At 38.9% G+C, this 72,089-nt stretch overlaps 1 protein-coding gene across 2 annotated transcripts; it reads right to left on the bottom strand.

Annotated features, from left to right (window-relative positions):
- Positions 1–15,402: 15,402 nt before the first annotated feature.
- On the bottom strand, positions 15,403–62,310 carry FMR1NB (FMR1 neighbor). 2 transcript variants are annotated; one of them, XM_054545160.1, is made up of 6 exons: positions 61,982–62,310; positions 42,156–42,275; positions 38,599–38,739; positions 36,714–36,810; positions 17,092–17,201; positions 15,403–15,566 (listed from the first exon to the last, which is right to left on the bottom strand). In XM_054545160.1, exons 1-6 carry the CDS (start codon positions 62,244–62,246, stop codon positions 15,430–15,432), a joined length of 870 nt encoding a protein of 289 aa, XP_054401135.1. In that variant the 5' UTR covers positions 62,247–62,310; the 3' UTR covers positions 15,403–15,429. The 2 variants fall into 2 exon arrangements, with proteins under 2 accessions (XP_054401135.1, XP_002832260.1); XM_002832214.3 differs by having other exon boundaries at positions 15,529–15,566; positions 17,056–17,201; positions 61,982–62,285.
- Between the last annotated feature and the right edge of the window lie 9,779 nt (positions 62,311–72,089).

Here is a 72,089-nt window from a genome sequence, read left to right as displayed (position 1 = left end):
TACAGTTAAGTTAGCACATTGCCAAAGTTCTAATTATTTGTAATGCTTATTCCAAGTATGATTCTCTACTTTTAAAAAGCCTAAGTTAAATTACCTAAAAGCTGTTCTGGGAGCTGTTTTATCATGAACATCCATCCCACGACTGTCTGTACTGGGTGAAGGAGTTGATATTCTGAGTGTTCATTCAACTCATTTGGTGATTTTTTTTTCCCCTTCAGTGACTCAACTGGTCATTTGACTGGACTGTCCAAATAAACCAGTTGTAGAATAATGTTTTGGAAGGGCATTTCTCTAAAGTCAGCAAGACACTGTGGCCTATATAAGTGAAAGTGAACAAAGCTATATTTAGCTTTCCCTTATCTATCACATTATTTGGCAAGAGACACAGGCATCAGTCAGCCCAAGCGTCTTCTCCCAGCTTTGGTGCCCAATTAAGACAGAGTAGGCAGGACATAAGAGGGTCATGTTGGCTTTTCCTGGGAGAGTCTAGTCTATTTGACTTATTTTATTGTTGTTTCTATATTTTTAAAAATTTTATTTTGTAATGCAAAAGTTGTCAAAATCAAAATGCAGTTACTAATGTTAAGAACACCCTAACAAATAGAGTCAGGAAAGGCCATGAAGAGAGGGTTCTCATGCTTGTATGACCAATAACAAAAAATAAATTTCAGAATACTACAAAAAACACAACCTTACACAAGGGCCATCACAACCCAATACATAAAAATACTTCTGCAGGACTATCTGCCCAACAACTGCCTGTCTAACCTTGGACTGGTATCACCCTTGTTATTGATCTTTGTAGCCAAAGATAATTATTTCAAAACAAATATATAATTTGCCCCATTTTTTCCTTGAAAAAGCTTTGTCTTCCTTTACTTCCCTAAATATGACATGAGTATTCCCATTACAATACTCTATTCCCAAATAAACATCTTTTCTTTTAAAGAGGTTTCTCTCTGTTTGTTATTTAGGTTAACAGAAATAACAACAGATTCATGAGAAGTTGCACAGATGAAAAAGAGGGATCTGGTGTATTCTTCACCCAATTTCCCCCAATAGTTACATCTTACATAACTACAGTGCACTATCAAAACTTGGAAATTGGCATTGGAACAATATGTGTATATATAGTTCTATTCCATTTGATCACATGTGTAGATTTATTGTAACCATCACTGAAATCCAAATGCAGAAATACAGTAAGTCCTCACTTAATGTTGTTGACAGTTATTGGAAACTGTGACTTTAAAGTGAAATTATGTATAATGAAGCCAATTTGACCACAGGCTAACTGATATAAACAAGAGTCAAGTTTCTATGGTATATTTCTGGTCACAAAAACATCACCAAACTTTTAAATATAGACCTCAAACACTTCTAATATTAAACACTGAAATGAATGCAAGCTATCCCTACATTTTAAAAAGATTAATGAAAACAAGATAATTATTTACCCAATTTTTGGTGAATCACTGAATGACAGTGGCCATAGTGATAATGGATTAAATAAAGAAATAAATGTCTGCAAAGTGAACATTGTTAGGAACACCTCCTCCCACCACTGAGTTCAGAAACAAGCAATAACATATATGGCAGGCTCACTGATCACTTTCTTACCGTTTCATGTATTGTCATGTATGTGTAAGATGACTGTAGGCTTTACAAATGTTTATTTTACCATAATTTGTACTCATTCATTCATTCATTTTCCATCCTACTTATTCCAGTTTAGGGTTCTGGAGGGCCAGAGCCTATCCCTGCAGCTCAGGGTGCAAGGCAGTAACCTACCCTGGCCAGGACAGCATTCCATCACGGGGTACACTCACGCACACCTCCACACTCACTCAGACAACGAAGACAGGCCAATGAGCCTAAGGTGCACAGCTTTTGGATGTAGGAGGAAACTGGAGTATTTAGAGAAAACCCACACAGATATGGGAGGAACATGTAAACTCCACACAGACAGTGGTCCTGGCAGAAAATCAATTTTTTTCCTCATGGATGTTATGAGGAAACATTGTTGAATGAAACAATGTTATACGAGGACCTGCTGTATTCCATCACAAGGATCTCCCTAGTGCTAAACATTTACAGTTACACCCATCCTCCTCCTCTCTACTTAATCTATTTTTAGCTATTTAAGGAATGTGCCACAGAAGATGGGATTTTCCTGTTGTGACCTATACCTAAAAACTCCGAGAGCAGTTGTATCATTTTCATGGCAAAGAAATCTCTGACAACTTGTCAAACCTCTGTTTTGAGCCTAAGCTCACAACTACCAGTTTGCTTTATTGCCGTAAAAAAATCTGAGCTATATCAGGGCCTTTCTAGGGATATTTAATATTCAAATATATTTTAATTAACTTATTCTATTCTTGTCGTTATTGAAGCATAGATTTAAAAAAAAAAAAAATCCCTTAGTAAGCGATTGTTTAAAATGCCTCCTCCAATGACCTAGTTACATGCTCAATAAGACAATGAAATCTAGATCTAGGGCTCTAAGGAATAACATTCGATAACTTTCTATCTCCAATGTGCAAAAGAGCTATGGGTCATAAGTATTTAAAATGCAAACCCTCTCATTATAACGGAAACATTCCCACTGTGTTACCTCTTCCAATCTGCATCATTTTTCTTCCCCTACCCCACCATCCTTCCCTTTTTCCAGCTACTCTTCCTGTAAGATTTCTTTTCCCCACCTATCCACAATAACTTTTCCCCCACAAAGACATTGAAGTCAATTATACCTGCGGAAGTTTTGGTAGCTATCACAAAAATTTCAAGGGCATGAATATGTGATATATTTTTCCAACAAAATTGGAATCCAACTATATATAGAGTTTTATAATCTGCTTTTTTTCACTCTACATATGAGCATTTTCCCATGCCATTAAACATTTCATTATTATTAAGGGCTAAATAAGGAGAATTCTGGCAAAAGAGGAGATTGAGCTGATATGAATATATACTTTCTGCTTAAAAACATCTAGGAATGCTGAATAAAATATAATACCTAAACCATCCAACTTTAATGCATAGCCTAGCTTCAAAGGAAAGTAAATTTCCAGGGGTCATAAGGAAAGAAAGAAATCAGAGCCAGAACTAGGATGACTGTCTCAGGTTTCGTATGAAATGTTCCACATCTGGGATAACTCTTCCATCCTAGGCAACCCGGGTAATTGGCCATCTTTGCCCAATGCAGTTAAGTAAGGGGAAGCAGATATGCAATGGACGTGTATGTGTTTCAGGCCACATTTAGGCTCTAGGGGCTGGGTCTAGCAATTTTAATTCTCTTACTAATCCCTGATTTGGACTTTAGAGGTCATTTCTTTCTCTTATATAATTTCTTTGGCTAGATCTTCCAGTATTATGTTAAATAGTAGCTGTGATAACAAGCATCACTGCCTTGCTCTTGACCTTAAAGGGAATGCTTCTAAATTTTCTCCATTAAATATTTTTATTTTGGCTTACTTTTATAAGGTTAGAGGAGTTCCCTTCCATTTCTAGTGTACTGAGTTCTTTAAATCTGAAATCACCATTGATATCTATCCATCGCTTTCTTCTATAACTTTTCAGAAAATCATGTAATTTTTCTCCTTTGTTCCATTAATGTAATTATACTCCTGCACATTCCAGCAGTGAAACAACCTTGAACTCCTAAAATAAGGTCTACCTAGTACATCGTGAGATTACAGATAGGTAGATAGATAGACAGACTCGGAAGATTTTTACATCTATGTCTGTAAGTCAGATTGGCCTCTATCACTTTTTTCTTGCACTACCTTTGGCTGGTTGTGATATCTACAGCATATTAGTTTCATAAACATGATGAGCAGCTTTTTCTGTTCTTCTACTTTGTAGAGCAACATATATAAGATTGGGATTATTTGTTCTGAAATTTCAGTAAAATTCACCTGAAAAATTTGGGGTCTGACCCTAAGAACAAGTAGTGGAAAGTAAAGATTGCAAAAAGAAACCTTTACCCTAACCACTCCACCATACGTAGGCCCTATCTTGTACATTTCCCTTCATATACTGGCCCTGCTCAAAGATCTTTGAAAAACTTCGTTGTTAGACTTTTAGACTTTTCATTGCCGTTTGACACCAAGTTCCTTTAACTCCCCTATCAATCTTTTGGCATCGGCAGAGGGGAATGTGGGGGAGGGAGCCATATATAAAAACTTGATTTGCCAAATATGACAACTTCTGTTCAATATGACCCAGTATGCTGATTTAAAGGAACTTTGCAAGCAAGAGGAAACATGGGCCTTTAAAAATTTTGTCAATTGCCTTCCTTTGCTCTTACAGCACATTCAGACATTCTTTGCCTTTCCCATGTCATCTCTCTTTCCTGTTTGCTCAAAATTCCTTAGAACTTTGGAAAATGTTTCCCTGCTCTACCCACCACAAAGAATGTTAGGCACCTCTCCTCTCTGTTCCCATAGCGGTGATCTTTTTTTTTTTTTTTTTCTTCTTTTTTTTTTTTTTTCTTTTATTATTATTATTATTATTATCATTATTATACTTTAGGTTTTATGGTACATGTGCGCAATGTGCAGGTAAGTTACATATGTATACATGTGCCATGCTGGTGCGCTGCACCCACCAACTTGTCATCTAGCATTAGGTATATCTCCCAATGCTATCCCTCCCCCCTCCCCCCACCCCACAACAGTCCCCGAAGTGTGATGTTCCCCTTCCAGTGTCCATGTGTTCTCATTGTTCAATTCCCACCTATGAGTGAGACTATGCGGTGTTTGGTTTTTTGTTCTTGCGATAGTTTACTGAGAATGATGATTTCCAGTTTCATCCATGTCCCTACAAAGGACGTGAACTCATCATTTTTTATGGCTGCATAGTATTCCATGGTGTATATGTGCCACATTTTCTTAATCCAGTCTATCATTGTTGGACATTTGGGTTGGTTCCAAGTCTTTGCTATTGTGAATAATGCGGCAATAAACATACGTGTGCATGTGTCTTTATAGCAGCATGATTTATAGTCCTTTGGGTATATACCCAGTAATGGGATGGCTGGGTCAAATGGAATTTCTAGTTCTAGATCCCTGAGGAATCGCCACACTGACTTCCACAAGGGTTGAACTAGTTTACAGTCCCACCAACAGTGTAAAAGTGTTCCTATTTCTCCACATCCTCTCCAGCACCTGTTGTTTCCTGACTTTTTAATGATTGCCATTCTAACTGGTGTGAGATGGTATCTCATTGTGGTTTTGATTTGCATTTCTCTGATGGCCAGTGATGGTGAGCATTTTTTCATGTGTTTTTTGGCTGCATAAATGTCTTCTTTTGAGAAGTGTCTGTTCATGTCCTTCGCCCACTTTTTGATGGGGTTGTTTGTTTTTTTCTTGTAAATTTGTTGGAGTTCATTGTAGATTCTGGATATTAGCCCTTTGTCAGATGAGTTGGTTGCGAAAATGTTCTCCCATTTTGTAGGTTGCCTGTTCACTCTGATGGTAGTTTCCTTTGCTGTGCAGAAGCTCTTTAGTTTAATTAGATCCCATTTGTCAATTTTGGCTTTTGTTGCCATTGCTTTTGGTGTTTTAGACATGAAGTCCTTGCCCATGCCTATGTCCTGAATGGTAATGCCTAGGTTTTCTTCTAGGGTTTTTATGGTTTTAGGTCTAACATTTAAGTCTTTAATCCATCTTGAATTGATTTTTGTATAAGGTGTAAGGAAGGGATCCAGTTTCAGCTTTCTACATATGGCTAGCCAGTTTTCCCAGCACCATTTATTAAATAGGGAATCCTTTCCCCATTTCTTGTTTTTGTCAGGTTTGTCAAAGATCAGATACTTGTAGATAGGTGGCATTATTTCTGACGGCTCTGTTCTGTTCCATTGATCTATATCTCTGTTTTGGTACCAGTACCATGCTGTTTTGGTGACTGTAGCCTTGTAGTATAGTTTGAAGTCAGGTAGTGTGATGCCTCCAGCTTTGTTCTTTTGGCTTAGGATTGACTTGGCGATGCGGGCTCTTTTTTGGTTCCATATGAACTTTAAAGTAGTTTTTTCCAATTCTGTGAAGAAAGTCATTGGTAGCTTGATGGGGATGGCATTGAATCTGTAAATTACCTTGGGAAGGATGGCCATTTTCATGATATTGATTCTTCCTACCCATGAGCATGGAATGTTCTTCCATTTGTTTGTATCCTCTTTTATTTCCTTGAGCAGTGGTTTGTAGTTCTCCTTGAAGAGGTCTTTCACATCCCTTGTAAGTTGGATTCCTAGGTATTTTATTCTCTTTGAAGCAATTGTGAATGGGAGTTCACTCATGATTTGGCTCTCTGTTTGTCTGTTATTGATGTATAAGAATGCTTGTGATTTTTGCACATTGATTTTGTATCCTGAGACTTTCCTGAAGTTGCTTATCAGCTTAAGGAGATTTTGGGCTGAGACAATGGGGTTTTCTAGATATACTATCATGTCATCTGCAAACAAGGACAATTTGACTTCCTCTTTTCCTAATTGAATACCCTTTATTTCCTTCTCCTGCCTAATTGCCCTGGCCAGAACTTCCAACACTATGTTGAATAGAAGTGGTGAGAGAGGGCATCCCTGTCTTGTGCCAGTTTTCAAAGGGAATGCTTCCAGTTTTTGCCCATTCAGTACGATATTGGCTGTGGGTTTGTCATAAATAGCTCTTATTATTTTGAGATACGTCCCATCAATTCCTAATTTATTGAGAGTTTTTAGCATGAAGGGTTGTTGAATTTTGTCAAAGGCCTTTTCTGCATCTATTGAGATAATCATGTGGTTTTTGTCTTTGGTTCTGTTTATATGCTGGATTACATTTATTGATTTGCGTATATTGAACCAGCCTTGCATCCCAGGGATGAAGCCCACTTGATCATGGTGGATAAGCTTTTTGATGTGCTGCTGGATTCTGTTTGCCAGTATCTTATTGAGGATTTTTGCATCAATGTTCATCAAGGATATTGGTCTAAAATTCTCTTTGTTTGTTGTGTCTCTGCCAGGCTTTGGTATCAGGATGATGCTGGCCTCATAAAATGAGTTAGGGAGGATTCCCTCTTTTTCTATTGATTGGAATAGTTTCAGAAGGAATGGTACCAGCTCCTCCTTGTACCTCTGGTAGAATTCGGCTGTGAACCCATCTGGTCCTGGACTTTTTTTGGTTGGTAAGCTATTGATTATTGCCACAATTTCAGCTCCTGTTATTGGTCTATTCAGAGATTCAACTTCTTCCTGGTTTAGTCTTGGGAGGGTGTATGTGTTGAGGAATTTATCCATTTCTTCTAGATTTTCTAGTTTATTTGCATAGAGGTGTTTGTAATATTCTCTGATGGTAGTTTGTGGGATCGGTGGTGATATCCCCTTTATCATTTTTTATTGCATCTATTTGATTCTTCTCTCTTTTTTTCTTTATTAATCTTGCTAGCGGTCTATCAATTTTGTTGATCCTTTCAAAAAACCAGCTCCTGGATTCATTGATTTTTTGAAGGGTTTTTTGTGTCTCTATTTCCTTCAGTTCTGCTCTGATTTTAGTTATTTCTTGCCTTCTGCTAGCTTTTGAATGTGTTTGCTCTTGCTTTTCTAGTTCTTTTAATTGTGATGTTAGGGTGTCAATTTTGGATCTTTCCTGCTTTCTCTTGTGGGCATTTAGTGCTATAAATTTCCCTCTACACACTGCTTTGAATGCATCCCAGAGATTCTGGTATGTTGTGTCTTGGTTCTCGTTGGTTTCAAAGAACATCTTTATTTCTGCCTTCATTTTGTTATGTACCCAGTAGTCATTCAGGAGCAGGTTGTTCAGTTTCCACGTAGTTGAGCAGTTTTGAGTGAGATTCTTAATCCTGAGTTCTAGCTTGATTGCACTGTGATCTGAGAGACAGTTTGTTACAATTTCTGTTCTTTTACATTTATTGAGGAGAGCTTTACTTCCAAGTATATGGTCAATTTTGGAATAGGTGTGGTGTGGTGCTGAAAAAAATGTATATTCTGTTGATTTGGGGTGGAGAGTTCTGTAGATGTCTATTAGGTCTGCTTGGTGCAGAGCTGAGTTCAATTCCTGGGTATCCTTGTTGACTTTCTGTCTCGTTGATCTGTCTAATGTTGACAGCGGGGTGTTAAAGTCTCCCATTATTAATGTGTGGGAGTCTAAGTCTCTTTGTAGGTCACTCAGGACTTGCTTTATGAATCTGGGTGCTCCTGTATTGGGTGCATATATATTTAGGATAGTTAGCTCTTCTTGTTGAATTAATCCCTTTACCATTATGTAATGGCCTTCTTTGTCTCTTTTGATCTTTGTTGGTTTAAAGTCTGTTTTATCAGAGACTAGGATTGCAACCCCTGCCTTTTTTTGTTTTCCATTTGCTTGGTAGATATTCCTCCATCCTTTTATTTTGAGCCTATGTGTGTCTCTGCACGTGAGATGGGTTTCCTGAATACAGCACACTGATGGGTCTTGAGTCTTTATCCAATTTGCCAGTCTGTGTCTTTTAATTGGAGCATTTAGTCCATTTATATTTAAAGTTAATATTGTTATGTGTGAATCTGATCCTGTCATTATGATGTTAGCTGGATATTTTTCTCGTTAGTTGATGCAGTCTCTTCCTAGTCTCGATGGTCTTTACATTTCAGTATGATTTTGCAGTGGCTGGTACCGGTTGTGCCTTTCCATGTTTAGCGCTTCCTTCAGGAGCTCTTTTAGGGCAGGCCTGGTGGTGACAAAATCTCTCAGCATTTGCTTGTCTGTAAAGTATTTTATTTCTCCTTCACTTATGAAGCTTAGTTTGGCAGGATATGAAATTCTGTGTTGAAAATTCTTTTCTTTAAGAATGTTGAATATTGGCCCCCACTCTCTTCTGGCTTGTAGGGTTTCTGCCGAGAGATCCGCTGTTAGTCTGATGGGCTTCCCTTTGATGGTAACCCGACCTTTCTCTCTGGCTGCCCTTAACATTTTTTCCTTCATTTCAGCTTTGGTGAATCTGACAATGATGTGTCTTGGAGTTGCTCTTCTCGAGGAGTATCTTTGTGGCGTTCTCTGTATTTCCTGAATCTGAATGTTGGCCTGCCTTGCTAGATTGGGGAAGTTCTCCTGGATAATATCCTGCAGAGTGTTTTCCAACTTGTTTCCATTCTCCCCGTCACTTTCAGGTACACCAATCAGACGTAGATTTGGTCTTTTCACATAGTCCCACATTTCTTGGAGGCTTTGCTCGTTTCTTTTTATTCTTTTTTCTCTAAACTTCCCTTCTCGCTTCATTTCATTCATTTCATCTTCCAGGGCTGATACCCTTTCTTCCATTTGATCGCATCGGCTCCTGAGGCTTCTGCATTCTTCACGTAGTTCTCGAGCCTTGGTTTTCAGCTCCATCAGCTCCTTTAAGCACTTCTCTGTACTGGTTATTCTAGTTATACATTCTTCTAAATTTTTTTCAAAGTTTTCAACTTCTTTGCCTTTGGTTTGAATATCCTCCTGTAGCTCGGAGTAATTTGATCGTCTGAAGCCTTCTTCTCTCAGCTCGTCAAAGTCATTCTCCGTCCAGCTTTGTTCCCTTGCTGGTGAGGAACTGCGTTCCTTTGGAGGAGGAGAGGTACTCTGGTTTTTAGAGTTTCCAGTTTTTCTGCTCTGTTTTTTCCCCATCTTTGTGGTTTTATCTACTTTTGGTCTTTGATGATGGTGATGTACAGATGGGTTTTTGGTGTGGATGTCCTTTCTGTTAGTTTTCCTTCTAACAGACAGAACCCTCAGCTGCAGGTCTGTTGGAGTACCTGGCCGGCCGTGTGAGGTGTCAGTCTGCCCCTGCTGGGGGATGCCTCCCAGTTAGGCTGCTCGGGGGTCAGGGGTCAGGAACCCACTTGAGGAGGCAGTCAGCCGGTTCTCAGATCTCCAGCTGCGTGCTGGGAGAACCACTGCTCTCCTCACAGCTGTCAGACAGGGACATTTAAGTCTGCAGAGGTTACTGCTGTCTTTTTGTTTGTCTGTGCCCTGCCCCCAGAGGTGGAGCCTACAGAGGCAGGCAGGCCTCCTTGAGCTGTGGTGGGCTCCACCCAGTTCAAGCTTCCAGGCTGCTTTGTTTACCTAAGCGAGCCTGGGCAATGGCGGGCGCCCCTCCCCCAGCCTCGCTGCCGACTTGCTGTTTGATCTCAGACTGCTGTGCTAGCAATCAGCAAGACTCCGTGGGCGTAGGACCCTCTGAGCCAGGTGCGGGCTATACTCTCCTGGGGCACCGGTTCCTAAGCCCGTCGGAAAAGCACAGTATTCGGGTGGGAGTGGCCCGATTTTCCAGGTGCCGTCTGTCACGCCTGGAAGGGGAACTCCCTGACCCCTTGCACTTCCCGAGTGAGGCAATGCCTCGCCCCTGCTTCGGCTGGCGCACAGTGCGCTCACCCACTGACCTGCGCCCACTGTCTGGCACTCCCTAGTGAGATGAACACGGTACCTCAGATGGAAATGCAGAAATCACCCGTCTTCTGTGTCGCTCGCGCTGGGAGCTGTAGACCGGAGCTGTTCCTATTCGGCCATCTTGGCTCCTCCCCCCATAGCGGTGATCTAAGTCTAAGGCACTGTTGACAAATATCTGCCTCATTAGATTGCAAGCTTCTTAAGAAGGACTGTGGCTGTTCATTTTTACCCTCTCCCAGTATTTAACACAGTGTCTAACATACAGTAGGAGGCTGTTAAATTGTGTTGAATGATTAGCGTAATTATAGAGAATGTTATGAACTAATAGCATCTCATAACAACCCAACATATATTGTCTTATTTTCAGAGAACTTTCCTCTAGGAGAAGACAGGCAACTATTTTTTTTTCTTATCATTTGGGCCAACATCACTCAAGTAGTGTGTACAAGCCATGAGTAGAAGGATTTAGGAATCCTGACTACCAAGCAATAGACCTACTCATTAGAGTTCTACCCCTCATACTTCCTCTTACCTGTCAAGTCAGTTTCAGTGCATTTGTAACACTATTCTCAACTTTTAAATTTCAAAGAGTCATTTCTGCCTATTTATTCTGCCTTCATCTACTGTATCCTGCTAGTAAGTGGGCAGTGACTTTGTGGTTCTGTCCTCATGATGCAAATAGCCAGGCTTGGCTATGCAAGAGATTATAATGCGTGAAATTAAAATAAGCCTCAATTAGGCAGCAAACACATACGCAAAATGTAGAGTTCATGAGAGCAAAAATGTTTGTCCATTTTGCCCACTGCTATATCCCCGGTACATAGAACAGTAACTGACTAAAAATAAGGGCTCTATAAATGTTTCTTGAATGAATGAATGAATGAATGAATGAACTGCTGAGTATAGTGTCCTGATAGTACTATAAACAGTGCATTCTGCTTTACATACGCACTCCTGCAAAATTGAAGCCAATGAAATATTTAAGTAGAGTTTATTATTCACAATACCCCTTGATATCCCTTGCTAAGCACTGCATCAATCCTGTGAGCTAACCTATTTCTTAAGGCTGGCTTCCTGAGTATGCAATTTATGCAGTCACATAGGATCTTGTTCTTAAAAGGGTCCCATGCTTGGTTTAATGCTCTGCTGTTGCTATCTTGAAATAGGGCCCCATATTTTCATTTTGCACTAGGCCCCACACGTCAAATAGCCAGTCCTGCTAGTCCTGAATACCTTTCCATTTGAGTTTGGCACCCTTGAAGTTATAACTCATCTACAGGTAAATTCTCTTGGCAAGTCCTCTGCCTGAGATGTGGGAAGGGCAACCACTAACCTGGAGTGCCCACATATTACAGCTTGGACTTCGGCTCTAAATTCGGGCTGGCAATCCCGTAGTAGTATCAGTTCTCCTAGTCCCCCCAAGGGAAATTTGTGTATCATTTAGACCATAAATAGACAAAAAGCATTCCAAAATGTCATAATGAATAAAATATTCCTTTATTACACTAAAGAGCCACTTATTTTATAGAGCTTCCATTGTCCACGATGCTGATGCTAATAGCCAAGAGAGAGCTTGTCCACATTTTCCAAGTGACTGAACTTCACATGTATCCAGATTCTCTACCAAAGTCTGCTTGTCCTAGGGCTGAAGTGAAAGATCTTTGTTTTTGACCACTTGGTGATCCTTGGTTTAAAGTCCCTGTGTCTGTGGAAGTAAGGAGATTGTCTAGCACCTCTGGCTTAAAGCAGTCACACTAGTCAAGTTAAATTCAGGCTCTTCATCAGAGATACTTCTCATTTAGCTAGTGTCTTTTCATTTGGAACAGATATGGTCATGGCTTGAGGGAAATGACTCTGCGACCACTAATGTTTGTACATTAGTGACACACTTATTATCTACCCATCTATGACTTGCAGGGCTTCAACATCCATGTCAGACATGATTTGGTACTGCATTAGGCACTGGTGTTGGAGACAGCATTCTGAACAACCTTATTTCCTTCCCACTCTTGTGAGTCCCTTTGGCATTTAATCGTTAATAATAACAACCTTCGATTGCCTCAATTTTCATCTCTGGTCCAGCATTTATTCTGCAGCACTAATTGTTCAACTATCACTCTAAGCTCACACTCTTTGACAAGTTAATGATAATCTTTGTCTGTGTACCCTGAAACCTAACTTCTAATCTGTTAAAGAATAGTTGCAGATAATTCTTCTCTATTGCTTTCAAAGTATTACTTCAGACTATGCTTATCTTCTTTATAGATTACAAATGTCTTCACTAAAATTTCAATATTAGGTTCTAAAGCAGGCGTGTCCAATCTTTTGGCTTCCCTGGGCCATACTGGAAGAAGAAGAATTGGGCCACACATAAAATACACTAACACTAAAGATAGCTGATGAGCTTAAAAAAAACATTTGCAAAAAAACTCTTGTAATGTTTTAAGAAAGTTTACAAATTTGCGTTGGGTAGCATTCAAAGCCGTCCTAGGCCACATGCAGCCCATGGGCTGCAGGTTGGACAAGCTTGTTCTAAAGGAATTGTTGTCTTATGTAGTTATTTTATTATTTATTTCTATACAACGAACTTTTTTGTTGCTCTTTTTCATTTTGTTTCTGCTGAATACAGCTCTGAAAATTTAGAGCAGCAATATCAGATTCTTGGGAAATAACTTTCAAAGCAAACACTTGTTTACTGAACTCTGGTGATCATTTGGTATACATGATGACTCCTTTCTAAGATTTCAGTTTGCCTTGGAAATGCCTGTTCATCATAGCAAAAGCGAAGAACTCCACAAGTCATTTTTGTTTCTAATTCAGTTATACACACAGATATTTGATTTGTTGAACATCAGACACTGTCCTATGCACTTTAGACTATGATGGTTAATTTTATGTGTCAACTTGACTGGGCCATGGGGTGACCAGATATTTGGTCAAACATTATTCTGGGTGTGTCAGTGAGGGTGTTTTGGGATATGATTAACACTTAAATTGGTAGACTAAGTAAAGCAGATTGTGCTCCCTCACATGAGTGGGCCTCATCCAATCAGCTGAAGGCCTGAGTAGAACAAAAAGGAGTGACCTTCCTTTGAGTAAGAAAGAATCCCCCCTGCCAGAATACCTTCAAACTGAGACACTGGCTCTTCCTGAGTCTCAAGCCCACCAGCTTTTGAATGGAAACTATACCACTGGCTCTCCTGGTTCTCAGGCCTTTGAACTCAGACTAGAACTAAACCCAGCTCTCTTGGATCTCCAGCTTGCTGACTTACCCTGCAGACCTTGGGACTTGTCCACCTACATAATCACATGAGCCAATTTCTTATAATACATTTATTTGTGTAAATATGATATATTCATATATATATGTAATACACATACATACACACCCTAATGATATCTGTACAGCTTTCTCTCCCTTCCTTCCCGAGATTCTTACTCAAATACCATATTCTCAGTGAGACCTACTCTGACCACCTTATGTAAAACTACAAACTTTCCTCATACTCCCTAGTACTTTTCCCTGCTTTATTTTTTTCCTCCTTAGCACACGTTATCTAACATACTATGTATTTTACTGATTGATTTTGTTTCTTTTCTGGCTACTTCACTGGAATGTAAACTCTATACGGGCAGATATTTTTGTATTTTTTTTTTTGCTTCTGTCTCCCCAGCACCACAGTACCTAGCTCATATTGTTGAAGAAATGAATAAATGACCACATTATTTTCATTTACATCCAAGTGAGTTGCACTAAATGTGCATTTCAGTTGCACTGAAAAATTTGGACTCCTGATTCAAAAGGGTATCTGCAACAGGTCTCCTTCTGTCTGGTGTCTATCAAACATCCCGACAGCTTCTTCAGAAGGTAATCATACTGCTGTCTTGATAAATCTTGCAATGCACATGTTGTGGATCTTACCTTCGGCAAGCATTTTCAATTGTGGGGCTTTGTGCTTTGTTGGCTCAAATGACACCTCCTGCCATAGAGCACATATGGAGATGTGCACATTTCCCAGGCATGGTGTCTTTATGAACCTCCGTTTGACAGGAACTCTTTTATTCTCATTATATCTGCAAGCTTTGGATCTATCTAAAGTTTTTGTAACAAGAGTTTTTTCTTTTCTGATCACCAAAAACCAAGACTTCTTCCCTCAAATTTGCAATCTATTCATATCATAACTGAATCCTGAGAAACTTGAGTATCCTCCCCTTTCAGTTCTTCTCATTCTCCAAGCGACTACTAGTCTGGGGCAAGGTGCCCCTGTTACGTGCTGCCATAGAACTTGGTACTCTTCTTATCATAGCCCTGTCATTACTTCTTTACCTGGCTTCCTCTCCAGCTATACTGTGAGTTCCATCAAGACAGGGCCAAGTCTGTCCTGCTCATGACTCTATCTCCAAGCACACAGAGTGCATGGCACATAACAGGAACTCAATAAATGTTTGCCACATGAATGAGTAACAAGCCCAGGTAAACTTGAGTCTCACATATTTCAAAAGAAAAAAGTGAATCCTAAGACATAATTTTTAAAAACAGCATAATAAATTCATATATATCACAGAACACAATTATTTAAAAAGAAAAGAAAACACAACAAGGTAACAGTATTTAGCACTAGTGAAATTATGATTTGATTTTTTCCTTTATTCTATATACTCTTCTTTACCAAATTTCCCATAAGTGTATTTTACTTTTATAGTGGGAAAAATAACATTATAAATTATAAAATAAAAAAACCCTACAAATTATCTTCACCTCTTTTCCTCAAAATAAACAAAGTATCACACACTGCAACATATGATCATTGGGGTTTTTCTCTCTGCTTGCTGACAGGTGAATAACAATATGGAACATCTGTCTTATTTAGTACCAACAGAAGTATACGTTGATACAATAACCCAAGTTGCAAAAATCATGTAACTTTTTAGGATCTGAATGCCACCAGTGTTTCAGGCATGTTTTTAAAGATTCTGTAGGAACTGTTTTTAATAAAAAGAATTCAGATTCTGGTTTGATGCATGAAAACAGAACTCAATTTTATTTCATGTTTGAAAGTAAACATGACAAAAATAAGAACCAATTTTTAACTTTCCAAAATGCTCCATGAGGTTTGGATGGCTGAGACAGTCCCCTCTGCTCTGAATGGTTTCTGTTGTCTTGAGGGGAAAATAATGCTATGGGAGAAAAGTAAAGTAGGGTTAAACAATTTGAAAAGACTAGTATTCACATATCGCACTTTGTCATAAAAGAAGTCCCTGCAACAAAATTATCAAATTCTATATACTGAATGTTATGATTAACATGTATTTTCAGTTTGCCAGTACATCATCTTCTGTTACTATGAGGCATACATATAAAATAGATTAGAGCAAACATCATTACAGAGATAATTTCTGAATAACAAAGTTAACTTCCATGTCTCAGTGAAAGGTCTACAGAAACCAAGTTTTGTTAGTCTAGTTATAATGTTACATATGTATATATGTGTGTGTACATGTGTACATATGGACACATGTATTGCATTAAACTAATACAAGGTAATATATTTATATGAATAATAATACACAGGCATTATTATAGTAATATATATTTATGTGTTACCATAAGTAAATATGTATCAAATATACATATATGATATCTTATATAAAGATTTTCTTTTTTTTCTTCTGAGATAAATCACTTTTCCTATTCATCAAATCAACCTTCTCATTCTGAAGATTGGTGAAATGAAGCCCAAGAAAGTTAAACGACTTGCTCAAGCAAACACTGTAAATAATGGCAGAACTGGGACTAAAGCCAGAGTCTCCTGACACGGAATTCAATGGTCTGTTATTCCATTCCTTTGCTTCTCTGTAACTTAATACCGTAATTTTGGGTACGGCATTGCAATTTTCAAAACATTTTCACATACATTATATTGTTTAAGTTACACAAAAAAATCTATGATGGTATCAAGGAACTGAAAGGTTAATTTCACTGCCCATGGAAACACTACTAGTTAATGACCTGGGTCTCCTTACTCCCAGTCCCTGAGATACAGCTTTGTTTCTCATCAACCATTTTATTCTTACTTGTCCCTTCACAGTTATTTTGGGAGGAGGAGACCCAAGTCAAGGCTAGGGATATATAAGCCTGTACAAGTATAACCCGTACAAAGTAGTCTCTAGTATATGATTCTGGGATCCCTCTCTCAACCTCTTCTAACACTACATCGTGCAGGTTTGAAGAACAGGTAGCTGAGACTAACAGATAAGATCCAGGATTTAATCTCAGCTCTGTCAGACTCCTAAGGCCATTCTCCTTCCCCTGGACATGTGATGTGGTCACATATGAGGACTGTGGCCTTCATTATTTACCAAGGGTGTCTATCAGGGAGCCACAGAGTCAGAGTGGGTAGGTTCAACTTCTTTTCTGCCTCTGAAAAGCTGACCTGTGTATACCACATAATGTGGCACTCAAAACAATTTGGCACATTTCTTATCCATTTTCCTACCATCTCAATATCTCTAGTGATAAATATTTGTTCAGAAGCCGACCCTCCTGTGATCCAAACATTTGTGTGGTTAAAAAAATGTGTCAGTCAAGCCAAGATGATGCTAGAAATATAAAGCTAACAAGAATCAGAGATTGAGCACTTCAACTTTATATTCCATTGTCAATTACCTTTGGTCTCTTGCTACTCTTCACCATGTTCCTCACCTCTTGCTGCTTTCTGTAACATTTTAGACTTCCTCTTTCGCTTCCTTCTTTGTTTCTTCGAACCCGTTACAACTCTGTTGTCCTGCGTTTGTAAATAATTGGCACATTCGCTGTAACATAAAAAGTTCAAGTGAAACCTTATTTCTCATTAGTGATAGAATAACAATGGGAGGGTTATAAGGAAAAAAATATTTGCCCAGATAACTGTACTTTCCCACCTGATATTTTTAACTCACCAGATTTAATAAATCTGATAGAAATTATTCCACTTGGCTTGCTCATATTGATTATCATAACCATCATTATTATTCTCTATACAGTTATTTTGATTATGTGACCTTCTGTAACAGAAATGCTCTCCCACTTCCCTGTGCTGACATCAATGTTACCCACTCTTTAACAGTAAGTTTAGATATTATCTTGTCTAGGAAGCCAGCTCTTCCACTCCTAGTTTAGAGGGATTCCTTCCTCCTATGAACTTCAAATCTACACAGTAATGGCTCACATTGTATTAGCATTTACAATTTTCAAAGCACTTTCACTTACTCCTGTTGTCACTGGGTATACAATCTCATACCTCCTTGTATTTGTGTGCACAGTTGGTAAAGGGGCACTTGAGAGGCTACCACATGCCAAGAACTTCACTAAGTGCTTTATATACTTTCTCATTAAATCCTCACAACAACCCTAGAAGGTGGATAGTGTGTTTCCTATTTTGCAAATGATTAATCTGGGGCTTAAAGAGGTAAAATGATTCACCCAAGGTCACAGATAACTAGTAATGGAGATGCTAGAATTTAAATGTAGGTCTGTTTGACTCTAAAGTACAAGCTTTTTCCATTAGACCACTTTGCAGTGTTCGTGAATAATGGCTAGTAGCAGGTATGATAAACTTCCTATGTGCATAATAAGCACTTCATGTGCATGATTTCATTTAATCTTCATTAACGACTTGATGAAGCAGGTACTATTTCTATCATTCCCATTTTTCATATGGGGAAACTGAGGCACCAAGACGGAAAGTAACTTGCCGAGGTCACCAAACTACTCAGTAGTAGAACCAGGATTCAAATCCAGACCTACCTAAGTCTAAAGTACAATCTCTCTCCTACTACACTAACCTGTCTCATTCTCTCCTCAAAGCTTGTAAATTCCTTCAGACTGGAACCTTACCTTATCACTTTTTATATCTCACAGAGGAAATGGAAATGTTTGTTGATTTTTATGCTTATAGGGCTTTTACTTTCTAAAGAACTAAGCATAAGCCAAGAAGAAAAAAAAAATAGTAATGTTCATGGCAGAGGTAAAGAGAAAAATTCAAAGAAAAAAAGAGAGAAAGATTTGCACACAATATTATGAAGAGGTAATGACAGATAAATAATTCTATCCTCAGCTCAAGCTAGGTAGCATACAGAAGAAGATACCAGGACCTTGTAGGTGCTACTTAGCTGTACAGAAAAACAAGGTTCTGAGCATGTGGGTCCCAGAGATAGATAAGTCTGCCTTTGAAATTATGACTTTGAAGATAAATAATACTAACTTTTCTCCCCTAAAACTGTATTACTGGGCTGACACTGATTTCCACTAGGTAAGACAAATGTGGGGCAAAGAAACAAATTCTTTCCCAATTAACCATAAAAATGTCTCCAGGCGTAAATGAAATGGTGAGTGAAGGCAAAAAATATATTTATATGATTTATCTATGGCCTGTTTATGTTGCCATGTTGTTACCTACAGTCTAAAAAAATAATAACTGAAACAACTACACAGTTCTCAGTCCCTTGGGGCCAGATGTGCTTGAGAATGCAGATTCTTTTCGATTTAGAAAGGTAATATGACACGATATATTGAATACTACATGACATTCCCATGGGGTCTGGGGTAGCATCTCATAATCAAACACAGTAACATTTCTGCAACAAATATATGAATATTCACTCTAAGAATTAAATAATGACTAGAAGGAATCTCAGTCCAGGTTTGTCGCAAAATGAATACAACAAAATTTTTAGGTTTGCAGAAATTTTTGTATTTCAGGATTTTAGAGAAGAAATTGAGAACTTATGCTTTTTTCTAATGCTGTGACGTCAATATATCCTATTTTATATAATTAAAATGACTATGTTTTCTTTATCTACAGATTTTCTTTTAAATTTGGTCATGTACATTTCACCTTAATTAACAACAAAAAAGCAACACGGCCTTATTATTTCAAAACTGACCTAGGTTTCAGAGGACTTCATTTTTGTTCAGCCTCATCACTAACTGGCTATATGACTAACATTTACTACTGAGATCCAAGGTTAGCTATTCTACCTAATAGCCAATGTAAATGCCCAAGGGAGAGAGTAGGAGTGAAATGATTTTTCAGTGTCCTAGAGGTGGTTTTCTTCTTTTCATATAAAGTGTCATATATCATGACCAGCATACGCACACTGAAAAGGTCAACTTCTTGCACGCTCATTCACTCACTGATATATTTGCTCATTTATTAAATAAACATTATTCTAAGTACTAGAGACATAAACATGAATAAGATATGGTACTTGTCCTTGAGGAGCTTAAAATTTAGAAGGGAAAGTAGATATACAGACTAACAATATTACGTTGAGATGAGTTCAAGTAGAGGTAATCAGAGATTGGTAGAAGGCAGACAAGAAGAAGCCCGACCCAATGTGCACAAGAGGTTTGGAGTAAGCTTCCTAGAAGAGGTGACATCTAAGATGAGGCCTGCAGCCTGAGTGGAGAGAGCCAGATAAAGAAAAGTGGAGGTGGGGAGATGCATAAGAGCATTTCAGTCAGCAGATACACTTTATGAGCAGATACACTTTATGAGACTCAGAGTGGCAAGGTGGCATGTTGTTTGTAAACATCTAGTAGAGTGGCATGGCTGGAAATGTTAAGTGAGCTCACTGGAAATTTCTTTTTTTTTTTTTTTTTTTTGGGGTTTGAAACTTTCAGCAACTTAAGCTGGAGATAACATTTCTTTTTCTTTTTTTTCTTTTATTATTATTATTATCATTATACTTTAGGTTTTATGGTACATGTGCGCAATGTGCAGGTAAGTTACATATGTATACATGTGCCATGCTGGTGCGCTGCACCCACCAACTCGTCGTCTAGCATTAGGTATACCTCTCAATGCTATCCCTCCCCCCTCCCCCCACCCCACAACAGTCCCCAGAGTGTGATGTTCCCCTTCCTGTGTCCATGTGTTCTCATTGTTCAATTCCCACCTATGAGTGAGAATATGCGGTGTTTGGTTTTTTGTTCTTGCGATAGTTTACTGAGAATGATGATTTCCAATTTCATCCATGTCCCTACAAAGGACATGAACTCATCATTTTTTATGTCTGCATAGTATTCCATGGTGTATATGTGCCACATTTTCTTAATCCAGTCTATCATTGCTGGACATTTGGGTTGGTTCCAAGTCTTTGCTATTGTGAATAATGCGGCAATAAACATACATGTGCATGTGTCTTTATAGCAGCATGATTTATAGTCCTTTGGGTATATACCCAGTAATGGGATGGCTGGGTCAAATGGAATTTCTAGTTCTAGATCCCTGAGGAATCGCCACACTGACTTCCACAAGGGTTGAACTAGTTTACAGTCCCACCAACAGTGTAAAAGTGTTCCTATTTCTCCACATCCTCTCCAGCACCTGTTGTTTCCTGACTTTTTAATGATTGCCATTCTAACTGGTGTGAGATGGTATCTCATTGTGGTTTTGATTTGCATTTCTCTGATGGCCAGTGATGGTGAGCATTTTTTCATGTGTGTTTTGGCTGCATAAATGTCTTCTTTTGAGAAGTGTCTGTTCATGTCCTTCGCCCACTTTTTGATGGGGTTGTTTGTTTTTTTCTTGTAAATTTGTTGGAGTTCATTGTAGATTCTGGATATTAGCCCTTTGTCAGATGAGCAGGTTGCGAAAATTTTCTCCCATTTTGTAGGTTGCCTGTTCACTCTGATGGTAGTTTCTTTTGCTGTGCAGAAGCTCTTGAGTTTAATTAGATCCCATTTGTCAATTTTGGCTTTTGTTGCCATTGCTTTTGGTGTTTTAGACATGAAGTCCTTGCCCATGCCTATGTCCTGAATGGTAATGCCTAGGTTTTCTTCTAGGGTTTTTATGGTTTTAGGTCTAACATTTGAGTCTTTAATCCATCTTGAATTGATTTTTGTATAAGGTGTAAGGAAGGGATCCAGTTTCAACTTTCTAATGCTCATGGGTAGGAAGAATCAATATCATGAAAATGGCCATCCTTCCCAAGGTAATTTACAGATTCAATGCCATCCCCATCAAGCTACCAATGACTTTCTTCACAGAATTGGAAAAAACTACTTTAAAGTTCATATGGAACCAAAAAAGAGCCCGCATTGCCAAGTCAATCCTAAGCCAAAAGAACAAAGCTGGAGGCATCACACTACCTGACTTCAAACTATACTACAAGGCTACAGTAACCAAAACAGCATGGTACTGGTACCAAAACAGAGATATAGATCAATGGAACAGAACAGAGCCGTCAGAAATAATGCCACCTATCTACAAGTATCTGATCTTTGACAAACCTGACAAAAACAAGAAATGGGGAAAGGATTCCCTATTTAATAAATGGTGCTGGGAAAACTGGCTAGCCATATGTAGAAAGCTCACTGGAAATTTCTAATGACACAGATCCACACAGTTGTGGGACATTTTTTTTCTTCTAAAAATTCCCAGGAGCCTAGATCTAAGAGCAGATAAGTGGTATGGATTCAGTTTCAATGAAACAAGGGGACTAGAAACAAGAATGGATTAAAGTACTAGACAATGGGAACCAGGCTGGATAAAAAAAAGCAGATGATGTTAGGAAGATGGCAGACCGGGAGAAAAGAGAGAGTTAAAGATGCTGGAGGCCTCAATGTGTTAAAGAACAAGTTCAGCAAAAATGAAGCAGAGAAAAAGCTGGAGGACAAGGAACCTATGGTGAAAGAGTAGGATTTTGCACTTTAAGATTTCAGAGATTCAGAGGTTCAATTTTTAGTGAATAACAATGTTCAAGATGTGGGCATGAAACTGGGTGGCCAATGATGAGTAAAGGGGCAATTCCTCAGAATTGAGTACATCAGGGAACTCTGAGGCTAGGGGCTCAAACAAACAAAAACATACATCATTGAAGAAATTTGTTGGGTATTTTGGAACCTCAAGAGTTTAACATAACTGATCAGAAAGAAAGAAATGGCCTGAGGACAAAGCAAGATGGCAGAATAGAATGCTCTAACAATTATCCCCATCCTACCCCGCCATAGGAACACCAAATTTAACAACTATTTATGTAGGAAAAAAAAAAAAAAAAAAAGCACCTTCATAAGAACCAAAAATCAGGGGAGCACTCAGAGTACTTGCTTTTAACTTCATACAGCTGAAAGAAGTACTGAAGAGAGTAGGAAAGACAGTCTAGAATTGCCAATGCCACCTCTCCCCTATCCCCCAGCAGTGGCTGCATGGCACAGAAAGAGAATCTGTGCACTTGGGAGAGAAAGAGTGCAGCAATTGTGAGACATTACATTGAACTCAGAGCTGCCCTGTCAAAGCAGAAAGCAAAACCAGGCTGAACTCAGCTGATGCCCACTCACAGAGGGACTACTTAAACCAGACCTAGCCAGAGAGGAACCACCCATCCCAGTGGTCAGGATTGCATCTGGCAAGCCTTGCCACTGTGGGCCAAAAGTTCACTGGGGCCCTCAATAATCTTGAAAGGCAGTCTAGGCCACAAGGACTGCAATTCTTAGGTGAGCCCTAGTGCTGAACTGGGTTAAGAGTCAGTGGATTTAGGAAGCACACAACCTACTGACACACTAGCCAGGATGGCTAAGGGAATGTTGGTGCCACCCCTCCCCTAACTCCAGGCTGCAAAACTCATAGCTCCAAAAGAGACTCCTTCCATCTGTTTCAGAAGAGGAGAGGGAAGAGTAAAGAAGACTGTCTTACATCTTGGACATCAGCTCAGCCACAGTAGGAAAGGGCACCAGTCAGAGTCAAGAGGTCCCCTTTTCAGGCCCTAGCTCACAGATGACAGTTCTAGATACATCCTGAACCAGGAGACAATCTACTGCCTTAAAGGGAAGGATCCAGTCCTGGCAGGACCTGCTGACTGAAAATCCCTTGGGCCCTGAATAATAAGCAGTGATACCTAGGTTATGCTGTGAGCCTTGGGTAAGACTTTGAGACTTGCTGAATTCAGGTGTGACTCAGCACATCCTCAGCTGTGGTGGCTACAGGGAGAGACTCCTGCTTGAGAAAAACAGTGGGAAAAGTAAAGGGAATTTTGTCTCGAACCTTAGATACCAGCTTAGTCACAGGGGAGTAGAGCACCAAGTGGGCTTTTAGCATACCCAATCCCGGGCCTTGGCTGTTGGATGGCATTTCTGGACCTGCCCTGGGCCAGAGGGGAGCCCACTGCCCTGAAGGGTGGTGAGTCCCAGGCCAGGTAACATTCACCACAAGCTGATAGAAGAGCCCTTGGGCTTTAAGAGAACATTGGCAGTACTCCCGGTGGGCCTGCAGTGTTGATTGCCACAAGGTAGGGCTCTTCTGCCTGTAGAAAGGGGAAGAAACAGTGGGAAGAACTGCATCTTGTGGTGAGTGCCAGATCACCTGCAGTACAACAGAACACTAGGTATATTTCTAAGGTTTTGACTCTAGTTCTTGGCTCCTGGAAAGTACCTCTGGACACGCCTGGGGCCTGCAAGAACTCACCACCCTGAAGGAAAGGATACAAGGCTGGCTGGCTTTGCCACCCGCTGTTTGTAGAGTCCCAGTGCCTTGAGCAAACATAAGCAGTAGCCAGGTAGTGATTACAGTGGGCCTTGGACAAGCCCTAGTGCTGTGCTGGCTTAAGGTCTGACCTAGTGCATTCCCAGTGGTGGTGGCCTCAGTGGTGTTTGGCTCACCTCACCCCAAAGCTCCAGGCAGCTCATTCCAGAGACAGAGACTCCATTTGATTGGGGAAAAGGAAAGGAAGAGAACAAGAGCCTCTGATGGTAATTCAGAGAATTATTCTGGTTTTTTTCCCAAGATCATTAAGGAAGTACCTCTACAAGTCTGCAAGAGCCACAGCGTCACTGGATTTGGTATGCCTCCTAATGTGAATACAGCTTAGATCACAACACTCAAGTCCCTTAGAACACCTGGAAAGCTGTCCGAAGAAAGACAGGTACAAACAAGCCCAGATAGTGAACAGTACAGTGAATACCTAACTCTTCAATGCCCAGACACAGACAAACATTCACAAGCATCAAGACCATCCAGGAAAACGTGAGATCACCAAATGAACTAAATAAGGCACCAGAAACTAATCCTGGAGAAACAGAGACATATTATCTTTCAGACAAAGAATTCAAAATAGCTGTTTTGAGGAAACACAAAGAAATTCAACAGAGCCCAGACAAGGAATGCATAGTTATATCAGACAAACTGAAAAAAGAGGTTGAAATAATTAAAAATAATCAGGCAGAAATTCTGGAGTTAAAAATGCAACTGACATACTGAAGAATACATCAGAGTTTTTTAATAGCAGATTGATCGAGTAGAATAAACAATTAGTGACCTTGAAGATAGGCTATTTTAAAATACATTTAATACCATTTAAAATGGTCAGAGGAGACAAAAGAAAAAAGAAAACAATGAAACATGCCTACAACATCTAGAAAATAGTCTCAAAAGGTGTCTGTTCATGTCCTTCGCCCACTTTTTGATGGGGTTGTTTTTTTCTTGTAAATTTGTTTGAGTTCATTGTAGATTCTGGATATTAGCCCTTTGTCAGATGAGTAGGTTGCAAAAATTTTCTCCCATTTTGTAGGCTGCCTGTTCACTCTGATGGTAGTTTCTTTTGCTGTGCAGAAGCTCTTTAGTTTAATTAGATCCCATTTGTCAATTTTGGCTTTTGTTGTCATTGCTTTTGGTGTTTTAGACATGAAGTCCTTGCCCATGCCTATGTCCTGAATGGTAATGCCTAGGTTTTCTTCTAGGGTTTTTATGGTTTTAGGTCTAACGTTTAAGTCTTTAATCCATCTTGAATTAATTTTTGTATAAGGTGTAAGGAAGGGATCCAGTTTCAGCTTTCTCCATATGGCTAGCCAGTTTTCCCAGCACCATTTATTAAATAGGGAATCCTTTCCCCATTGCCTTGTTTTTCTCAGGCTTGTCAAAAATCAGATAGTTGTAGATATGCGGCGTTATTTCTGAGGGCTCTGTTCTGTTCCATTGATCTATATCTCTGTTTTGGTACCAGTACCATGCTGTTTTGGTTACTGTACCTTGTAGTATAGTTTGAAGTCAGGTAGCGTGATGCCTCCAGCTTTGTTCTTTTGGCTTAGGATTGACTTGGCATGAACAGACACTTCTCCAAAGAAGACATTTATGCAGCCAAAAAACACATGAAAAAATGCTCACCATCACTGGCCTTCAGAGAAATGCAAATCAAAACCACAATGAGATACCATCTCACACCAGTTAGAATGGCAATCGTTAAAAAGTCAGGAAACAACAGGTGCTGGAGAGGATGTGGAGAAATAGGAACACTTTTACACTGTTGGTGGGACTGTAAACTAGTTCAACCATTGTGGAAGTCAGTGTGGCGATTCCACAGGGATCTAGAACTAGAAATACCATTTGACCCAGCCATCCCATTACTGGGTATATACCCAAAGGACTATAAATCATGCTGCTATAAAGACACGTGCACACGTATGTTTATTGCGGCACTATTCACAATAGCAAAGACTTGGAACCAACCCAAGTGTCCAACAATGATAGACTGGATTAAGAAAATGTGGCACATATACACCGTGGAATACTATGCAGCCATAAAAAATGATGAGTTCATGTCCTTTGTAGGGACATGGATGAAATTGGAAATCATCATTCTCAGTAAACTATTGCAAGGACGAAAAACCAAACACCACATGTTCTCACTCATAGATGGGAATTGAACAATGAGAACACATGGACACAGGAAGGGGAACATCACACTCTGGGGACTGTTGTGGGGTGGGGGGAGGGGGGAGGGATAGCATTAGGAGATATACCTAATGCTAAATGACGAGTTAATGGGTGCAGCACACCAGCATGGCACATGTATACATATGTAACTAACCTGCACATTGTGCACATGTACCCTAAAACTTAAAGTATAATAATAATAAAATAAAAAAAAATTTTTTTAAAAAGAAATTAAAAAGAAAGTAGTCTCAAAGGGACAAATCTAAGAGTTAGTGGCCTTAAAAAGGAGGTAGAGAAGGTGATGGGGTAAAAGTTTGTTCAAAGCAATAATAACAGAGGATATCCCAAACCTAGACAAAGATACCAATATACAAGTACAAGAAGGTTATAGAATAGCAGGCATATTTAACCAAAAGAAGATAACTTCAAGGCATTTAATAATCAAACTCCCAAAGGTCAAGGATGAACAACGGATCCTAAAAGCACTAAGAGAAAAGAAACAAATAACATACAATGGAGCCCCAGTAAGTCTGGCAGCAGAGTTACCAGCAGAAACCTTATGGCCAGGAGAGAGTAGCATGATATATATAAGGTGCTGAAGGAAAAATAAGACATACTACTCTTTCACCCTAGAGCAGTACGTCCAATGAAAATATCCTTCAAACATGAAGAAAAACTTTCCCAGACAAACGAAAGCTGGGGGATTTCATCAATACCAGATCTGTCCTACACAAAATGCTACATTGAATACTTTAATGAGAAAGAAAAGAGTGTTAATGACCAATAATAAATCATCTGAAGGTACAAAACTCACTGGCAATAATATGTACGCAGAAAACCACAAAATCTTATAACAGTGTAACTTTGTTGTATAAACTAGTCTTAAGTGGAAAGACTAAGGATGAACCAATCAAAAATATTAACTGCAACAACTCTTCAAAACATAGACTACTATAAGATATAAGCAGAAACAATAAAAAGTTTAAAAGTTGGGGGATGAAACTATGAGGTAGAGTTTTTATTAGTTTCCTTTTTGTTGATTGTTTGTTTACGCAAACAATGTTATGTTGTTATCAGCTTAAAATAATAGGTTATTAGATAGTATTTGCAAGCCTCATGGTAACCTCTAATCAAAAAACATACAATGGATTCACAGAAAATAAAAAGCAAGAAACTAAATCATATCACCAGAGAAAATCACCTTCACTAGAGGAAGACAGGAAGGAAGGAAAGTAGAAGAAGACCAGAAGGCCACCAGAAAACAAATAACAAAATGGCAGAAGTAAGTCATTACTTATCAATAATAACACTGAATATAAATGGACTACACTCTCCGATCAAAAGACACAGAGTGGCTGAATGGATATAAAAATGAGACCCAATCATCAGTTGCCTATAAGAAACACACTTCACCTATAAAGACACATATAGCTTGAAAATAAAATAATGAAAAAAAAGACATTCCATACCAATGGAAACCAAGACAGAGCAGGAGTAGCTATACTTACATCAGAAAAAAATATATTTCAAAACAAAACTATATGAAGAAACACACTTCACCTATAAAGACACATATAGACTGAAAATAAAGGAATGAAAAAAAGACATTCCATACCAATGGAAACCAAGAAAGAGAAGGAGTAGCTATACTTACATCAGAAAAAAATCTATTTCAAAACAAAACTATATGAAGAGACAAAGACAGTCACCACATAATGTAGAGGCCAATTCAGCAATGGAATATAGCAATAGTAAATATATGTGCACCCAACACTGGAACACCCAGATACATAAAGCAAATAGAGCTAAAGATAGAGACAGACCCCAGTACAATAATAGCTAGTGACTTCAATACCCTACTGTCAGCACTGGACAGATATTCCAGATAGAAAATGAACAAAGTAACATCAGACTTAATCTGCACTGTACACCAAATAGACCTAATAGATATTTAGATAAAACTTCATACAATGGCTACAGAATACACCTTCTTTCCCCAGCACATGAATTATCCTCAAGGATAGACTGTGTGTTAGGCCACAAAGCAAGCCCTAAAATATTGAAAAAAATTAAAATGATAACAAGCATCTTCTCTCACCAAAAGGGAATAAAACTAGAAATCAATAACAAAAGGAAATTTGGAAACTATACAAACACATGGAAATTAAACAATATGTTCCTGAATAGCCAATGAATCAATGAAGAGATTAAGAAGGAAATTAAAACACTTCTTGAAACAACTGATAATGGAAACATGATATACCAAAACCTGGGATACAACAGAAGCAGTACTCAGAGGGAAGATGATAGCTATAAGTACCTATATCAAAAAGAGGAAAAACTTCACATAAACAGCCTAATGATACATCTTAAATAACCAGAAAAGCAAAATCAAACCAAACCCACAATTAGGAGAATAAAAATAATAAAGATGAGAGCAGAAATAAATAAATTTGAAATGAAGAAAGCAATATAAAAAATTAATGAAACAAAAAGTTGTTTTTTAAGAAAGATAAATAAAATTCACAAACCTTTAGCCAGACTAAGCAAACAAGAGAGAATACCCAAATAAGTAAAATCAGAGATGAAAAAGAAGACATTATAACTGATACCATAGAAATTCAAAGGTTCAATAGTGGCTACTCTGAGCAACTATATGCCAATAAGTTGTAAAATCTAGAAGAAATGGAAAAATGTCTAGACACATACAACCTAACAAAATTGAACCAGGAAGAAATCCAAAACCTGAACAGACCAATAACAAGTAACGAGAGCAAGGCTATAATAAAACTCTCCCAGGAAAAGAAAAGCCCAGGACCCATGGGCTGGGCATGTTGGCTTCTGTCTGTAATCCCAGCACTTTAGGAGGCCAAGGCAGGTGGATTCCTTGAGCTCAGGAGTTTGAGACCAGCCTGGGCAACATGGTGAAGCTCTGTCTCTACCAAATATACAAAAATTAGTTGGGTGTGGTGGCACACGCCTGTGGTCCTGGGTACTCGGGAGGCTGAGGTGGGAGGATTGCCAGAGCCCGGGAAGTCGAGGCTGCAGTGAGCCGTGATTGTGCCACTGCACTCCAACCTGGGTGACAGAGCGAGAACTTGTCTTAAAAAAAAAATTCCCAAGTTTACTTCCATAGAAGCCATCTACATGCTAACTTTTTATCTGTACCTCTTTTACAGACAATGATTTTCTACTTTGGATACTTGTATATGTCCCTTATTACATAGACTATGTGTGTTCCTTGAGAGCACAGAACATAATCTGATTTGCTTCTTTGTCCTTCACAGCACCTAACAGAAGGCCTAGAACACAGATATTCTTGAAAGCATTAGAAGTTCTTGAATGATATAATGAAATGAAATAGAGATATTTCAGGAAGATGAGTCTGGCAAGACATTGCAGGATGGATTGGATTAGAGGGAGAGTAGATTGGGAGTCCAGGTATATGTCCAAACTGGTTTGGCAGGTATCCTTAATTCCTCTTTACCTAAGGCCAATGCTATACATTCCTATTTAAGTACCAGGAAACCTCTCTGGAACCCACCTCCTAGCCATCCTCCAAGCCCCACTTGCAGCCACATCTCAGATAGTGTCTCTCTTATAAGAATCTCTTGGATTAGATATATCATTATGACCTCTCAGCTCTGAAACCTGCCTTTGCTCTTTAGATGCTACCCTTAGTTCCCTTTCGCTCCTCTCCTGAAGCCACTTGCCTAGAATGGGAAAAGGCACTCAAGGCTGGTACTAAATTACAACAATAAAATGGGAGAAGGGGCAAATTCCAGACTCATTCCAAAGAAGAACAAAACAAAACAAAACAAAATGACAAGGATAGTAAGTGAAAAGATTATATATTGAGGATAAATGAGAAGAAATAGTCACCAAAGACTCTAAGGTTCTAGCCTGGGAAACTAAAGAAATCACTGACAGGAATGGAGAAGGGTCAAGGGGAGATGATTTAGGAGAAAAAGAAAATGAGTTCACTTTTTCACATGTTGCATTTGAGGTGCTGATAAAACAACTAATTCACGAGAGTGACTGGAAATATGGAACAGGTAGAGGTGAGGATTTTAGGATTTGGATTTAAGAGTAATTTACCCAGAGACTCTTGGAATACTATGGTCAGAAAATACCATAGAAATTATCTAACTCAAGTCTCTACTATAATTTTGTTAGAAAATCAATACTCAAAGAATTTAAACACATCCACGAAATGTGGCGAAAGCAGAATGAGAACGCAGATCTTTTAAAATGTTCTTCCTACTATATATTTCTAACATTTTCTGATAAATGAGAGTAAGGCTTTGGGAAACAACCACATTTGGGTGAACAAAGAAAAGCAGACTGAGATGGAACAAAATTGTAAGAGGAACAATGAAATCCAAGGGGGGGAAATTTCAAGAAGGGAGCAGTCAACAGTGTACTCTGTGACAAAAAGATCAAATTGAATGGGAATTGAGAAAAGGTCACTTCATTTTGCAATGAAGTTATTAGTTACTTGGCAACAGAATGTTCTTTTTAATAGTACCTACTATGCCAGAGTTCTCTAAAATGCTGTCTTTGGAGTCCTTGCAATGAGAACACCTCAGACATATGATCCGCATAATGAGGTTCTCTTATTATTTCAGTAATTAAATTACTATGAACAGCGTCCAAGAAGAACCAGCTTTATATGAATTTCAAACCTATAGTGACTCATGTTAGAACAGAGTTCCAGTTTGCTCACATTCTCATCTGACATATTTTTTCAAAGTTCTTAGAGCCTAGTCATACTTTTCAAAATTTATAGATTTTATTTCCTTCCTCTGAATCCAGATGTATATAATCCTAGGAACTTCAAACTTTCCAGCAGTTTGCTAATTACTGCATAAAGCTTTTCAAAATAACATTACTAATTATATTGTACAGTATAATGAGATATGCAAACATGGGAAATTGAAAATGTAAATGGCTATTTTTTTTTCTTTTTTTTAATTATTATTATTATACTTTAGGTTTTATGGTACAAGTGCACAATGTGCAGGTTAGTTACATATGTATACATGTGCCATGCTGGTGCGCTGCACCCACTAACTCGTCATCTAGCATTAGGTATATCTCCCAATGCTATCCCTCCCCCCTCCCCCCACCCCACAACAGTCCCCGAAGTGTGATGTTCCCCTTCCTGTGTCCATGTGTTCTCATTGTTCAATTCCCACCTATGAGTGAGAATATGCGGTGTTTGGTTTTTTGTTCTTGCGATAGTTTACTGAGAATGATGATTTCCAATTTCATCCATGTCCCTACAAAGGACATGAACTCATCATTTTTTATGGCTGCATAGTATTCCATGGTGTATATGTGCCACATTTTCTTAATCCAGTCTATCATTGCTGGACATTTGGGTTGGTTCCAAGTCTTTGCTATTGTGAATAATGACGCAATAAACATACGTGTGCATGTGTCTTTATAGCAGCATGATTTATAGTCCTTTGGGTATATACCCAGTAATGGGATGGCTGGGTCAAATGGAATTTCTAGTTCTAGATCCCTGAGGAATCGCCACACTGACTTCCACAAGGGTTGAACTAGTTTACAGTCCCACCAACAGTGTAAAAGTGTTCCTATTTCTCCACATCCTCTCCAGCACCTGTTGTTTCCTGACTTTTTAATGATTGCCATTCTAACTGGTGTGAGATGGTATCTCACTGTGGTTTTGATTTGTATTTCTCTGATGGCCAGCATCACACTACCTGACTTCAAACTATACTACAAGGCTACAGTCACCAAAACAGCATGGTACTGGTACCAAAACAGAGACATAGATCAATGGAACAGAACAGAGCCGTCAGAAATAACGCCACATATCTACAACTATCTGATCTTTGACAAACCTGAGAAAAACAAGAAATGAGGAAAGGATTCCCTATTTAATAAATGGTGCTGGGAAAACTGGCTAGCCATATGTAGAAAGCTGAAACTGGATCCCTTCCTTACACCTTATACAAAAATTAATTCAAGATGGATTAAAGACTTAAACGTTAGACCTAAAACCATAAAAACCCTAGAAGAAAACCTAGGCATTACCATTCAGGACATAGGCATGGGCAAGGACTTCATGTCTAAAACACCAAAAGCAATGGCAACAAAAGCCAAAATTGACAAATGGGATCTAATTAAACTCAAGAGCTTCTGCACAGCAAAAGAAACTACCATCAGAGTGAACAGGCAACCTACAAAATGGGAGAAAATTTTCGCAACCTACTCATCTGACAAAGGGCTAATATCCAGAATCTACAATGAACTCCGACAAATTTACAAGAAAAAAGCAAACAACCCCATCAAAAAGTGGGCGAAGGACGTAAATGCCTATTTTTTAAATTCAAAGGGTGATGATTTTTAGGCAGTTTTTGACACATTTATTCCCAGTTCTTTACCTCCCATTGTAAGAAAATAAGTGGCACTAAGACTACCGGCATAATGAAAACCAGATTATAATACAGAGAATCATGCAGCAGGATTTGTCTAAATGTAGAAATTTTCAGTAACAGCCATCTGGCAAGTAGCAACATTGAAAGTGTATGGGGGATGTGCTTTTTACATCATCTGTGTATCAGATGATCTACAATCTTCAAAAAAAATAGACATTTTATTAGTTGAAAGAAAACACGGTTTTGTCATTTTCAGACTGAGTTCTGAATTCTTTCTTAATTCAAAGTTACAAATTCAATCTGATAGGAAGAAAAAGAACATGAAAATGCACTTCATCTGAATTTAACAGGCATGGTATTATGTTTAAATTTTCCACCTTACCAAAGCTACAGACACACTCAAGTATCATATCACTATATAATCCACAGATGTTTAAATGGCATATACACACAGATTTAAACTTTATCTAAAACCAGATAAAGATTAGAAACTGAGTTAGAAACTGCACTTGAGACTACTGTCGCTGGCTACAGTAATAGCTGTTATAAGAACAATTCAGCCACCTCCCTTTTTCTCTTCCCCTTAGAATTCCTCTCCCCTGCTTCCTTTTGTCGCTATTCACTTGATCTTTTCCTTCCTTCTCCTGTAAGCAAAGGCTTAAGCCTACTAGTGACACTTATACCTAATGAAGCTTCTGATCCCTATTAATGAGGATAAAAATAGATCTTACATAACCTTGAGGACACAATAAATTTCAAAAACACATCTTATATGTTAGTTTAATATGGCTATTAGTAAATTCTTAGAAAGTTTTTCACTGATGCTCTCCGCTTCCTTTTGTATGTGCAACCAGTTCAAACCGGCTTGAGTCCTCTGTGTACCAGGTTCATATCACACTAGAACTCAAGTCAAGTAGAAGTAAACTAGAGATTCAGTTACAGAGTTTTCCAGTGGCAAAATTAAGCTGTATCTGCTCAGAAATGAAATAAATTAAGGTGTCTATAGTGAAAAGACCACCATCTGAATGTAATTAATTCTGTGAAAAGGACCCCTCTCTATCTACTCCAAATCTGTCCCCCTTCAAAATCGACCTGAAACGGCACCTCTACCATGAAGCCTGACATGCCCTCTCCCACTTAACCTGATCCCCACTCCTTCAAAACTTTTGTAAGTTATTGCTACCATCCATTTTAGTCCTTAATTATTTTCATCTTATATTGTAATTTAAATGAGTCACACTTGGGATTTGTTTTAAAGTGGATTTAAGCTCCTTAAAAGTAGGGCCTATGTCTTAAAAATTTCTGTATCCTCCGTTATACCCGGCACAGGCAAACATTGAATGAATATGGTCAATAGTGGAAAAAATGACATAGGCGCCAAAAACTGAAGTACATATGGCTCTGGTGCGTAATTACCCTTTTCACCTACACTGCTTTTAGTTCTCCCACCAACTCAAATTGCTTCACTTTTTTTTGTTTGTTTGTTTTTGTTTTTTTTTTTTTGAGACGGAGTCTCACTCTGTCGCCCAGGCTAGAGTGCAGTGGCGCGATCTCAGCTCACTGTAACCTCCGCCTCCTGGGTTCAAGCGATTCTCCTGCCTCAGCCTCCTGAGTAGCTGGGATTACAGGCACGTGTCACCATGCCCGGCTAATTTTTGTATTGTTAGTAGAGACAGGGTTTTACCATGTTGTTCAGGCTGGTCTCGAACTCCTGACCTCGTGATCCGCCCTCCTCGGCCTCCCAAAGTGCCTCTCATTTTTTAAGCTCTCCAACTCTTGTCAGTTGCTGGCTCCTTAGGTGATCCTTAAAAAAGGCACTGTCCAAATTGCAGAGGTTGGGGAATACCAAAACATTGTTTGTTTTGGCTTGCAACCGAAGGCCCAGAGGAGAGCTATGACAGCTCTTTCTTAAAGGAATTCTCAGTTATTTAATGTTTAAGACAGGATTTAGCAGGAGGAAGAGCTTAAGGGTATCTTCCAATGATGAAAGAGCAAAAAAAGGTCTTCCAGAAGAGGCCCAAATCACATTACTGCAGGTAGTCATAATAGCTTTTGGTACCTCTGATTTAGACAAACAATTGTGTTTGGCTTCTTTCTTTTCCTTTTTAAGCCACCACATATTGATTTTACTGCTGTGTCTATTTCTCTTTTATGGGTTATTTATTTTACCTACCCTAATATTTTATCTATCTCTTTATTCTTTGAAATGGAGAACAGAAAGTGAGTTATGGAAATCGTTCTAAGGAGATATCTTGCCCTGCAAAAGCAGACTTTGGCCTGCACTTGGCTCCTTGTTTGATATCAGGGATGGGATTTCCCCGTTCTTACACAATTATTCTCCTTGCCTCTAAAATCAGCCTACCACAATAGGCTGAAAATGCCCATCCACTCTCAATCATTGTTCCTGGAAATTCAGCTAAGCAGCAAGATGAATCTGCTACCTGCTCCAAGGGTCATGATAGTCAGCTCAAGATGACAGAAGGAGCATACTGCTCTTGCACAAAACAGTAAAATAAATAAATAAAACATAGTAAACCAAAATGTATAGTATCCAATATATACACTTATTCACATTGTTTCTCAAGCAGTCTGTATTATGTAGAAAGAAGGAAATATATTAGGATCAGAGAACAATCTTTTGGATTTCATTTTAGCGAAAAAAAATCCAGGGTACCTGAACACCCCCATAAAATTCCTTTGCAGAGGTATAACACAGGGACCATATGAAGTTATCATACCAAACTTATAATCCTAGAAACTCTCTAAATTTCATGGTATATTCCTAGCCACCAATTTCTAGCAAATGTTACTTTATTGTTATTCATGGTTTTTTTTTTTTTAATACAAAATCAACCTTTGAAGAGAAGAAGGAAGGGTCAAAAATTCCACTCCTACTGCCAATCACTTTGATGATCTTTATCAAAAGTAAGGTAGTGTATATAGTCTAACTCTTCTTGCGAAATCTAAACCATATTCTGGTAACTCAACTACTACTTCCACATTAACTTCAATAAAAACATAAAACATGCTTAACCTTCAACAGGCACCTTCTCTTTATCAGAGAATTTAAGGAGGTACTTATTCTCAGGGTAGTGACAATGCTGACCTTGCACGCGCACAAACCTGAGAGTGAGTGCTTCCCTTAACTTTGTGCTCTAAGTACTTCACTCACCTCACTCTAGTCCTGACTGTGCTCTGTACCTCTATACCCACTCTGTCCCCATAGGTGGGGAGCTATAAAAAAAAAAAAAAAAAAAAGCTTGGAAGCATCGTGCTAGTAGTCCATTGACATTTTGTATAAGATGCTAAGAAGAAATTTGTTTCCAATTGGCTTGAAGACAGATCAATGCTTTATGACCCAATGGTAGATGATCATTAAAGACCAATGGCAGATGACTCAATGGAAACTAACACTTCCAGGAACTGTTCTGATTTGCAGTTAATAGCCACCCCCACCGCACACACACCAAGCTTGCTAATTTATTTTTCCTTCTAATTGTGGGTTTGTTTGATAAGGGAATGTACAGATACTATGCAAGAAGGAAATCTATGGAAAAATAAAATAGCACGCATTTTATTTTATTTTTGAGATGTATTTTCGCTCTTGTTGCTGAGACTGGAGTGCAGTGGTGTGATCTTGGCTCACTGCAACCTCTGCCTCCCAGGTTCAAGCAATTCTCCTGCCTAAGCCTCCCAAGTAGCTGGAATTACAGGTGTGTGCCACCATGCCCGACTAATTTTGTATTTTTTAAATAGAAATGGGGTTTCGCCATGTTGGCCAGGCTGGTCTTGAACTCCTGACCTCAAGTGATCTACTTGCCTCGGCCTCCCAGGTTCAAGCAATTCTCCTGCCTAAGCCTCCCAAGTAGCTGGGATTACAGGCGTTCACCACCATGCCCGGCTAATTTTGTATTTTTTTTAATAGAAGCAGGGTTTTGCCATGTTGGTCAGACTGGTCTCGAACTCCTGACCTCAAGTGATACACCCGCCTCCGCCTCCCAAAGTGCTGGGATTACAGGCGTGAGCCACCACACCTGGCCGATAACATGCATTTTAAAAACATATTATGGCAACTCTAGTTTTAGGTTTTTCCCAAGCTACCATATTTTCAACATAAAGAACCCAAACATAATCCCTGTATTTCTGAAGTATATTAATAAATACGTCTATACACAAATACTCATGTATACTTAGCAACGAGCAAATAAAAGTTTATGTTTGCCTACCTCCTCCAGAAAAGACAGCAGCAACAAATGGGCAGACATACCAGGATGATCAGGCTGATTGCACCAAGCCAAAACATTCGCATCATCTGTTTAGGCTCTGTTGGTTTAATTATATCCTGTTACTTTCATGACTTAAGCAAGAGAAGTAAATCCAAGTTCTTTCATAAAGTCTTTATAAAGAAGCTATCAGTTAATAAAGTGAAATGAGGAGGTATTCTTATGTGACAGGTAAATATCCTTGCTACTTTATAAGGAACAGGAGTTCATGAAATGTTCTTGAAATACAACTGAAGGCTACACTTTCAATATGTACCCCTTAATGAAGCCTTAACAAAATGATCCTACTCTTTTTGTACAATCATTGATTATTATGATGCATACGATATATTTCTTCCTCTGGCCCTAAATTGGCTTTTTCTCTTGGCCATATGTTGTATATCCTAGAGCACTTGGGGAGCACATTAATCTATGAACCGTTAACTTGGTAAATAAATAGCTTCTTAATCTACGGTCACACCATCCTGAATGTGCCCCATCTCATCTGATCTTGTGAGCTAAGCAAGGTCTAGCCTGGTTAGTGCTTGGATGGGAGACTGTCTGGGAATAACCAGATGCTGCAGGTTTACTTCCAAATTACAAAATACTAAATTAAACAAGGAATCAAGAATGCGCAGGTGAAATAAGCATATTTTAGTCTTATATTCATTGGAAAATGCATTCTAATGTGATTGGGGAATTGTAAGTCACAGTTAAATTTTTTCCTCTGCAAGAACCAAATGTTGCTTCATACATAATATAAAGACCAAACTGATAAATGAATTACAAATAACATGTGACAGTGTTAAAATTGTAATATTATATTCATGATCAGGTTTTAGTTTCCAGTATTAATCCTACGTGTTCAACAAAAAGCCGTAAATTGAATAGGGACTATATTAACTTAAGATATTATTTTGCATGCATCCTTTTTGTAGTATTTGTTAGTGTTTCATCATATCAAATCCATGCATCATGAGAGCAACTGGAAATACATCCCCACTATCCAAATGAAGGTAGCAAAAACAGACGATGTAGTTCTCAAAACTTTGTAAAGAAAAAAATATTCAGAAGAACCTAATTCAAAAACTATAGAACAAGACTCGGTGTGGTGGCTCACACCTATAAATTCCAGCACTTTGGGAGGCCAAGGCGGAAGAACTGCTGGAACCCAAGAGTTGGAGACCAGCCTGGGAAGCCTAGGGAGACCCTGTCTCTACAAAAAAAATTAAAAATTAGTCGGGCTTGCTGGTGCACGTCTATAGTCCCAACTACTCAGGAAGCTGAGGCAGGTGGATCACTTGAGCCCCGGATGTCGAGGCTGCAGTCAGCTGTGATCACGTCACCACTGCACTCCAGCCTGGGTAACAGAGTGAGATGCTATCTCAAAAAATACCCAAGAAGGAAAAACTAATAAGCAGACCTTAACAAGAAACATTCAAGTCTACTGTTACATACTGAGATGAAGACAAGACAAATGGGAAGAATTCTACCTAGGAGGAAAAGCTGGGCAAAGAAAAGTACGCTAAGGCATGTCCAACCGGTATCTTCTCTCAGCCATTGAGGGTTCCATAGAGCCTGGAAACTTTTGGACAAAACACAGAGAGTGACTAAAGCAAAAGAAAATGTAAGACTAATTTTTGTATTACCAAAGTCGCCATCTAAAGGCTAAGCAAAAACTGCTCCTGACTAGAGTCATGACCGCCTCAGGACCTTCTAAGGAGCACTGCTCTAGGACTGGGAGTCCCATTTAAGTATTAAGCTGGGAAATCCAAATATGAACTTATGCCACTGTGATCTGTTTATTTAATATTAAAAAATAGAAATAAGTGAAAGAGGAATAACTTACCATCTCTTAATGGAGCAAAACATTTGAAGCTCGTGGTCTCCAATGATGAAAAACAGCATTTGTGGCTCAAACATTCACTCTCATTAAGATCTTGCAGCTCATTACAAGGCTTTACCACCTGATTTTCCCCCCGAATGCAAGCTTTAAAAAACAGAAATTTAAGAAAGAGAATTCAGCATGGTTAGTTACCACTTTCCCTAATTAAATAATTACTGGAAGACAAAGAAGAAAAGCAAACATTTAATGGCATATACAACTAGTGATGGGTGCTAAAAGAAAATAAGACTTAAGCTAAAAGTTACCACTAAGTTATTTAACATCACATTTTCAAATCTAGGTGAATTGCAGAAAATTACAAGTTGTTAAAAAATCTTTGGTAAGATAGTTTAAAAGGACAATAAATCATGAGCTGAGTGGTGATGATGCAAATATAACACAGAAGGAACTAAATAACAACAGGTCCAATGCTTTTAATACTAACCCCTTGTTAAAATGATCCCACATATATCCTGCGGCTTAACGTTACTAAGCTACAGAAACTCATTGAATGCATCAATGAGAATGAATGTAAGTAAAAATTACATAGTTTGCTGCTAGTGACTAAAGTAAGTGATACACTGGTATTGACCTACTTTTTGTGAACACTTATCATATGGGCACTATAATATATTTTAATATTCTTCGTTTCACCCTTAAATTATGACTGTATAATTTTAAACAGGCAATGATTTATGGCATTAACACCAAGATTCATGCAACTGCAATAAATTCGTACATACCTGAATCTAAAAGACTTGCAAACTCAAATAGCTTATTTTCTATAATATCCTGCTTTATAAGAGAAACAAATACAAACTAAAAAGCACAATATCAGATTTTCATTCAAAAAGAAAAACCTCCACAGTATGTCTATGTGTTAAGGCCAGAATAGATTCGGTTCGATCTCTTATACTATCAACAATTACAAACTTAAAAGTAGTAACTGATATTTTATAATCACTAAAGCACTTCAACATCAGCAAAGAACAATGTAATTGTTTTATGCAAATTTTAACCTCAGTATATTTTACTACATTCCTCTTTTTTAAAGATTGGCAATTGCTGAAGCCAAGGTAAAAATAATAATATCTACCATTATTTAGGCACCTGTTTGGGCCAGGAACCTTGCTTTACACACTTTATTACTAATCTTTGCAACAAACTCCCAAACTGAGTTTTACAACCTCTGTTTTAAAAATAATAAAGGATCAAAGTAACTTATGCAAGATCAAAAATTTAATGCACTACCAACTGGCCTAGATACTCATTTTCCAAACATTTTAGACATGAGAGTTTATCCTACTTGTTGTTCTATATTCTAAGTAATCTGTTCTTCAATTCTGCTAGGCCCAGACTGGCTCTTCTCCCCTAGGTTGGATTGCATCAAGTGTTCAGTTCTGGGTGTCAAACACCCAGAAAACGGTGACAATAGTCAGGACTACTCAGAGATGCGATGGATTTCCTTGCATGCTGAGTTTCTCACCATGGGTACTGTTCAAACACCACTTTCCAGAAATGCTAAAGAGAGGGTTAGGGTTAGGGTTAAATCATAGAAGAGACTAGACTATATGATCTCTAAGATCATCTGTTAATTTATGCTTTAAGTGCATCTGATGGACTTAATGCTAGATATTAAAATTAACACGGGCCAGACACGATGGCTCGCGCACTTTGGGAGCCCAAGCACTTTGGGAGCCCAAGGCGGGCGGATCACAAGGTCAAGAGATCGAGACCGTCCTGGCCAACATGGTGAAAACCTGTCTCTACTAAAAATACAAAAATTAGCTGGGCGTGGTGGCACGTGCCTGTAGTCCCAGCTACTCAGGAGGCTGAGGCAGGAGAATTGTTTGAACCTGGGAAGCAGAGGTTGCAGTGAGCCGAGACTGTGCCACTGCACTCCAGCCTGGCAACAGAGCGAGACTCTGTCTCAAAAAAACAAAAACAAATTAACTTTCAGGCTCAAATTACTAAGAGGTATTGGTAATTTTAAAGAATCAAAAAGGTAGAACAATCTTTTTTGTCAGGTTTAAGTATATAATTTTGTCCAAAGGGAGAAAGATCAGGTGATCTCTCAAGCTTCCCTGCCAGTGTGTATCCAGGTTATCATTTTAATCTGCAAGAGATAAATATTTTACAAATAGTAGCCTAATGGCAAAACAACGAACTTTTTTTTCATGCTTAAGTGGTAAGAGTGTTTATTTTCAATTATGTGGGGGAAGAAATAAATTGGTTAAGAATATTTCACCTTTTATGAAGCTGTAGTTATTGTCTTCAAAGACAGTATGTACATTTTATAAATATTTAATCACTTTTTGAATCAACCTAGGTCAGATGTTTCTGTTAAAATGGAACAACTTTATTTTGTTGGACAAAATTTTTACTTCATATAATTGATTTTGACTTACTTTCCTGCACCAGGTAGGAGAAATATTTAGGAAATGCAGATATCTTTTTCGAACCATTTTTACAGGTGGTTTCAGTGTCTGTACAATGTAGTTATTATAGGTAAGTACGTGACCGTTTACATCTGTTGTTTTCATAAGCTTTAAAGCTTAAATCATCATTAGTTGTTGTTTACGACTAACTTTGGCACTCAAACCATTCTTTCAGCCTATACGACATAACACCTTCTCAGATTTCTTTTTTATTTACTCAATTTGACCATGGCAGTACTTTGAGTTTATTTAAGGAACTTGTTTATTTTGCTATTCTCGTTGGTAGATGCCTATTTTAAACTTAATGTAACAAGTATAAAGAAACATAAAGAGGTTTTTTCAAGTTCACTAAAGAATTCAGTGGTAAGGCCTGGAATTGAAGAACAGATATAATTTTGTGCTTATAGAGTATATCAAATTTTGTTAGAATAAATTCTGCATGATTTTTCATAATAGTTTTATCTTTGTACTTCACATATTCCAATTTATATGAAGCTTCTTCTTGAAAGGGCACCACATGCTATACAAAATGAAACGTGTTTATTTGTGGTTAATAATTCTCAGGGGTCATAATGTGCTTGATAAACACATTACATACAGAATCACAAAAAGACGGTGAGACTTGAAACCTGGGATTTCTATCATTAAAACAGATGGGAAAACATCTGGCATATTCCATAACATCAGTCACACAGTACCCTCACTAATGCCACAGAAGACATCAATTTCACAATACTGGGTCAGTGACTAGATTTCAGGCAATGCCATTCAGGTAAATTGTGAAAGATTTAGATATTTGCGAAGGAAAAGTATTTTATAAACAGTAACAAGCATTTATGAAATGGCTTATGAATATTGCCTCGGTTCATCCTTATAATTCTTTGTGGTAAATATCTTCATTTCAAAGATGAGGGCACTGAGGTTCAGAGAGATTGTCTTGCCTAAGCCAAAGAGCAGAGCCAGGATTCAAACTCAGCTCTGTCCCACTCCAGTGCCAATACACCACACTGCTTCCTAAACAATTAATTATTGTTTTCAAAACAAGAACATCAGAGGCGGAAAAAAAATCAAATAAGAACTTACTTGTTGGAAAGAAAAAATTCAGCAAAGCTTCCAATGCGGAATCTTCTTCCAGAGATTGGCCATTAGCATTTTCACTGTTTCGCAGGATACATCCATTTGGAAGCACAAAATATGAGGGCCCTTAAGAAGAAGTAAAATTATTAATCCCAACATATAAAGCATTTATCACTTTCAATGACCCTTTAATAGTAATTACCTTTGCTTAAATTAATTATAGAATGTCAAATAGCTAACAAATATACTTTCATCTCATAACAGCTTAAGCATTATTAATAATCAGAATGCAATTTTGTTGTGAAACTGAAAAAGTGTTAAATTTACAAATGCTTAAGCTATAGGCTGACACATGCCATTGTTGTAAGCTGATTTACAATAGTAAACTTGCCTCTGACAAACGGCATTAAGAGGCCTAATCAACTGATGAGCTGAAAACAGTACGTATTCCAACTAAATCAGATCCCATCACAGAAAGTCTCGGAAAATATGTTGGCTTACATATATATTGACAAAAATCAAGGCCTTACATACAGTAAAACCTTCGTTATCCTTCTTTCTCACTATTTTAAAGAACTGGTTTTTAGTCTTATTTACACAATTCCCTCCTACATGAGAAAAGAGGGTAACACAGATTTGTCCATAGCATTAAATATTTCCCAAAACTATCTTTAATAATGTCACAGAATTCCATTATAAGGCTCTATTATAACTGAGTTAGCAATTTCTCCATAGGAAAACATTTAGGTTGTTTACAATTTATTGATGTTATAAAGAATACTGCAATGATTATCATTACATTATCATTAGCTTGCAGTGATTATCATGGAAGCTTTATATACTTGCAAATATTCATGAAAAATTACTTAAGATAAATTCTTCAGGCATGGTGGCTCTTGAATATGTCCAAATTACCCTCCAGCATGGCTACCCCAAAATACACTTCTACCAGTAGTACAAGCAAGTGCCAGTTTTCTGACACCTCTCCATTTTTTATTATTTGCCAATTTGATGGCCAAAATAAAACAAAATATCTTTTGTTTTAATTTGCAACTTTCATAATCAGTGAGCTTACATCTTTCATATTGTGTTGCATAGTAGAGAACTTAACTCTTAATCTGCCACATATTTAAAATATTTTTTTCAAGGTAATTGGCTATCCTTACTTTTTTATGGTGTTTGGGAAGCTCAGAAGCTTAAAATTGTATATGTAATTAAATCTATTAATCTCTTCCTTTATTATTTTTACCTCTATAAAGGCATTCTATACTCTAATACTCCCAACATTTTCATGGTTGTACTTTTTAAATTTAAATATTTAATACACCTGGAGTATATTTTGGAGTGTGTTGTGGAGTAGGGATACAATTTTTCCAGCAGTCATAAGGCCCTTTATTAAATCCATCCTTTTCTATTATACTTAAGATAACATCATCACATTCTAAATCCTTACATAGTCATAGATCTGCTTCTTGACTTTCTATTCTGTTCCACCAACCTATCTATTCATGTGCCAATACTGATGTTATTGTTTATTTTATCTTTTCTTTTATTTTTTTTGAGACAGAGTATCGCTCTGTTGCCCAGGCTGGAGTGCAATGGCACAATCTCAGCTCACTGCAACCTCCGCCTCCCTGGCTCAAGTGATTCTTGTGCTTTGGCCTCCCGAGTAGCTGAGATTACAGGCATGCGCCATCATGCTCAACTAATTTTTGTATTTTTAGTAGAGACGGGGTTTCACCATGTTTCCCAGGCTGGTATCGAACTCCTGACCCCAGGTGATCCACCCGTCTAGGCCTCCGTAAGCCACTGCGCCCGGCCTATCTTATGTCATTATGTTTTAATAACTGATCTGGTAATCCTTTCATTGTCTCTACTATCAAATTTTATTTTCAGCTCTGAGAATTTTTTAGATGAACCTTAAAATCATTTTGTCAAGTCAAAAAAAATTCTAAATTTTATGGTAATTATGTTCACTTATTTATCATTCATTCAAAAATCATTTATTGTGTGTCCCATGAGCTAGGCATGAATTCAATTAAATGTAGACTCATTTGGAGAGAATTGATAATGTTACAAAATTTTTTCACCTAAGTAGTTTTGTTTCTCTGTTCATTCAAGTCTCTTTTTATGTCCCTGAATAAGGTTTATCATTGTATTCAGATAGGCCCTGCACTTTTCTTAGTACATCTATTCCCAGGCATCATATATATTTTGTTGTTTTGTGGACATAATCCATTTCACCACATTTTCTAGTGGATTGATGGTATGTAAGAGAGCTATTGATTTTTATACATGTATTTTCTTACTCCCTTACTTAACTCTCATTAGTTCTCATTGTTCTTCAGTTTCATTCCAGATAGACAATAATATTATCACTAAATATAGATGACTTTGTCTCCTTTCTTTACAATATTAACAGCTGAATTATTTTTCTTCTTTCACTGTATTGCCTAGAAATGTTTAAACTATGTTGATTAATAACCACAATAATGGGCGTTCTTGAGTCATTCCTAACTTTAATGGGAATGTGCTAGTATTTCATAATTAAGTATAATGTTGGCTGCTGGTGTAAGATACATACACTTTATTAAATTAAGGATGTATTTCTCTAGTTGTAGTTTTCTACAAATTTTCTGTTGCTATTTTGTTTCATTTTGAATCAGGGATAGAACTGGGATTCTATCAAATCCTTTTAATATTTACTGCCATGATGATATTTCCCCCTGCCTATTAATTATTGAATATTATTAATATATTTGCCAATATTAAAATATTCTTGCATTCTTGAACAAAGTCCACAAGTGCTAATGTTTTATATAGGATTCATGATTCAACATTCCTAAGTGAAGTGTGTCTGCAGTTTTCTTTTGTGTGCTGCATCTGTAAATTTTGGCATGAGAGTTATACCTGTTTCATAAAATAACCTAGGAAGCTTCCTGTTGTTTTTTCTAGACTAAAACAGATGAAACAATATAGGAATGATTTGATCCATTAAAGGTTTGGGAAAACTCATCCAGAAAAAGTCTGAGTCTTCATTTTTTGGAGAGGGGTAGTTCTTTATCTTTTGCTTCTTCATGGTCACAGTTAATTTTGTTATTTTTATTTTGCTAGGAAATCATCTATTTACAAAGCAATTATTAGCATGGAATCATAAGACTATTCACTTGTAATATTTAAATCTCCTTTATATCAATGATAATATCTTCTTTCTCATTTTAATGAGAGCAACTTCCATACACATACATTTGAATGTGTACTCTCACAATGAACTCTATTATAAATGTTAAATCAAGCTAAATTATATTATGCAAATGCTCTGTATCTTTATTTTTCTGTCAAGGACTAAAAGACAAATATGAAAGTATCTCACCATGATTATGGTTTTGACGATTTCTACTTAAATTTCTAAAACATTTGTTTCATATATTCCAACAATGCATAAATATTCAATCATGACAATTTTATCTTCACTATACATTACACCTTGACAATATTAAACATAATCCATTTTGTCCTGCTTGTTTTCTACTAATGCTTACTCATTATTGAACACCCACTATATTCTGTGTTTTGAGGGTATATCAGTGAACAAGTCAGACAAGATCCCTGCCCTCATGGAGCTTACTACAATGCAGTGGAGAAGACAGACCACTAACAAATTAAGTAATTACAAATTGTAATAAGTGCTATGAAGAAAGTGGATACTGATACAGAATAAAGGAGGGGGGCTACTTTAAATGGGAGCCAGTCTCTCTGAGGAGATGATATTTAAGTGGAAAAAAAAAAAGGACTAGAAGTAGCTGGCTGAACAAAGGGCCTGGGAGAGTGCTTCCAGCACAAGGACAAGAAATGAGATTAATGTTGCTAGGCACACTTTGCCAGATCAGAGAACCCTCTGTCCTACATGACATAAGAAGGGAGCTACAGATGGAAGGGACCTTGACAAGACTTTAGTTCCATATTGCTGTTTGTTTGCTCAGTGTCCCCCTTTGTCAATTTGCTGTCCTTGTTGCCACTCGATTCAGCACACCATCTGAAGTAAGTGTAGACTGACAGTAGCACACTGAGGCCCGAGTCTCCATTCTAAGTTATATTCAGCAAGTTATGTGCTCTCTGGAATTCCTCTAGAATATTGATCCCCCAACTTAGAGTCCCCAACTCAGAGTGCCCCAGCCTCCAGGCCTTGCTGGACAGGCTTGCCCTTGGCTTGACATGAAACACAAGTTGCTGTGATTTCTCTCCATCATGTTTTTATCTTTCAGAGAACCCTCCAAGTTTCTGGCATATAGATGCCAGATGGAAACTTTCTAGGTTCTCCAGGTTTTCACCCTTTATAGATCTTTCGGTCATTACAATGGGCATTGAAATGAAAGTGACAATTAAACATCTTAACTAAGATAAGCAACATCAGTGGCAGTCTCAACCATAAGTCTAGAATATACCCTACCCTGCCCTCCACCTTTGGTTTCTTCCATACTCTGAAAGAAAATTATTTTTAAATTAATTTGAGCAGTATGTCTCAAAGTGTAGTCTATCACTAGTAGTACATAAGAATTTTAGGTGGAACATAGATGAATATTTATGGATATCTTAATGTTTGCTATGAGTTTATTTGAAAGTGTAAAAGAAAAAAATATGAGCATCATATCAAACCCACCATGACACCAAACACAGCTGACATCACTTGCCATATGGCAAGTCTTTATAAACTTTGTCTTTTTTAATACTTTGAGTTCTGGGATACATGTGCAGAATGTGCAGGTTTGTTACATAGGTATACACGGGTCATGGTGGTTTGCTGCACCCATCAACTCGTCATCCACATTAGGTATTTCTCTTAATGCTATCCCTCCTCTAGCCCCCCACCCCGTGACAGGCCCTGGTGTGTGATGTTCCTCTGCCTGTGTCCATATGTTCTCATTGTTCAACTCCTGAGTGAGAACATGTGGTGTTTAGTTTTCTGTTCCTTTGTTAGTTTGCTGAGAATGATGGTTTCGAGCCTCATCCATGTCCCTGCAAAGGACATGAACTCATTCTTTTTTATGGCTGCATAGTATTCCATGATGTATGTGTGCCATATTTTCTTTATCCAGTCTATCATTGATGGGCATTTGGGTTGGTTCCAAGTCTTTGCTATTGTAAATAGTGCTGCAATAAACATACGTGTGCATGTGTCTTTATAGTAGAAAGATTTATAATCCTTTGGGTACATATCCAGTAATGGGATTGCTGGGTCAAATGGTATTTCTGGTTCTAGATCCTTGAGGAATTGCCACACTGTCTTCCACAATGGTTGAACTAATTTATACTCCCATCAACAGTGTAAAAGCGTTCCTATTTCTCCACATCCTCTCCAGCATCTGTTGTTCCCATACACTTTAATGATTGCCATTCTAACAGGCAAGAGATGGTATCTCATTGTGGTTTTTATTTGCATTTCTCTAATGACCAGTGATGATGAGCTTTTTTCATATGTTTGTTGGCCTCATAAATGTCTTCTTTTGAGAAGTGTCTGTTCATATCCTTTGCCCACTTTTTGATGGGTTTTTTTTTCTTGTAAATTTGTTTAAGCTCCTTGTAGATTCTGAACATTAGCCTTTTGTCAGATGGATAGATTGCAAAAATTTTCTCCCATTCTATAGGTTGCCCGTTCACTCTGATGATAGTTTCTTTTACTGAGCAGAAGCTCTTTAGTTTAATTAGATCCCATTTGTCAATTTTGGCTTTTGTTGCCATTGCTTTTGGTGTTTTAGTCATGAAGTCTTTGCCCATGCCATTGTCCTGAATGGAACTGTCTAGGTTTTCTTCTAGGGTTTTTATGGTTTTAGGTCTTACAATTAAGTGTTTAATCCATCTTGAGTTAATTTTTGTATAAGGTGAAAGGAAGGGGTCCAATTTCTGTTTCCTGCATATGGCTAGCCAGTTTTTCCAACACCATTTATTAAATAGGAAATCCTTTCCCCATTGCTTGTTTTTGACAGGTTTGTCAAAGATCAGATGGTTGTAGACGTGTGGCATTATTTCTGAGGCCTCTGTTCTTCTCCATTGGTCTGTATGTCTGTTTTGGTACCAGTACCATGCTGTTTTGGTTACTATAGCCTTGTAGTATAGTTTGAAGTCAGGTAGTGTGATGCCTCCAGCTTTGTTCTTTTTGCTTAGGCTTTACAAACTTTTGTCCCTGTGTTTTCTTCCCTGGGACGATTGCCTCCTTTTCCTCTTTAACTCTCTCCAAAGTCTCCCACCAGCTAGCACACAAGCCTTTTTCTCAGGTCTTCCTCTCTACCCAAACAGCCTCCAGCCTTTTTCCCCTCCTCCATTATTTTTCATATGAAGAATAATGTCATCCTCTTTGCCTCTAATTTGCATCTTTACACTCATTAGCATGTTCAGCAAATAAAAGATTAGGAGTCAGCCTTTTAAATTGGTAGCAGAAAATATTAAAGAACCAATTATGTTTCCTTGTCACAAAGAATTTTTATTTTTTAATTTCCCTGTTACAAATAAAAGACTAAAAATCTAACTACATTTCAAAGGAAAAGAAACACCAGACTCAGTGCAGACAGAGATATGTGACTTGTGCAGTCAAACAGGGCCCCACACTTGGGGAGCTCCATGCTTGGTTTAATGTTTTGCTATCATCATTTTGAAATACATGAATTTTGAATGAGAGATCTTGTATTTTCATTTCACAAATTATGTTGCCCCCCCACCCCCATCCCCGCTCTGGTGTGAGGTCTAATAGATGAGAAACTGAATGATAGGGTGAGGAGACAGAAAGAGCAGTGGCTAACTGTATCAGTTTCTAAAGGATTTTGCTGAGGCTTCAAGTTGAGGGTCTACCTATGCCACTGTCTTTCTGGGTGTTGGCCTCAAACAGACCTGAGTTTGTATCCTGGCTCTGCCACATACTAGTTGGTGAACTTGAGCATGTCAGTAAACTTCTCGTTGCCTCAGTTTACTCATCTGCAAAATGCTGATATTTATTTTGAAGTGTTATGAGGATTAAATGAAGTCACATGTGAAGTGCTTAATACAATGCAAAACAAATAGTTTGTTACATGTCTTCCATTGTTTATTTTTATTGCTTACAATTTTAAATTTAATATCACTACTTTGTTTTCAGGATATTTATTTTTGCTAATAACTTTCTTAATAGCAAATATGGTCAACTTTCCATTTATAACTATGGTACAGTTCCCTTTTTAAATAAATATATTAATGTAAAAAAGTAAGGTAGCTTAAAGGAAAATATGAATGACTGGTATCATTAAGATAGCCAAGTATTTTGACTGAACAGGAAAAATGCCCACCTAGTGAAATTTTTTCATTTTTTCGACAAGATAACTGAAGCCTAAAGAGGTAAAATGACTCATCAATGGTCACACAGCAAGTTAGTGTGAACAATCAGGGCAACCTAGATCTCTTGATTCCTAGCTTAGGGCTCCTCCAACTACACCACACGTACACAGGGTTAAAGCAAAAGCTAGCCTCATGCTCAGTTAGGTACACAGCAGGCAGCCAGACTTTCTACGTGTAATGCCTCATTCACTCCCCAAGGATATCAGTTAAATAAAGTATTCTAATATAATGATACAGAAACTAGTTACTGAGATTTGTCCATGCAGCTAAGGCAATTTGAAAATATTACCTACTAGTCCATCTTTATTTCTCATTTTTTAAATTTCCCTGAAAAGGATGAGCAATTAGAACTGACTGAATAGGTTACAGATTATTGGTGGAATCAAACTCCCAGTCCACAGTTTGCTTCTCTCCTCATCCTGTATGCCACTGGTCTGTACGTCTTCTGCATAAATATAACTTGAAAGGCAATGTGGCTTGGGAATGCAAATGACAACACAAACTGGAGGTATATCCCAGAGTTACCTCAGGTCACTCAACTTCAATTCCTCTCAGTAGCATTAAATCTAAGAGAACTCACTAGGGTCTGTCTAGAAATGAGAAAGGGAATTTTAATGTCAGAACCATATGTTTTGCTTTCGCTATAATTCTACAGGACCATGGACAATTATTTTACCTTCTGATGTATATTAGTTTTCTAGGGCTGTTGTAACAACATACCACAAACTGGGTGGCTTAAAACAGAAATTTATTGTCTCACACCTCTGGAGGCTAGAAGTCCAAAATCAAGGTGTTAGTAGGGCTGGTTCCTTCTGAGGATTGTGAGGAAAGGCCTCTCCTTGGCTTGCAGATTGAAATAGTCTTTCCTGTATGGGTGTCTGTCTCTGTGTCCAAGTTTCCCCTTTTTATAAGGACATCATTCATAGTGGATTAAAATACACTCCAGATGACCTCATTTTAACTTGATTATCTCTATGAAGACCTTATCTCCAAACAAGATCACAAATAAGGTATTGGGGTTATAATTGCAACTGTTTTTGGTGAAGGGACACGATTCAACCCATAACAAGTGCATTTTGTTACGTTAATTAAGTGAAATAATTTTAAATGCAAATTAAATTCAATTCATACAGTCACATATTACCTCCTGAGAATCTGGGAAATCTAACAATATAAAGAATGATTCATAGATTATTTTAGGAGAAAACATGTTAGACCTATAATGGAAAAAGTACTCCTGGAAATAAAGAAATCACACTGAATTAGACAGTATTCTTTTTTGTGTGGGAGTTCTACTCAAAATAGAAATAGAAAATGGAGAACTCACTGACTAAGAAAAAATACACAATTGTTTTGTTTTTCAGCTTACTTTTTTAGAGGATAAGAAGACTTTTAGTATTGTACTATTACAAATACAGTAATTCAGAAATACTTTGGTGTTTTAGATAAACAGTAGAAAAAAACCTGAATAATTTGTAGTAATATTATGATTTGTAAATGATCATTAAAAATATCTTAACATTTTTTCAAAGAACAGAAATCACATTTTCTAACTTATTTCAAATAATTGATAAAACACAGCATATACTTTATTTAACTTCGAATTTCATTCCTCACAAAAACCTAGAAACCCATGTAGTTGTGACATAGTGTACAGAAGTCTCTATTCTTTTTAGTTGTGATGCCACTGCCCAATCTTTGCCTCCCTCTTTGACTGTGGGTGGACCTTGGTTGAGAAGACGGAAAACCTCTAGGGAGAGCAGGGAGAAAGAAGCCATTGGGATTAGAGGTGGGGATGCTGAAGTCTTTGGGCTTGGGTCTGGAGCTCAAAGGCAGGAGACTGTGGGAAATCTAAGGCCTTTGTGCAGATGAGAACATAAAATACGTTTGTGAGGGGGTTGGGAGAAAAGGCACGCCATTGTGGGTAATACTGAGAAAGCTGTTTTGAGAAAACCATCTGAGACTTAGGAAGGTTATGGAAGGAAAGAAGGTTGTAGGAAAAGGAAAAGCAGTTCAGGTTGGGAGAATCTGGAGGAGGAGGGAAAGACTTTGAGTGAAGCAAGTGAGGCAGAAAGACCATTAAGTGGAAGGAAGAAAAGAAGGCTTTGGGGGAAGAAGTGGAAAGTATCTTTCGGTGGTGAAGGAAGGAAAACCTGAGTGGGGAGAAGAACTTTCGGAGAGCTGAAAGTAGGCTTCTGAGAGGGAGTGAGTGAAGGCCTGGAGGAGGGTAAATAAAGAGGTAAGGGAAGGAATTTGAGGGAGAGGGGAAGGCCTTAGTGAAGGTAGCTTAGAGAGGGAGAGGATGATATAAGGTAAAAGAAGAGAAGTAAGGGACTGAAGACTGTAAGAGAGGAGAAAAGGGCTCTGTGAGATAAGGAATGAAAAGCTTTTGAGAAAAGGCCTGTGAAGTGATCAAAGGACAGTCATTGTAGGGAGGTGAGAAATGAAAGGACCTTGATTGAAGAACAAGAAAAACTTCTGGAATGGTGATGAAGGAGGGAAGGCATTTGTGAGGGTAAAAGAAGGAAGGCCTTTGTGATGATAAGTGAAGGAGGGAAGTTTTTTGGGAAAGGAGGTGAGAAAGTTAGGGTTTTGTGAGGGGACTTGAGGGAAGGAGGCATTTGAGCAGGGAGGGAAGTCAATTGTGAGGGTAAAGAAAGCAGGAAAGGTAAGCATGAAAGAAGATTAGGTCTTTGTGAAGGGAGGTGAAAGAGGTTAGAATTTTGTTAGGGGAAAGCATGGAAAGAAGATTTTGGTAGAGGAGAAGATGGAGGGTATACCTTTGTGAGGAGAGATCAGGGAGGTTGGAACTATATAAGCAAAGGTGAGGCAGGGAATGTACTGGTGAGAGAAGAAAGGACTATGAAGAGGAGATGAAGGTGGTTATTATTTCACGAGGGAGGTGAAAGAAGAAAGGCCCTTGTGAGAGGAGATGAGGGAGGAAGGTCTTTGTGAAGGAAGACAAGGAATTTTAGTGGAGAGTTGAGGAATTAAAGGCCTCCACGACTGAGGTGAGAAAAGTAAGCACTTTTTCAGAAGAAGTGTGGTAGGAAGCCTTTAGAGAGAGATAAAGGAAGGCATTCGTGAGTGAACACGCAGGAGGGTAGGACTCTGTGATGGAAGGTGAGTAAAGGAAGGCTTTCATGAGGGGAAATGAGCAAGGAAAGACTTTTGTGAAGGGAGGTGATTGAAGAAATGTGTGTGGTGAAGTAAGGGAAGTTAGCAAGTGAGGTTAGGGGTGGAAAAGCTTTAAGAGAGGAGATGATGGAGGTTAGTGGTTTGAGTGGTGCGGTGAAGAAGGTTAGTCCCATGTGATGGAGGTACTGAAAAGAAGGCCTTGGGAGAGATGAGGGAGGAAAGTCATCTACGAGAGAAAGTCATTTCTGAAAGGAGGGAAAGGAAATGTAGTACTTTGTGAAGGGAGGTTAAGGAGGGAAGACCTTTCAAAGAATACCTATAACAAGTAAAGAGATTGAAACACTAAACAAAACCTCCCTTGCAACAGAGAAATTATACTTAATAATAATTTGTTTTATATTTCAAAGTAGCTAGAAGAGAAGAATTGGGATGTTCCCAACCCAAAGATAAATTTTTGAGGTAATGGATATCTCAATTACCTGGATTTGATCACTACACATTGTATATACATATTAAAATATCACATATACCCCAAAAATACATACAACTATGATATATCAATATAAAAATACAAAAACAGGGGCATCTGCTGGCAAGATGGCCGAAAAGGAACAGCTCTGGTCTGCAGCTCCCAGCAAGACCAATGCAGAAGTTGGGTGATTTCTGCATTTCCAACTGAGGTACCCTGCTCATCTCATTGGGACTGGTTAGGCAGTGGGTGAAGCCCACGGAGGGTGAGTAGAAGCAGGGTGAGGTGTCGCCTTACCTGGGAAGTGCAAGGAGCGGAGGCATTCCTTTCCCAGCCAAGCGAAGCTGTGACAGACTGTGCTATCTGGCCCAGATACTATGCTTTTCCTATGGTTTTTGCAGTCCACAGACCAGGAGATTCCCTCATGTGCCTACACCACCAGGGCCCTGGGTTTCAAGCACAAAACTGGCAGCTGTTCAGACAGACACGGAGCTAGCTGCAGGAGTTTGTTTTTTTTTCTTAGCCCAGTGGCACCTGGAACCCCAGTGAGACAGAACTGTTCACTCCCCTGGAAAGGGGGCTGAAGCCAGGGAGCCAAGCCAGTGGGTCCAACTCCCACAGAGCCCAGGAAGCTAAGAATGACTTGCTTGAAATTCTCCCTGCCAACAAGAGCAGTCTGAAGTCGACCTGGGACAATTGAGCTTGGTGTGGGGAGGGACATCCGCCATTACTGAGGCTTGAGTAGGCAGCTTTCCCCTGACTGTGCTAAGGACTGGGTGGAACTCAACACAGTGTGGCAAAGCAGCTGTGGCCAGACAGCCTCTCTAGATTCCTCTTCACTGGGCAGGGCATCTCTGAAAGAAAGGCAGCAACCCCAGTCAAGGGCTTAAAGATATAACTCCCATCTCACTGGGACAGAGCACCTGAGGAAAGGGGCGGCTGTCGGCACAGCTTCAGCAGACTTAAACGTTCCTGCCTGCCACCTCTGAAGAGAGCAGTGGACCCTGACAAGGAGGGTTCTACAAGCACAGCATTCGAGCTCTGCTAAGGGACAGACTGCATGCTCAAATGGGTCCCTGACCCCTGTGCCTCCTGACTGGGAGAGACCTCCCAACAGAGGTTGACAGGCGCCTCATACAGGAGAGCTCTGGCTGGCATCAGGCTGGTGTCTTTCTGAGATGAAGCTTCCAGAGAAAGGAGCAGAAAGCAATCTTTGCTGTTCTGCAGCCTCCACTGGTGATAACCAGGAAAACAGGGTCTGGGGTGAACCTCCAGCAAACTAGAGCAGACCTGCCACAGAGGGGCCTGACTGTTAGAAGAAAACCTAACAGACAGAAAGCAGTAACATCAACATCAGCAAAAAGAACCCCCACACAGAAATCCCATCCAAAGGTCTTCAGCCTCAAAGATCAAAGGTAGATAAATCCACAAAAATGAGAAAAAACCAGTGCAAAAGTGCTGAAAATTCCAAAAACCAGAATGCCTCTTCGCCTCCAAATGATCACAACTCCTCTCCGGCAAGGGCAGAAAACCGGATAGAGAATGAGTTTGACAAAGTAGGCTTCGGAAGGTGGGTAATAACAAACTCCTCCGAGCTAAAGGAGCATGTTCTAATCTAATGCCAGGAAGCTAAGAATCTTGACAAAAGGTTACAGGAACTGCTAATTAGAATAACCAGTTTAGAGAAGAACATAAATGAACTGATGGAGCTGAAAAACACAGCACGAGAACTTCGTGAAGCATACACAAGTATCAATAGCCAAATCAATCGAGAAGAAGAAAGGATATTAGGGATTGAAGATCAACTTAATGAAATAAGGCGTGAAGACAAGATTAGAGAAAAAAGATTGAAAAGGAATGAACAAAGCCTCCAAGAAATATGGGACTATGTGAAAAGACAAAACCTACGTTTGATTGAGGTCCCTGAAAGTGACAGGGAGAATGGAACAAAGTTGGAAAACACTTCAGCGTGTTATCCAGGAGAACTTCCCCTAACCTAGCAAGACAAGCCAACATTCAAATTCAGGAAATAGAGAGAACACCACAAAGATACTCCTCAAGAAGAGCAACCCCAAGGCACATAATCGTCAGATTCACCAAGGTTGAAATCAAGGAAAAAATGTTAAGAGCAGCAAGACAGAAAGGTCAGGTTACCTACAAAGGGAAGCCCATCAGACTAACAGCAGATCTGTCTGCAGAAACCCTACAAGCCAGTGGGGGCCAATATTTAATATTCTTAAAGAAAAGAATTTTCAACCCAGAATTTCACATCCAGCCAAACTAAGCTTCATAAGCGAAGGAGAAATAAAATCCTTACAGACAAGCAAATGCTAAGGGATTTTGTCACCACCAGGCCTGCCTTACAACAGTACCTGAAGGAAGCACTAAATATGGAAAGGAAAAACCAGTACCAGCCACTGCAAAAACACGCCAAAATATAAAGACCAATGACACTATGAAGAAACTGCATCAACTAATGTGCAAAATAAACAGCTAGCATCATGATGACAGGATCAAATTCACACACAACAATATTAACCTTAAATGTAAATGGGCTAAATGCCCCAATTAAAATACAGAGACTGGCAAATTGGATAGAGCCAAGACCCATTGGTGTCCTGTATTCAGGAGACCTATCTCACATGCAAAGACATACACAGTCTCAAAATAAAGGGATGGAGAAATTTTACCAAGCAAATGGAAAGAAAAAAAAAAAAGCAATCCTAGTCTCTGATAAAACAAATTTAAACCAAAAAAGACAAAGAAGGGCATTACATAATGGTAAAGGGAATCAATGCAAAAAGAAGAGCTAATTATCCTAAATACATATGCACCCAATACAGGAGCACTCAGATTCATAAAACAAATTCCTAGAGACCTACAAAAAGACAGACACCCACACAATAATAGTGGGAGAGTTTAACAACCCACTGTCAATATTAGACAGATCAATGAGACAGAAAATTAACAAGGATATTCAGGACTTGAACTCAGCTCTGGACCAAGCAGACCTAACAGACATCTATAGAAGACTCTACCCCAAATCAACAGAATATACATTCTTCTCAGCACAACAAAATAATAAGAGCTATTTATGACAAACCCATAGCCAACATCATACTGAATGAGCAAAAGCTGGAAGCATTCCCTTTGAAAACCGGCACAAGACAAGGATGCCCTCTCTCACCACTCCTATTCAACATAGTATTGGAAGTTCTGGCCAAAGCAATCATGCCAGAGAAAGAAATAAAGTCTATTCAAATAGGAAGAGAGGAAGTCAAATTGTCTCTGTTTGCAGAAGACATGATTTTATATATTTAGAAAACCCCATCGTCTCAGCCCCAAAACTCCTTAAGCTGATAAACAACTTCAGCAAAGTCTCAGGATACAAAATCAATGTGCAAAAATAACAAGCATTCCTATACACCAAGAATAGACAAGCAGAGAGCCAAATCATGAGTGAACTCCCATTCACAATTGTTACAAAGAAAATAGAATACTTAGGAATACAACTTACAAGGGACATGAAGGACCTCTTTAAGGAGAACGACAAACCATTGCTCAAGGAAATAAGAGACGACACAAACAAACGGAAAAAAAATTCCATGCTCATGGATAAGAAGAATCAGTATTGTGAAAATGGCCATACTGACCAAAGTAATTTACAGACTCATTGCTATTCTCATCAAGATACCATCGGCTTTCTTCACAGAACTAGAAAATACTACTTTAAATTTCATATGGAACCAAAAAAGAGCCCATGTAACCAAGACAATCCTAAGCAAAAAGAACAAAGCTGAAGGCATCACATTACCTGACTTCAAACTATACTACAAGACTACAGTAACCAAAACAGCATAGTACTGGTACCAAAACAGATATATAGAACAATGGAACAGAACAGAGGCCTCAGAAATAACACCCCACCTCTACAACCATCTGATCATTGACAAACCTGACAAAAACAAGCAATGGGGAAAGGATTCCCTATTTAATAAACGGTGTTGGGAAAACTGGCTAGCCATATGCAGGAAACAGAAACTGGACCCCTTCCTTACACCTTATGCAAAAGTAAACTCAAGATGGATTAAAGACTTAAACATAAGACCTAAAACCATAAAAACCCTGGAAGAAAATCTAGGCAATACCATTCAGGACAGAGGCATGGGCAAAGACCTCATGACTAAAACACCAAAAGCAATGGCAACAAAAGCCAAAATTGACAAATGGGATCTAATTAAACTAAAGAGCTTCTGCTCAGCAAAAGAAACTATCATCAGAGTGAACAGGCAACCTATAGAATGGGAGAAAATTTTTGCAATCTATCCATCTGACAAAGGTCTAATAACCAGAATCTACAAGGAGCTTAAACAAATTTACAAGAAATAAATAAACAACCCCATTAAAAAGTGGGTGAAGGATATAACAGACACTTCTCAAAAGAAGACATTTATGAGGCCAACAAACATATGAAAAAAAGCTCATCATCACTGGTCATTAGAGAAATGCAAATAAAAACCACAATGAGATACCATCTCAAGCCAGTTAGAATGGCAATCATTAAAATGTATGGAAACAACAGATGCTGGTGAGGATGTGAAGAAATAGAAACACTTTTACACTGTTGGTGGGAGTGTAAATTAGTTCAACCATTGTGGAAGACAGTGTGGCAATTCCTCAAGGATCTAGAACCAGAAATACCATTTGACCCAGCAATCCCATCACTGGGTATATACCCAAAGGATTATAAGTCATTCTACTATAAAGACACATGCACATGTATGTTTATTGCAGCACTATTTACAATAGCAAAGACTTGGAACCAACCCAAATGCCCATCAATGATAGACTGGATAAAGAAAATATGGCACATATACACCATGGAATACTATGCAGCCATAAAAAAGAAAGAGTTCATGTCCTTTGCAGGGACATGGATGAAGTTGGGAACCATCATCCTCAGCAAACTAACACAGGGACAGAAAACTAAACACCGCATGTTCTCACTCATAAGTGGGAGTTGAACAATGAGAAGACATGGACACAGGAAGGGGAGCATCACACACCAGGGCCTGTCGGGGGGTTGGGGGAAAGGGGAGGGAGAGCATTCAGACAAATACCACTTAAAACCTAGTTGACAGGTTGATAGGTGCAGCAAACCACCATGGCACATGTATACCTATGTAACAAACCTGCACGTTCTTCACATGTATCCCATAACTTTTTTAAAGTAAAAATAAAATCGAAAACAAAATGTTTCAACAAAAAAAAATCTAGGAACAGATGGCTTCACTGGTAATTTCTACCAAATATTTAAAGAAGAATTAACATCAATCATTCTCAAAATCTTCCAGCAACAATACTTCTTAACTCATTCTAGGAGTTCAGTAGTAACATGATCCCAAGGGCTGGCAAAGACACCACAAGAAAACTGCAGACCAATATCGCTTATGAATATAGATAACAAAATTCTCCTACAAAATACTAGCAAACCAAATGCAACAGCATATTACAAGGATTATACACAATGACTATAAAGTGGGGTTCATCCCACTAATCTAAAGATGGTTGAACATAAGAAAATCAGTCAACATAATACACAAAGGGAAACAATTTCATATCTCAGTTGATGCAAAAAAAAGCACCTGACAAAATCTAAAACCCTGTCGTAATAAAATCACTCAGCAATCTAGGAACAGAATGAATCTTACTTAACATGATGAAAAGCTGATGAACAGATAACATTATAATCGATGTTGAAAAACCAAAAGCTTCCTCTAAAACACGGATGCCTACTTTCATCACTGCTATTCAGTATTGTACTGGAAGTTCTAGCAAGAGCAATTAAGCAATAAGGAGAAATAAATGGCATGAAAATCAGAAAGTAAAAAGTAAAACTCTCTCTATTTACAGATAACAGGATTCTATATCTAGAATATCCAAAAAGTCCACAAAATCTTACTAGAGCTAATAAATGAATTTCACAATTTTACAGGGTACGAGACCAACAGGTAAAAATCAGCTGTGTTTCTATACACCACCAAAGAACAATATGAAAAGAAAAAGGAAACCATTCCATTTGCAATAGCATACAAAAGAATAAAATATCTAAAAATAAATTTAACCAAGGAAGTTAAAGACTTGTAAACTGAAAACTACAAAACATTACTGAAATAAATTAAAGAAGACATTAATAAATGGAATGACATTTTGTGGTCACAGATTGGAATACCTAATATTGTTAAGATGGCAGTACTTCCAAAGTGATCTACAGATTCAATGCCAACTCTATCAACATTCCAATGGCCTTTTTGCTGAAACGGAAAAGCTGACTCTCAAATTTACATAGAGTTGTTAGTGGCCATGAATATGCAAAACAGTATGGATAAAGAACGAAAATGATGGACTCACACATTCCAATTTCTAAACTTGCTATAAAGCTACAGTAATCAAAAGAATGTGGTACCAGCATAGAGATAGACACGTAGACCAGAATAAAATTGAGAGTCCAGAACTAAATCTATAAATCTATAATCAACTGATTTTTCAGAAGGCTGCCAAGAGGAAAAAATCATCTCTTCAACAAGTGGTGCTGGAACAAGTGGTTATCCACACGCAAAAGAATGAAGTTGGACCCTTAACATACACCATATGCAAAAATCAACTAAAAATGGATCAACAATCTGAATATGAGAGTTAAAACCATAAAACTCTTAGAAGCAAACCTGGGAGTAATCGTGATGACCTTGGATCTGGCAATGGATTCTTAGATATGACTCCAAAACACAAGCAACCAAAGACAAAATAGATAAATTGAACTTTCTCAAAATTAAAAACATTTTTACATCAAAGGACATTATCAAGAAAGTGAAAAGACTACCCACAGAATGGGAGGAAACATTTGCAAATCAGGTATCTGATAAGGGTCCAGTATCCAGAATATATAAAGAATTCTTGAAGCTCAACAGCAAAACCACAAACAATCCAATTAAAAATGGTCAAATAATTGAAAAGACATTTCTCCAAAGATGTACGAATGGCCAACAAGCATATAAAACATGCTCAACGTCATTAGGCATTAGGAAAATATAAATCAAAACCATAATGAGATACTATTTCACTCCTACTATAATGGCTATAATTTATAACAAGGGGGACAGATAACATATATTGGTGAAATTGAAACCTTCAAACATTGTTAGTGGAGATGTAAAACGGTTCAACCACTTTGTAAAACAGTGTGGGACTTCCTCAAAAAGATCAATGGAGTTCCCATATGACCCAGCAATTCTACTCCTAGAGAATTCAAAACATGTCTACACAACAACTTGTAAACAAATGCTCACAGCAGTATTGTTCATAATAGGCCCAAAGTGGAAACAACCCAAATTCGGTAAATTTCAAAAACTAGATAAAAATATAGTATATCCCTACAATGGAATACTAGTCAGCCATAAAAAGGAATGAAGTACCCTTATGGACTGGGGAATTGGGAGTAACTGGTTCATGGGTATGGGTTTTAATTTGGGGTGGTTAAAATATTTTGGAACTACATGGGGTGACGGTTGCACAACATTTCCAGGAACTAAATCCCTTTAATTGTTCACTATAAAATAGTTAATTTTACGTTATATGAATTTCACCTCAATTTTTTTTCATTTTTTTGAGATGGAGCCTCGCTCTGTCGCACAAGCTGCAGTGTAGTGGCCCGATCTCGGCTCACTGCAAGCTCCGCCTCCCGGGTCCACGCCATTCTCCTACCTCAGCCTCCCAAGTAGCTGGGAATACAGGCGCCTGCCACCACACCTGGCTAATTTTTTTGTATTTTTAGTACAGACGGGGTTTCACCGTGTTAACCAGGATGGTCTCGATCTCCAGACCTCGTGATCCACCTGCCTCGGCCTCCCAAAGTGCTGGGATTACAGGCATGAGCCATCGCGCCTGGCCATTTTTTTTTTTTTTTTTTTTTTTTTGAGGCGGAGTCTCGCTCTGTCGCCCAGGCTGGAGTGCAGTGGTGCGATCTCAGCTCACTGCAACATCCGCCTCCCGGGTTCAAACAATTCTCCTACCTCAGCCTCCCAAGTAGCTGGGACTACAGGTGCATGCCACCACGCCCAGCTAATTTTTTTGTATTTTAGTAGAGACGGGGTTTCACCTTGTTGCCCAGGCTGGTCTTGAACTCCTGAGCTCAGGCAATCTGCCCGCCTCGGCCTCCCAAAGTATTGGGATTACAGGCGTGAGCCACTGCGCCCGGTCCTTTTTTTTTTTTCTTTTTAGACGGAGTCTCACTCTCTCACCAGGCTCACTGCAACCTCTACCTCCCGAATTCAAGCGATTCTCCTGCCTCAGCCTCCCCGATTAACTGGCATTACAGGCGTGCACCACCATGCCCGGCTAATTTTTGTATTTTTAGTAGGGATGAGGGTTTCACCATGTTGGCCAGGCTGGTCTTGGACTCCTGACCTCAAGTGATCCACCTGCCTCGGCCTCCTAAAGTGCTGGGATTACTGATGTGAGCCACCATGCCTTGTCCTCAATTTTTAAAAAGGGGCGACAAGGGAGGTTAGTATTTTGTGGCAGGAAGTGAGGAAGGGAAGGCTTTTGTTAGGGGAAGTCGGGGAGGGAAAGTCTTTTATAAGTGAGTTTAGGCAGGAAAGACTTCCTGCGGCCAGGCGAGAGAGGGCAGAACTTTGTAAAGACTGCTGAGGATACAGCCATAAAGGCCTTTGGGAGGAGAGAGGACAGGAAGGGGCAGGAAGGCCTGTGGTTGGTGCCGGTGCATTGCCACACCCCGCCCCCTCTCCCTCCCCCTCCCCCTCCCCCTCCCCCAGCATTTCTCTGCCTGGCCTGAGCCAGCACTCACCGGAGCACAGGCAGTAGCACACGAACAGCAGGATCCAAATGGAGAGCATGAGCATCCCCAAGGGTTTGCTGACCCGCATCTTTAGAGATTCCCGCCATCCTGGCTGAGGCCTGTCAGCCATGGCGGCCTCGTATCCAGGATGGCTGCTCTCGGGATTCGACCCAGTTGCCGCCAGCTCATAAGTTGCCGGCTCTAAGTGAGCCACACCCATGGCACGGCAACTTGTCCTATTCCTCCCCCTCGCTTGCCTCCCATGTGAAGGCATGGCTCCGGGTGCCACCTTGCTGAGATGCTACCTCACTGCCCAACGGTCCGGCAGTCCGTGGCCCAAAAGCTTCCGGGGCAGTCCGTGGCCCAGAAGCTTCCGGGGCAGTCCGTGGCCCAGAAGCTTCCGGGGCAGTCCGTGGCCCAGAAGCTTCCGGGGCAGTCCGTGGCCCAGAAGCTTCCGGGGCAGTCCGTGGCCCAGAAGCTTCCGGGGCAGTCCGTGACTCAGAAGCCAATGGGGCAGTGACCCTCGCGTGGCATATGCCAACTCTGGCGAGGCCTGAAACTGATTCCTTCACGATGACGTCTTCTGCTTCATTCCACAGGCCCAGACCCTTATAACCACGTGGCCAGTGGTTGCTGCACCCCCACACTCCCACTCAAAGCCTGGCACATAGGTGCTTGCTAAATGCTTGTGGAACAAGTGAACGGGGCTTCAGGCCTGCACCAGTGGCATGACTGCTTGTCATAGATCAACAAAAAGGAATAACTCGGATTTGACTCCAACCTTAGCCGTTAATTCCTCCTCATTCCTAGATTGCACACTGTAGTGTATGGTCACTACAGTTCGTCATTACAGCGCTCACGACAGCAGCTGCTAGCCAAATGTGGCTATTTAAATGCAAATTTCAATTACTTAAAATTAAATGAAATTAAGAAAACAGTTCCTCAATCACAGTAGCCACATTAACAAGTGCTCAATAGTCGCATGTGGCTTATGGCTGCCATCCTGGACACTGGCAATATGGATTTTTTTTCTTTGGTTTTTTTTTTTTTTTTTTTTTTTTTTTGAGACGGTGTCTTGCTGTCTCCCAGGCTGGAGTGCAGTGGCGCGATCTCGGCTCACTGCAAGCTCCGCCTCCCAGGTTCACGCCATTCTCCTGCCTCAGCTTCTGGAATAGCTGGGATTACAGGCGCGTGCCACCACGCCTGGCCAGTTTTTGTATTTTTAGTAGAGATAAGGTTTCACCATGTTGGCCAGGCTGGTCTCGAACTCCTGACCTCTGGTGATGTGCCCGCCTCGGCCTCCCGAAGTGCTGGGATTACAGGTGTGAGTCACCGTGTCCGGCTGGAGCATTTTCATCATGGCAAAAAGTTGTTTTGGGCAGTATTGAATTTGAAGAGTGACTAGTGAATACCGTAGATATTCAATAGATTGTTACACTTTAGTAGAAGCTTTACGTGTTAGACAAAATGCTATTTGCCTTATGAAACCTTAAAACTGAGTTACAAATAAATAAAACAATACGATAACATGAGAACAAATGATGTGTGACGAACACTGAAAAGTGACTAAAATCATTTACGTTTTATTGCCAAAATTACCACCCATGAACTGGGTGGCTCTAAGTAAATGCCTTCCTCCCACTAGGCCTTGGTGCCTCATGTGTAAAATGGAAGGGTTGGACATTGTTTCTAGACCCCATTTTGGCTCTAAAATCTGACCCTTGGGCAAAATCCCATTATCTTCCTTGGTTTGGGCACACCAGCAAAAGGACTGTGTAGGTACTGCTTCCATAACTGTTAGCTTACCACATTCTAGTTTACAAAGGATATGAAAACCACCCCAACTGCATTTCCATCCTTATTCGTAATTATATTATACGCACTTTCCGTTTCTACTAATTTTATTCTATTGTTATTTCCAGTGTTCCTAAGCATCCCACAGAGGAAGGGAGAAGCAAGGTTTCCTATTCCAATATTTCTTGAAACTTAGCACACTCCATCCATCCCTGCCCCATGCCCAAGAGCCATTCATAATGCTGTTTAGTTTATCAAAGAGTCTAACAGGAAAAGAACCCACTTTCCTTCTATATTTTTTTAAATTCTTATTTTGGCTTCAGCTTTTCCAAAACGAATTTGATGAGAGGATTCTTATCACACAAAACATTTATTAATAGCTTCTGAAACTACTGCTTTCAACTGTGAGGAGCTGTGAAGTATCTGAGATTTTACTCTTCTTTCAAGTAACAAGGTAACTAGTTGCAGTTTTATAGATGCTGGCAGAAGATGCAAGACTACTGAGTCAGACAAAGGACAAAAGCTCTCCTGAGACATACAGAAACTCAACAAATCCATGGAAAATTGTCTCCCAATAGCAGCGTTGTTCATGTCATAGCACAGGTGGAAAATTTCATATGACCAGACACCGCACAGCCACCCTGAGGTCTCAGATCAAGCTGGAGCACGCAATTGGGAATTCAGCTCTTTGCCACCTCACAGGTTGAGCTCTATTTGCCTTAGTTTCCCCCCTTCACCAATTATGGGCTGTGGATAGCCCGATTTGTGAAGATACCATCCAGCTCTGGCATGCTATGACTCATACTTGACTGTAGCATTTGAGATTGCTGCAAACCCGTGAGGCATGGCAGTTCTACTACAATGCAATCCACGTTATACCATTAGAAACCCAAATTACTAACAGCAACTCAAGGGACAAAATCCCTAAGATTACATCTCAGCACTTCCTGGTTTACACAACACTAATTAGAGATTCAGGCCACACACACACACATACACACACACAAGCCATGTGAAGTGTCCATTTTACAGATTATCAGATGTAAATTTAAAATCCTGCACTGGCTTTCCTCTTTTGTCCTATACCCTCAAGGGAGCTAAATTTGATACTAAACAACTCAGACCTAATTAGAGAGAAAAATGTGTTGCATGGTCATGAATACAAGAATTGCTTCATGAGATGGTGCACACCACTGCTCAGAATGTAACTACTGTTCTTGTGGAAAACAGAATTGACACTATTTTTTTTTCACATCTCACCACAGACATGAAAAGATGCCTGAGCTCAAGTAATCACAGGAATATAAGTTAAATCAATAATGAGATTTTTCACACTGATCAGATTAGCAAAACTAAATAAATATCCACACGAATATATACAAATAGGACTTTGGTCATTGTAGGTGGGGTTACAAATGGGTACAACCACTTTGGTGATTTTTTTTTTTTTGAGAGACAGAGTCTCGCTCTGTTGCCCAGGCTGGAGTGCAGCGCACAATCTCAGCTCACTGAAACCTCCGCCTCCCGGTTACAAGCAATTCTCCTGCCTCAGCATCTCAAGTAGCTGGGACTACAGGTGTGTGCCACTACACCAGGCTAACTTTGTATTTTTTAGTAGAGAAGGGGTTTCACTATATGTTGGCCAGACTGATCTCGAACTCCTGACCTTAGGTAATCTGCCAGTCTCGGCCTCCCGAAGTGCTGGGATTACAGGCATGAGCCACTGCCACTGCGCGTGGCCCACTTTGGTGAGTTTTTGACAACACATTGTAAAGTTAAATATTCACATATTCTGTGACCTAGGAATTCCACTTTTAGGTATCTACCCTTTCACCCATGTGTACAAGGGGACATGTACAACAATGTTCATTGTTATAGTGGAAATAACATAAATGATGTCTCAGTAGGGTAATAAAAGCAAACTAGTTCATTCCTATAATGTACAACATTTAATGATCATCAGGATCAGTTGCCTTAGCCAAGGTAGTAATTATCTTTTTTTTTTTTTTTTCTGGTTTGCCTACCAGCATGAGGTGGCAGTCCCAGCTTCTAATTGAGGGGAATCGTTGTTGTGTTCCCTGAAAGCAATATTGAATAATAATAAGCTTCTAATTCTAAAATAGCAGAAACCAAAGTTGTGAGAATAGGAAGCAAAACACAAAATTTTTTGTAGGTGGATCATGAGGTGTCAATCTTGCCATCATCCCTTGGTTCTCAGCCCCATGTGTTCTGGTTATGGAGGAAAAAACACCATATGTTGATCACCAGTCCTTGTTCAGCATGTACAGCACATTCCTGCAAGATGGTATCCCAGACTCACAGGGTGTTTTTTCCTAGGCCATGTCATAAGTACATCTATAAGAGGTGACTTCATCGTTTTATTAGGCTGATTTCTTCTAGGTGAGTTGGCATGTGGCAAAACCAGTGAAGCCAACAGGCTTCATTTCATTGCTGTACTTAGATCAGGGTAATGTGAGTTCCTTTGATAGAAGCAATGTTGTGTGAGATACAATAGTGCTGTGTAAGGTATTCAATAAATCTACAGATGGTAGGGCTAGCCGAGGTATGGTAAACAGGAAAACAAATCCAATTTGGAGTTACAATCTATTCAAGTTAAGAAAAAAGTCACTGTCCAGTTTGTAATAAAAGGGGTCCAAAGCAATCAAACTGTCCCAAGATGGCTCGTTGGTACCCATAGGATATTATACCATATCAGGGGCCCAGGGCTAATGGCTGCTGCTGGTAAATTGGGCATCCAAGCAGTAGTAAGTTTTGGTGAGAAGAAATTCATATTATTGAGTCCAGGCATATTTTCATCTCTGTCCCCAAGGCCACTTTGTATATGAGCTCATCCATCAAGCACCAGAGTGGTAGAGAGAGTCTGATTGATATCCACTGAATGGGCATTAAGCCCATCTGACTATTTAGCAGCTCTCCTACAAAGAGAACCTTTTGATAAATATTCATATGCAAGACATACATTCTAGATCAATTCACATACTTCTTGCTCAAATTTCCTTGCTCCAAACTTGCTCCAAACTTGCAATACTCGAAACTTGCTTCTTCCAAGACCCTGACCATCCAGCCGCAACATTAGTCTCTGCCATGATTCAGTATAGATCCTTGCCACAGCCTTTCTCTTCTTCCTGGCAAATAAGACAAGTTCCAGACGAAGAGGACAACCAAATATATGACTCAAAGTTCTGCCCAACAGGTTCCCTTCCCCGTCGTCCTACAGATCACCTGTGAGTGGGGCCGTAATGACACAGCAATCTACTTACTCCTGAGAGAGAATCATTCTGTTCTCTTTCTCTGATCATTGTTGTTTCTGGATGAGCTGAAGCCATCTTGCTGCCGGTATAAGGACGAAGTCAATATGGAATATGGCAGAAGAGAGGGACAGGAAGAACCTGAATACCTAATGGTATCATTGAGCTACCCCAAAACTTGACCCATTGTGGAACTTCCAGTTTGTAAGATAATATATTTCCTAATAGTTTTAACCACTTTGAGTTAGTGTTTCCGTTTCTGACAGCCAAATGCTTTCTAACTAATATACTTGTCCAATCCATCTCTCTTGTGCACGACTTGATCGCCTAGTCAAAATTCAATGCTCTCAGGAGAAAATACCCCAAGTTTGAATAACACATAGGCATAGCTATATATACAGAGAGATCCACGTAAGTATTTGTTGAGTGAATGGATGGATAAAGGAATAAATGTTTTTAACAGCTATTGCTCTAAGCAAAATCCCCTGTTCTTTGCCTACTATCTGTATCAGTCAGGGTTTAGTTGCAGATAACTAGAATAGTTAGTTAGAATACATAACTAGATAGTTTAAGCAAAGAGGAATTTTTATATGGGGAATTTGTTTATTACACAATTATAGGAAGGACTGGAGGAGGAGGCTCAGCTGGGCTTCCAGGAAAAATTTCTAGAACAACACAATAGGAAACCAGTGACATATCAAGGCCAGGGCAATGGGAGCATTTCCTTGGTTGCAGGCAGTGAGGAAGTGCACTGTCTCTAGAGAAGGAAGAAGAAGAAAGCCAATTATAATTCGGTCTGCTTTGTTATTATCACCATGTCAACAATTCTAAATCATGTCAGTGGGAACACGCTCTTCTCTGAAAACAAAATCATTTGTTGAGCTATATTCGAAACAAATTGCTGAGACTACTGTTGAGTTGCAATAATAGATAAGCATACTTCAAATCAGCACATTTAAATTACATCTCTTTTCATCAACATTGTATTCTAAATGGAAGTTAATTTGGAGAACCTCCAGTTATACATGCAATCCCCAGGTTTCCTGGACCTAACTATACATTTCTGTTTTGAGAGAAAGTTCATCACAGTTTAAAATCCACTCAAGCTTCCTTCAGGTACAGTTACTTGATGTTTCTAACACTTGTGATGCTAAACATTCCTCTGTTGAAACAATAGCACAGTTATTGTAAATATGAAGACCAAAAAACCTGAGTTTCTTCAGTTCTGTCATTCTATGATACCACTTGAAGTTTTTATTTGTGTTTAAAATTTACGGTGAAACTGTGTGACAACTGTGAGGTATAGTGCAAATGTTGTTATACTGTAATTCTATTGCTATTATTCATTAGGGCAACAGAACAATATGCAGATGTTTGTTCCCATTTTTGTTAAAAAATTATAATGTAATTAAATATTAACCAGTTGCTTTCTTAAGACTTAATATTGTTTGCTTCTTTGTTTATTCTTACGCCTTTTTGTTGAGGTAAAATATACATATAGAATTTGTCACCTTTATATCTTTAAGTGTACAGTTTAGTGGCAATAAATATATTTATATTCTTTTTTTTTTCCTTTCACCTCCCTCTCCCCTCAAACTTCCTGACTTCCGGTAACCACTGTTCTAGTCTATCTCCATGAGATTCACTTTTATAATTTCCACATGAGTAAGAACATGTGATATGTGTTGCTTTTTACTTAGTTTATTTCACTTAACATAATGACTTCCAATTCCACTTATGTTGCTGCAAATGACCAGATTTCATCCTATTTTAGGGCTGAATAATATTCCTTCCTGTATATATGCCACATTTTCTTTATCCATTCATCCTTTGTTGGGAAATTAGGTTGATTCCATATTTTGGCTATTGTGAATACTGCTGCAATAAACATGGGAGTGCAGGTATCCTTTCAATATATTGATTTCCTTTTTATTGTTGGATACATACCAAGTAGTAGAATGGCTGGATCACATGGTATTCTATGTTTAGTTTTTTTGAGGAACCTCCATACTGTTAGTGGCTATACTAATTTACATTCCTACCAACAGTGTGTGAGGATTCACCTTTCTTCTCATCCTCACCAGCATCTGCTAGGGCCTGTCTTTTTGACACAGGCCATTTTAAATGTGGTGAGATGATATCTCACTGTGGTTTTGATTTGCATTTCTCTAATGATTTGCAATTCTCTAATCATTGGTAATGTCGAACATTTTTTCCATATACCTGTTGACCATTTTTATGTATTATTTTGAGAAATGTCTATATAGATCTTTTGCCTTTTTTTTTTTTTTTTTTTTTTTTTTTGAGACGGAGTTTCACTCTTGTTTCCCAGGCTGGAGTGCAATGGTGCGATCTCGGCTCATCGCAACCTCTGCCTCCCAGGTTCAAACGATTCTCCTGCCTCAGCCTCCCGAATAGCTGGGATTATAGGCATGTGCCACCACCCTTGCTAATTTTGTGTTTTTAGTAGAGACGGGGTTTCTCAATGTTGGTCAGTCTGGTCTCGAACTCCCGACCTCAGGTGATCCGCCCGCCTCGGCCTCCTAAAGTGCTGGGATTACAGGCATGAGCCAGCGCACCTGGCTCTTTTGCCCATTTTTAAATCAGATTATTTGGGACTTTTTTGCTATTGAGTATTTTGAACTCCTTATGTACTCTGGTTTTCAATCCCTTGTTAGATGGATAGTTTGCAAATATTTTCTTCCATCTGTGGATTGTCTCTTCAATTTGTTGATAGGTTTTCTTTACTGTGCAGAAGCTTTTTAATCTGATGTGATCCGATTTATCTACATTTACTTTGTTGCCTGTGCTTTTGAGGTCTTACACAAAAAAATATTTGCCCACACCAATGTCATGGGACATTTCCCCAGTGTTTCCTTCTAGTAGTTTCATAGTTTGAGGTCTTAGATTCAAGTATTTTATCCACTTTGATTTTATTTTTATGTAGGGTGAGAGATAGGGGTATAGATTCATTCTTCTGCATATAGTTATCCAGACTGTCCAGCACCACTTATTGAAAAGACTGTCCTTTCCCCACTGGATGTTCTTCATGCTTTTGTTGAAGATGAGTGGGCTATAAATGAATGGATTTATATCTGGGTTCTCTATTTTTTTATTGTACTTTAAGTTCTAGGGTACATATGCACAATGTGCAGGTTTGTTACATATGTATACATGTGCTGTGTTGGTTTGCTGTATCCATTAACTCGTCATTTACATTAGGTATTTCTCCTAATGCTATCCCTCACCCAACCGCCCACTCCATGACAGACCCCAGTGTATGATGTTCCCCACGCTGTGTCCAAGTGTTTTCATTGTTCAGATCCCACCTATGAGTGAGAACATGTGGTGTTTGGTTTTCTGTCCTTGTGATAGTTTGCTCTGAATGATGGTTTCCAGCTTCATCCATATCCCTGCAAAGGACATGAACTCATCATTTTTTATGGCTGCATAGTATTCCATGATGTATATGTGCCACATTTTCTTTATCCAGTCTATCACTGATGGACATTTGGGTTGGTTCCAAGTCTTTGCTATTGTGAATAGTGCCACAATAAACATATGTGTGCATGTGTCTTTATAGTAGCATGATTTATAATCCTTTGGGTATATACCCAGTAATGGGATCGGGGGGTCAAATGGTGTTTCTAGTTCTAGATCCTTGAGGAATCACCACACTGTCTTCCACAATGCTTGAACTAGTTTACACTACCACCAATAGTGTAAAAGTGTTCCTGTTTCTCCACATCCTCTTCAGCTCCTGTTGTTTCCTGACTTTTTAATGATCGCCATTCTAATTGGTGTGAGATGGTATCTCATTGTGGTTTTGATCTGCATTTTTCTGATGAGCAGTGATGATGAGCATTTTTTCTTGTGTCTGTTGGCTGCATAAATGTCTTCTTTTGAGAAGTGTCTGTTCATATCCTTTGCCCACTTTTTGATGGGGTTGTTTGATTTTTTCATGTAAATTTGTTTAAATTCTTTGTAGATTCTGGATATTAGCCCTTTGTCAGATGGGTAGATTGCAAAAATTTTCTCCCATTCTGTAGGTTGCCTGTTCACTCTAATGGTAGTTTCTTTTGCTGGGCAGAAGCTCTTTAGTTTAATTAGATCCCATTTGTCTATTTTGGCTTTTGTTGCCATTGCTTTTGGTGTTTTAGTCATGAAGTCCTTGCCCATGTGTATGTCCTGAATGGTATTGCCTAAGTTTTCTTCTAGGGTTTTTATGGTTTTAGGTCTAACATTTAAGTCTTTAATACATCTTGAATTAACTTTGTATAAGGTGTAAGGAAGGGATCCAGTTTCAGCTTTCTACATATGGCTAGCCAGTTTTCCCAGCAGCATTTATTAAATAGGGAATCCTTTCCTCATTGCTTGTTTTTGTCAGGTTTGTCAAAGATCAGATGGTTGTAGATGTGGGTGTTATTTCTGAGGCCTCTGTTCTGTTCCATCAGTCTATATCTCTGATTTGGTACCAGTACCATGCTGTTTTGGTTGCTGTAGCCTTGTAGTATAGTTTGAAGTCAGGTAGCGTGATGCCTCCAGCTTTGTTCTTTTTGCTTAGGATTGTCTTGGCAATGCGGGCTCTTTTTTGGTTCCATATGAACTTTAAAGTAGTTTTTTCCAATTCTGTGAGGAAAGTCATTGGTAGCTTGATGGGGATGGCGTTGAATCTATAAATTACCTTGGGCAGTATGGCCATTTTCACTATACTGATTCCTCCTCTCCGTGAGCATGGAATGTTCTTCCATTTGCCTCCTCTTTTATTTCATTGAGCAGTGGTTTGTAGCTCTCCTTGAAGAGGTCCTTCACGCCCCTTGTAAGTTGGATTCCTAGGTATTTTATTCTCTTTGTAGCAATTGCAAATGGGAGTTCACTCATGATTTGGCTCTCTGTTTGTCTGTTATTGGTGTATAAGAATGCTTGTGATTTTTGTACATTGATTTTGTATCCTGAGAGCTTGCTGAAGTTGCTTATCAGTTTAAGGAGATTTTGGGCTGAGATGATGGGGTTTTCTAAATATATAATCATGTCATCTGCAAACAGGGACAATT

Source organism: Pongo abelii, chromosome X, assembly GCF_028885655.2.
Source record: "Pongo abelii isolate AG06213 chromosome X, NHGRI_mPonAbe1-v2.0_pri, whole genome shotgun sequence".
In the NCBI taxonomy this organism is placed as follows: domain Eukaryota; kingdom Metazoa; phylum Chordata; class Mammalia; order Primates; family Hominidae; genus Pongo; species Pongo abelii.
Note: the sequence above shows the minus strand (reverse complement) of the source record. Positions and strands in the feature narration are given on the sequence as shown.

Excerpts from the sequence above, each read along its gene's own strand:
- FMR1NB (XM_054545160.1), bottom strand. The coding sequence starts at position 62,246 with ATGCCTTCACATGGGAGGCAAGCGAGGGGGAGGAATAGGACAAGTTGC. Across the intron at positions 38,740-42,155 it reads GAATTTTTTCTTTCCAACAA|CTTGCATTCGGGGGGAAAAT; the intron begins GTAAGTTCTTAT and ends TGTTTTTTAAAG. Across the intron at positions 36,811-38,598 it reads TTTTGCTCCATTAAGAGATG|AGCCTAAACAGATGATGCGA; the intron begins GTAAGTTATTCC and ends TTAAACCAACAG.